The following is a 72,089-nucleotide window of genomic DNA, read 5'->3' on the forward strand; positions in this document are numbered from 1 at the left end:
TTAAAAGCATATACATATGTGAAATAAAGTATATCATCATTCTAAATCTAATCCATGATGCAAATGCAATAAAATAAAAGTAATCACATAATACATCCTCATAAAAGATAACCATATATCATCAAACATAATTATCTAAGTGCACAGTTCCTCCCACCCATAAATAGCATCATTAGACCATCATGGGTCCTAGCCATCCCTCTATGCATAACATTCTAAATCACTAAAGAGATCATTGGTATTATCAAATAGGAATGTCAGTCCTAAAAACATACTACATCATATGCAGAAAAGAAATCTAACATGCAAAGTAAAGCATAAGATAACATCATCTAACATATGCAAATCATCAATATAAGGATACATGTCCACCACCATAATCCATGAATAGAATGAAGATAGATGCCAACAAGAAAATGCATCAGCTACGGTGTCTTCAAATGAGTCTCAAATGATAAGAGTGATAAAGCACTACAACCTGACTGCGTGGAACCTAAGTGGTCCACTCCAACCGTGCTGAGGAGATAATCTCAAGTACCAAATAGGTTATCAAAATCACATAGCATAAATACTCTCTACATCCAAGAATCCTAAAAGTATACTAACTCAAAGGTTCCAATCACAAACCGACATCTAATCCTAGAGGTACACAATGACATGTAGGAAACCTACTATGCAAGCAGGAAAATGTCATCACATGGATCATGCTAGAGTTACCCTGGTAGTCTCCCAATAGACCCCAGACCCCTAGTGATCCCTATGTAGCCAATTGTATCCTCTCATATAGACGAGGCATACTATAGAATGCAAGGTCACAAGCAAGCGTTCTCTCTACTCGCATCCTAGTCTGTACAAGCACTCGAGGCATGGGTGAGAACAAAAAAATTATCTTTTTAGATTCATTAAGTTAGTATTAGGTGTGAATATTTTCACTTATTAAGACAACTTACAATGAGTTACCCTAGCAGCCTCTTAGGGCCCCGACCCCCATTACAAGCCACTTCTTGATATGACAAGTAGATAACCTACCCTAAGCTCATGGAATCATAAATCTCAAAATCACAAAAGATAATCCACAATATAATCAAATCTCCATGAGCAACTGAAGAACATCATAGATAATCATGACCACAACAGTTCTCTATTGGCAACTGAAGGTATCCCTGATAATCACAATAATCATTGGTTCTTAACAAGAAACCAAAACATCTCAAAATAATACTGATCGAAGACTCCAAATGGTTGAGTCAAAACATGTCACAACATGATATCATCAAGATTAGATAAAAAATTCATTTCTATCCAATGACTAGAAAGTAACCCAAGTATAATTGATTGATAACACAAAATGGTTAAGTCAAGTGTCTCATACATATGAATCTCAGCTTCACACAAGAAGATTGGAAAGCAATAACAATCAATAAATACAAACATCTCATAGAGCATACCATCACATAACCATGGTTGGGTTTATAGAGATTGAGATCAAAGACATCATCATGACATCACAATCATAATCCCTCGAGCCCCTGGTAGACGTCCTATAATTAGTCAACACTAGTCAACCCAAAAACTTAAAACAAGAAGCATAGAGAAAACACAATGCAAGCACATGTTTTTGGTTTGCTAGAATCTTATAATTGAATTAAGTGTGGAGGTCTCATTTTTCATTTTCAAGTTTAGTTATTGAATGGAGAAATATTTTGTACATTTTCCTAACCCATATATTGTTTTGATGGATTAAAGCTTTTCTCTTAGAATTCAATTTCTAAAAGTTATGTTGTTATACAATGTTATTTGAAAATGACCCCCATCGAATTCTAATGAAACACATTGTAGATTTTAATATGGGAAATTACCAAATTCTTTTCATTACATCTTTCCTTCATGATTCAAGTCAAATAAATAAATAATTAAGCCTATGTTGTCATACCATAATATTACAAAATAATTTATTATTAAAAGAAAAGATCTCTTAATACAAATCATTTTATATAATATAATAATTATTTAATATTAATAACATGTATATACATACATACTTACACACACACACACACACACACACACACACACACACACACACACACACACACACACACACACACACATATAACATTTGATAATAACATTTTATAACATTATAAAAATTGTAACATTAAAAAAAATGATTCATAAATGATGCAGGAGCATCCAGAGGTATAAGGGCAATCCTGTGTCACCCAAAAAAAATGTACTCAAACTTAGTTTATGTTTCATGTCTTTACATTTTTGGATACCCATTTGGGTCAAATAAAGGTTCCAACTCTCACAGTTCAACTATCAGTGTATTTGAAAATCCCAAAAAAATAGGAGCATGCAATTTGGCCATCATTTTGGTGACCTAGAAGGTGTGAATTGGCTAGATGAATATAAATGAGATTTAGAGCATTCCAGAAAAAGAATCAGGTCAAAAGGCCCCATGGTTTGAAAGTTATTGCAATTTTTCGGGTTTTGGAGACCTTCTAAGAATGCTTCAAAGTCAGGTTTGGGGCATTAAATGACCTCAAAAAGGGTCAAAAAATGGGGGACAAGTGAAGCTTTTCCATAGGGCTATAGAGAAATTCAAGAGCTTTCCAAAAATGTAAATGGTTCGTCAATCGAAGCTACAGTTCAAAAGTTATGCCTCCCAAAAGTTTGATTACTGTTTCTGGATTCTTCTAGATTTGCACCGACTTCTAACGCAGCTTCTGGAACATTCTATTTTGTCGGTGGATGACTACTAGCACTCTCTAGAATGTACTCCTAGTCCTTAACCCTTTGGGGTCTATTTAAGGAGATTTTTGGCATTGTAAAAGGCAGTTCGGAGTGAAGTTCGAGAGGAGGGACTGAAACGAGAAATTATCTCTAGATTTATGCTATTTGGTATCAGAGCGGGTTTTCCTAAGTGTGTAGACAGAGCACCGACTATGAGGCAGTTTGCACCAGGACTGTGTGGTTGTGGGTTTGAGTTAAGAAGATGCCTCCATGAAGAGAGCGTGGTGGAAGGGCCAGAGCTGTTAATCCTAAGGAGGTTAGAGCCCTCCAAAGGCAGGTACAAGCATTGCAAGAGGAGCTCCGTAGAGGAGCAAATGTTGCCGCAGGTGACAACAGTGAGGATGACAATGAAGACAAAGTAATAGGACCAGAAGGGGAACTTGATGGGGAAGTTCTGAATCCTGTAGAAGAAAGACTTTTTAGGGCCATTACTAAGTTTGGGAAAAGACCCACAATTGAAGTGGGTGTATTTTTAGGAAATCTAAAACTAGATGAGTTGATCGATTAGATCAATGAACTGGAAGAATACTTTGAGTATGAGGATATCAGGGACCCAGATAGGGTTAAGTTTTCAAAGGCCAAACTGAAAGGCCATGCCAAAATTTGGTGGCAAGAGGTTCAATTGGAAAGAAATAGAAGAGGAAAGGAGAAGATCACAAGATGGGATTGCATGGTGGAAAAATTGAAGAAGCAGTTCATTCCTGTGGACTACGAGCTTGATTTGTTTAAGAAGATGCATAGGTTAAAGCAAGCAGGAAGATCAAACCAAGAATATATAGAAGAATTTTATCAACTCTTGATTAGAGCAGGACATGCAGAAGCAAATAAGGAGAAGGTTTCTCATTATATCAGTGGGTTGCGACCTAGCATTCAGGAGGAACTAAGTCTGGTAAGAATGACCAGCATTGAAGAGGCATACCAGTTTTCCCTACGAGTTGAAGAGAAGCTAAATAAAAGGTTTGAAGGAAGACAAAGAGGGTGCGGTCAAGGAGGAAGGGGAAGCGGTAGATCATTTGGAGGCTGCAATAAAACCCAAAAGAAAAATGAAGATGTGGGTACTAGTAGGAACCAGAGGAATGAGGGTTTCAACCGCTCCCATGATCAAGACTTTGGAAATCAAAGAGGAAGAGGTAGAGGACATGGACAAGGAAGAGGAGGCTTCCATGGTACGTATTTCCATTGCAATGAAGAAGGTCATCGTGCCTTTGAATGCCCTCAACGACAAGGAAGGATAGATAGGAGAGCTGAGGGCCAAGCTAGGGTTGCTCATGTGGATGAGGATGCATAATCATCACATTCAGAGGATGCAGAAAGAGGAGAGACCTTGGTAAATGAAAGAGTCCTACTAAGTGGTGAGAATGAACTAGGACAACGAAGGAGTTTTTTCCGTACCAGATGCAAGTGTGAGGATAAATGTTGTGACATGATCATTGATGGTGGTAGCACTGATAACTTGGTATTAGAAGAGATAGTCTCTAAGCTGAAGCTCAAGTGGGAGAAACATCCACAGCCCTATCGGATTGCTTGGGTAAAAGATGATCATAAGGTCTTGGTAAGTGAACAATGTTTAGTAAAATTCAAAATTGGGAGTTACCATGATGAAGTTCTCTATGATGTTATTTTGATGGATGTTTGCCATGTATTGTTGGGTAGACCATGGCAGTTTGATAGACATGCAGTGCATGATGGACATGCAAACACATACTCTCTCACAAAGGATGGAGTTCGCCATAAATTGAGGCCCATGAAAAAGGAAGATGAAAAGGTGTGTAGCAGTGCTAGGATTTGTCTTGTTGATGGAAGGAAGCTTTTAGATGGCATGAAACATCAGCATATGTTCTATGCTTTGATTCCTATGAAAGATAAAGAAGGTAGTAGTGAAATGCCATTTGAAGTTTCAGATTTACTAGGGGAGTTTGGAGATATTATCTCTGATAATGTTCCAGATGGATTGCCACCAGTAAGGCAAATCAGTCATCAGATAGATCTAATTCCAGGAGCTAGTTTACCTAACAAGGCTTCCCACAGGATGACTCCTACTGAAACAGAGGAGCTAAATAGATAGGTACAGGAGGTGTTGAGGAAGGGCTTGATTCGATAGAGCCTGAGTCCATGTGCAGTAACTGCGGTACTCGCACCAAAGAAGAATGGAGAGTGGAGGATGTGTATAGATTCTCGAGCTATAAATAGGATCACCATCAAGTACCAGTTTCCTTTGCCAAGGATGGATGATATTATGGACTGCTTGAGTGGAGCTCAGTACTTCACAAAGATAGATCTGAAGAGTGGTTATCACCAGATACGGATTCGAGAACAAGATGAGTGGAAAATAGCCTTCAAGAACAAGGAGGGTCTTTATGAGTGGTTAGTCATGCCCTTTGGATTGACGAACGCCCCAAGCACCTTCATACGGCTCATGAATGAGGTACTTAAGAAGTTCTAGGGAAATTTTGTTATTGTCTATTTGGATGATATTTTAATTTTCAGCAAGACTTTGGAAGAACATTTATTGCATATTTGTAGTGTCCTTGAAAGGCTAAGGGAAGAGAAACTATTATTTAATATGAAGAAGTGTAACTTTGCAAAAAGGGAGTTACTCTATTTGGGGTTTGTCATATCACCTGAAGGTCTCAAAATGGATCCGGAGAAAGTAAAAGCCATCTTGGAATGGCCTACTCCAAGGTCTGCTACTGAGGTAAGATCATTTCATGGTCTGGTTAGTTTTTACAAGAAGTTTATTAAGAATTTCAGTGGCATATGTGCACCCCTAACTGATACAATAAGAGGGGATAGAAAAGAGTTCAAATGGACTGCAACAGCTGTGAGAAATTTTGAATTGCTGAAGAAGAAGGTAATAGAACAACCTGTGTTGGCACTTCCAGATTTTAGAAAAGTGTTCTAGGTGGATTGTGATGCCAGTGGCAGCACTATTGGGGCTGTATTAAGCCAAGAAGGTAAGCCTATTGCATATTTTAGTGAAAAATTGAATGATGCAAAGAAGAAGTATTTAGTTTATGATCAAGAGTTCTATGCAATAGTTCAGGCCTTAAAGAAATGGAGGCATTATTTATTGCCAAAGGAATTTGTTTTGTATACTGATCATCAGGCATTACAGTACCTAAATAGCCAAGGTAAATTGAATCAGAGGCATATGAAGTGGGTAGAATTCTTGCAGACTTATACATTTGTGTTGAAGCATAGAAGTCGAAAATCTAACAGGGTTGCAGATGCACTAAGTAGGAGACAGTCACTGCTTATAGTAATGCAGGTTGAAGTAGTTGGGTTTGATGAACTTAAGAATTTGTACCCCAAGGATCCTGATTTTGCTGAAGCATGGAAAGCTTGTAAAGAACCTGTTACTGTTGATAGAACCAAGTGGTTAGACTATTTGATTCAGGATGACATGTTGTTCAGAGGTAGTCAATTGTACATTCCAAGGAGTTCCATGAGGGAAAATCTAATTAAGGAGAAACACAGTCGAGGGATGGCAAGACATTTTGGTCGAGAGAAGACCATTTACATTCTTAGAGAACATTATTTTTGGCCTCAAATTTCACAGGATGTGAAGAAGTTTGTACAGAGTTGCCAGGTTTGTCAAGTTGCCAAGGGGTTTAGTCACAATACTGGCCTATAACAGCCATTGCCTGTTCCATCAAGGCCATGGGAGGACATAAGTATGGATTTTTTTCTTGGATTTACAAAGACACAAAGGGGTAATGACTTAGTATTTGTGGTGGTTGATAGGTTCTCCAAAATGGCACATTTCATTCCATGCCACAAAACTCATGATGCTGTCCATATTGTAGACTTGTTTTTCAAAGAGGTGGTAAGGCTACATGGTCTTCCAAGGAGTATAGTTTCTGACAGAGATACTAAATTTGTGGGGTATTTCTAGAGGACATTGTGGAAAAAATTGAGAACAGACTTAAAATTTAGTTTCACGCATCACCCACAAACTGACGGCCAAACAGAAGTGGTAAACAGAAGTCTGGGCAATTTGTTGAGATGTTTAGTTGGGGATAAGCCCAAGGGATGGGATTTGATTCTACCGCAGGAAGAGTTTGCTTATAATAACTCTATAAATAGGAGTACTGGAAAATCACCATTCCAAATTGTATATGGGAGTAGCCCAAGGACTGCACCAAAGCTAAGAAAGATAGAACAAGGGGAGAGGACAAGTGCTGAAGCTGAGGAATTTGCTGAACATATCTAGCATCTACATGAGGAGGTTCAAGCACACATTACCAAGATGAATCAAGAATATAAAGCTAGGGCTGATCAAAGGAGAAGACATAAGGAATTCCAAGTAGGGGATCTAGTCATGGTGCACTTACGAAAAGAAAGATTTTCAGCCAGTACTTACAATAAGCTGAAAATGAAGAAATTTGGCCCCTACAAAATTTTGAAGAAACATGACTCAGGAAATGCATATGAGGTGGAGCTGCCAGATGGTATTCACATTTCTCCCATCTTCAACATTGCAGATTTAACAGAGTATCATGATGATGGTGCAGATGAGGAGCTAGTTTTAGAGCCATGTCCAATTCCTGCTTCTAAGAAGGAGGAGATAGAAGACATTCTAGATCATCATGTGGGTAGGAGTACCAGAAATAGGCAGTATGAAGAGTATTTGGTCAAATAGAAAGGACGGCCGATCGAGGACTCAACTTAGATTTCAGCAGCTGAGGTTTCCCATTTGGGATTTCCTCTACCATCCATAAAGTGACAGGGTCACTTTTCAATCTACCCTAGGTGTCTAATGTAGGAGCATCCAAAGGTATAAGGGCAATCCTGTGTCACCCAAAAAAAATGTACTTAGACTTAGTTTCTGTTTCATGTCTTTACATTTTTGGATACCCATTTGGGTCAAATAAATGTTCCAACTCTCACAGTTCAACTATCAATGTGTTTGAAAATCTCAAAAAAATAGGAGCATGCAATTTGGCCATCATTTTGGTGACCTAGAAGGTGTGAATTGGCCAGATGAATATAAATGTGATTAGAGCATTCCAAAAAAAGAATCAGGTCAAAAGGCCCCACGGTTTGAAAGCTATTGCAATTTTTTGAGTTTTGGAGACCTCCTAAGAATGCTTCAAAGTCAGGTTTGGGGCATTAAATGACCTTGAAAAGGGTCAAAAAATGGGGGACGAGAAAATTTTGTCCATAGGCTATAGAGTGCTTCGAGAGCTTTTCAAAAATGTAAACGGTTCGTCAATCGGAGCTACGGTTCAAAAGTTATGCCTCTCGGAAGTTTGGTTACCATTTCTGGATTCCTCTAGATTTGCACCGACTTCTAACGCAGCTTCTGGAACATTCTGTTTTGTCGGTGGATGCCTACTAGAACTTTCTAGAATGTACTCCTAGTCCTTAACCCTCTGGGGTCTATTTAAGGAGATTTCTTGCATTGTAAAAGGCAGTTCGGAGTGAAGTTCGAGAGGAGGGACTAAAAGGAGAAATTATCTCTAGATTTATGCTATTGTAAGCCCTTAGGGCATGTTCTAAAGTTTATTTTCTCTGTACTATTTGTAATAGCTTATTTTCTCAGTTAATATAATTTTCCCTTTCTGTTGGTTCCATTCTGTTCTTGGGTCATGTCCCCATCAATAAAACATACATTGCTATCATTTTTTTTTAAAACAAAAACATAACAAATAATATACTACCGCTGACGAGTTCCATAGTACCCTGGAGTCATAGGGCTTGCAGTGATAGTGGTACAGAGTACTACCTATTATCGCAGTACCTACAATGCAGGTACTCTGCACATGCTATGCTGGCAGGGTACAAGCTTTGCCTTCCTGACCCGCTATGAACTTTGTTATAATTTTTTTTGTAAAATGTTATTTTTTTAATAAACATTTCTCAAATGCGGGTAACATTTCAAAGGCGATTCACATTTTTAAATATATTTTCCACTACGACATTATACAGTGTTTTACTAAATACATACATACATACATACATACATATATATATGTATGTATATGTACAGATTGCCAATTAGTATTTCAATGTTTTGAATATATAAATGTGTATATATATATATATATATATATATGTATGTATGTATATATGTATTTATATATATATATATATATATATATATATATATATATATATATATATATATATATATATATATATATATATATATATATATATATATATATATATATATATATATATATATATATATATATATATATATATATATATATATATATATATATATATATATATATATATATATATATATATATATATATATATATATATATATATAATTTTATTTTAATAAAAGAGAACATAGTTTTTTTTTTAAATAAAAGGACTATCTGAATCTATAAGTTAAGAATTTTCATAAAACAATTGTTCTCTAATTTATCCATTAAAAAAAAGGGTTTGTTCATACGCATCTAAAAACCCTAGCCCCATATAATTCTTAGATTTACACATGAGGGATTTTCTCATAAAGAATTTAACTACCCATAACAAGAATTTATATAACCAAGATTTTCAACACATGAAATCCTTAGAAAGCATTTAGAAGACATGAAGAAGACAAGAAGTGCAAGAAGCGAAAATAACATAGGCAAAATCACAAGTGTCTACTCAAACTCTGATGCTAATTCGCTTCTCCTTTGAAATTGCAGAGCAAGCTTCTTCCTTCTCCCACGTTCCTAGGTCCTCCAAACATGCTCTGCAAAATGCTCTCCCTAAGCTTCTAGGAGTGCCTGAATATAAAGAATTCTCAAGAAGCACCTAGAATGTCTGTAGAAACAACTAGAAGGTGTTGACAACTAAGCATGAGTCTATTCCAACCTTCTAGATGAGTCATAAGGTTGTAGACACCATGTGCTTAATTTGTGTGCTAACCCCTGTATTGTTGACATATGTGCAATCAAGAGGTGTGTTTACTCCTAGGCAAGCTTCTAACTTTTATTTTAATTCTTTTATTACTTTATTATTATTATTTATTTATTACTTTATTATTATTTTAATTATTATTAGTTTTAATTTCTTTTATTTAATTATTTTTCTCAATTAATTCCCATTTAATTAATTAGAACACAAAATATCTAAAGATCATGATATTATATTAATATTTTTCCAAATAATTAAATTATTAACTAAATCTTTTAATTTAGACTTAATTAATAAAAAATCACCATAGACCTCAAAGATAAATTATGAAAACCCATCATAGAACAATCATACAAAATCAGTCTAAAGGGTTAAACACCATGAATTGTGTCATCCGACACATTCAGAAGGTAAAATATCTAGATACTTGTCCTACCTTGCTAGGACAAATGGTTTAGGGCTTTAGGATATGCTCATCATGGCAATTCAGAGAAGTCGATATCCAGTACCTGCAACTTGCATAAAAACCTTGCACGTAGATATTATATATATATATATATATATATATATATATATGCTAAGCTAAATAGGCAATGGTAGGAAGTGGTGCATCATGTAGATCCTAACTAGTAGGTGACTATGACTCCCTTCCTTAACCACATCAGAAATGCCATACATAAGAACAAACACGCACACCATACACATGCAAGTATGGGGTAAGTATCCATAATAAAGCAATGTGATAATCAACCATCTAACTGATCATCATCAATAACTGAAAGCAATGTAATAATTATCATGCATACATGAAATGTAGAGTCTAAGTAATCTCATCATACATCAATTGAATCCATAGCACAATATCTGATAGTCTCAAAACAATGTTGCTAATCCATCAACATAAAACTAGTCTAACATAGTCTGATAATAATAGCAACAATATGTCTAGAAAAATGTGAGCGAGGGTAGGCACTACATAACCACTAAATGCTCGGTAATCATTCAAAATCAAATAAGTATTGTCAGTAATGGAAAATACAATATATGTCCAACTATATCCCCCTTTGGTATTAGTGACAAAAATAACTTATGAGCCAAACATTGTGTACACTGACATACTGGATTTGATTTTTTAAAATTGATCTTTGCAAACTTGTTGTATGTACATTTCTTACATGTCTTTACATATCTCCCCCATACATATGGCATGGTATATACATAGCTTATCATTGTACATATATCAATATATTCTCTCTTATTTTCTCCATTGTCTCTTACTTCCTCTTTGGCTTTTACTATCTCTTACTCACAATAATCTCCCCATTTTTTGACAAAAATGCCAAAGGTAATCATACTTATACAGAGACACCAAAATGTGAGAGAAACTCAAAATGTACCTTAATAATAAGAGCCAATGTCTTATCCCAGTTCTCTTGCAAATTTTTGAAGGTGGAGAGAGCCACTTGAACTTCTACAAAAAGTTCAATCATATGATCTGCTATAGAAACATTGTTATCATGGATCAATATTTTTGAATAAGCAATGTGCTTCTGCATTGTGTCCATGATAGGAAGGATTATGTTTTGGATATCTATTAGTGTAGACCGGTTCCTTGCTTCCTCTCTTAATAGTTCTGCCTACACGTTTCACGGGAATCTAATCTTTATGTGATGTGCGGAGCTTGAACTTGGGTCAAGCTACAACTTTTGAGCACTGACCTTTAGATCTTCATCAATTTTATTCAATTTTACCTTTATTTATTTTGTGTACTTGGTAACATCACATAGCTTGGCAAAAAGGGATGTTACATTTGTAAAAGAATTTTCAAGATTTCTCAAAATTGAAGATAGTTCAACCTGGTTTATTGCAATGTGCTAAGCAATGTTCTCAAGCACTTTATTATCAAAATTCTTCTCTACGTTTCTATAAGCTTCTCTTGGCTAGAAGTGTCCTCATTGAACTTTTGTACAGCCTCTTCTAATTGTAACAAAATGTGTTGAGATGAATCCACATCAACACCTATTGCCACAGTAATTATATTTTTAGCACTTTCAAATAGTGAACTCTTTATCTCTCTCATCTCTAAGTTGTTTCTGCCTTGCTCTTTGCTCTAAACACTGACTGACCAGTCTCATTTCATCAACTATGGTAGTATCTAGATCTATCTTAGGTATATTAATTTCCTTGTCAAAGTCTATATCCTCATTAATTGACTTGCCAGTAAGGAGAAGTTTTAGTGGATTCTTTGGTTTTACTTCAGTTCTTACAATAGTCGATGAAGTTGGACTAGCAAATTTTTTTTGGATTGATCTAACTAGAGGAAAACTAAGAGAGGTGCTAACTATATCCAAAATTGATGTGCTTCTCAAAAATGAAGTATCAATAGGTAATGTACCAACTAGAAAATTTACAATAAACATTGATGTAGTTGAAGCTATAGATGGAAAAACTATAGAACAAACTAGAAAACTTACTGCACAAACTGCAATAGATGACTCGAGAGCTGATAGAGAGGGTTGTAGCTTAGTAGATGAATTGTTTGACACTTCCATTGAAGATACTTGTAGCTAGGAGGTGATAGGTGATGATTGAGCTATTGATGTGGCAATTGTGCTCATAGTCTCACTTGCAGAAGCTATCTCCATAGTAGATGTAACAGTCTTTGGTGGAGAGTGAGGAAGGGATGCAATAACTTCTACTGCAATTTTTACTAGATCTTTTTCATCCTTGTCTTCCTCTTCAGCTTCATCATCATCCTTTAGTGCCTAATAGTCCTCAAAATCAAAAGTGGCACATGGAGCATTATCTCCTTCATCATTGTCACTAACATCATTATCATCTTTGATTTCTACAAGATCATTACTGAGCTTTTGTAGATGATAGATGTTCTTCCACATGTTTGTTGCATCTCTTACAACATGCTCAATGTCCTTAATTAAAATCAAACATGTGTGAAATCTAATTATCATTTTACCTTTGTTGTTCTTCATTGCTACCTTTATTTCTGCTTCAGTAAGACTTGGTAGAAGATTCTTCAAGGATTGCTCATATATGTCCTTGGTTGTTTGCGTGGCTGACTCCCACCTTGGTTGCAATCTTACCAACATCTCTTTGGAGATTTGAGGGGCAAGCTAGTCTAGGGAGCATTTCCATTTTATCATCTTGTTAAGTACCAGTTCCTCAATCTGCATTTTCTTTGCATCAATCCTTGTTTCAAATTTCAATGCCTTGAAATTCGTGATGCTAACTCCCTCTTCCATTTGTTTCAATCTTTCTTGGAAGGTCAGTTGGGGCTTGCTGAATACTACTTCACCTTTGTTCTTACCTTTTTCTCACCTATTGAAAATAGTTGTGGAGGCTTTAGGTGGCTTGGTAATGATTACCTTTTCCTTCTTTTTGACTAGCTCTACTTCCTTCTTTGATTCTTCCTTTATATCTTCTGGTTCTTGCTCCTCTTCTTCATCCTCACCTTTTCCCTCAGTAATCATTAGGGGCTTGGTAGCAATTTTTAACTTGAAAACCTTTCTCTTTCCTTTAATTGCTTAAGGAAGTTTGATTTCAAGCTCAGTTCTGGCCTTTGCCTCATCATATGTTCCAAAAATTGGTTTCTTTGGATCTACTAGCTCATTCACTAGTGCTTCAATAATATCCCTAGTTTCATCAATATTCACCTCATAAGGAAGAGGTTTCACCCATGCAACTTGGGTCTTGACTGCCAAAATGTATACTTTATCACAATCAACCATAAAGCATAAATCATCTTTATAGTCTTCAGCCAATTTTGGTAGAATTCAAAATCTATTATTCATCAACTCATTTATCTAATATGGAATAGGAATATCTTTTCTCCACACAATAGTTCCTTTGGATGGAAAGAATTTTTTTAAATAGAAGAAAAGACATGTCAACAAAGAACCAAATTTGCAAGGGTTGTTCTTTGAAGTCCTAATGATGTCCATTTTCCTGTTCAGTTGTATTAACAATAATTCTGATAGATCAAATTCCATATTTTTCTTCACAACCTTGAATGCCAAATCCATGGCCTCACAGGGCACACTATTCAAATGACTAGAGCTATAAATCTTGTGAGAAATGACGTGAATGCCAAACCCTAATTCAGCATTAGAAATAGTGCTAACCTTCAAACCTCTACCATCCCATTCAACTAGGGTTTTCTTCTAAAGTTCATCTCGACTTAGGGTTTTGGTAGTTTTTCCTTTACTCAGCATGGGTAGACTAGTAATCCTATTAATTATCTTCTTGGTGATTAATATTGACTGCTCTAACCATAGTTGACCATTGTGCACACAACTAAGGATGTACCTAATCCACTTAATTTGGAAACTGTTTGGCATATGTGAGATATGGATTAATCCTTTGGTCTCTAGATGCTTATGCTCAATTTTCAAAGAGCCATCAACACTCATTTCTCTTAGGGCATTGTCCATTTCTAGGTTTCCAATCTATTGAATAGAACATCTAAAATGAGTATGAATATCGTTGATAAGGAGTACCTTTCATGGAATTTGTAATTGAGCTCCATTGGGGTTGAGTGACTGTAATTGCTAGAACTAGCTTGAAATTTGGCACCTTCCACTCCACACCCTTCACTAGCATTTCTGAACCTCTTTTTGCCTTGGTGTTTTTGCTACTCCCAAATGCCATTGATGCTTGGTAAAAGATAGAAATTTTTCAAAAAAATCCTTCTCTCTGAAATTGTTTGAAATGGCCTAGATGCACCTAAAATCACTTAGCTCTGACAATTTTGAAGACACGGTGAGAAATGAAATCAAATTCTACCTTTTTGATGAAAATTTTCCATTAATGCTTGGTACAAAAGTTATTTTGAGGACATAGTGCTTGATAGGCTATCATCCACTCCCTTGCTCAGTAGAAACTTGAGACTCAGTGATTGAACAAAACTTTTTTTTTGTTACTCTCGATCTAGCTTGGTTGAGTCTGTAACTGACCTTGCTTGGTATGACCTAATTTCTTGTGACCCTTTGTATCTAAAATATTGATTGGATCTTTTTCTTTCTTTCATTTGGAACTACTTTAGATATAGCTTGATGATACAGTTCCAGATTCCCCTTTATGAATCTAATTGGAAATGGTGAAGTCACCCACTTCTTGAGTGACATGGCCATCATTTGAACTATTTTTCTTAGTAAATTTAGGAATCCATTATTGTCTCATCTATTTTTGAATGTTATCAACTTTAGCTTTCTTTTCATCTTCAATTCTTCCTATATTTATGCAATTCTTGGCTATATGGCTGAGTTCAGTGCATGTATAACATCTTATTGTTGTATCTCTTTTTCTCAAGTGATGCCTTGAGTAGTCTTTGCCAATATGTCCATATTCTCCACAATAATGACATCTGCACCACGTATTGTAATCCCATCAAAAGATTTCCTTAACAAGTTGTTCAGCTGGATTGAATGATTTTGATCTTCATTGGAATGCCTTGTGACCATGCTTCTTGCATTTTTGACATTTTCCTTCAAATTTTGGTTTTTCCTTGCATTCATTAGCTTTGTGACCATGTTGATTGTAGTTGTAACATTTTCCATTGAATTTTTCTTTTCCATTACTCCAAAATTTGTTTGATGTATGACCTAACTTATAGTTATTGCAAGTAGGTTTTTTATTCCTTTAAGCACCTTGTTTGGAAGATTCACCTTCTTCATTATATCCAAGTCCTACTTTACCCTTTTGTCTATGAAGATTCTACTTATTTTGTTGATTTAATTGATTCATATCTTCTTGAGACTTCATCATTCTCTTAATGATTTTCTTTCTAGCATTTAGGTCATTTTCCAATTTTTCAGTGATTTGTCTTACAATGATTAAATCAATCCTCAGGCTTTCATTTTCAGATCTTAGATTCATGATTTCTTCATTTGCATTGATCCTTTCATTTGTCTCATTTTCAAATTTTTTTCTTTGTTCCAAGATTTCACATAGCCCAATTGATTGGATTTATCGTTCTCTTTTAAGTTTTCTTACTTCTTCCTATAGAGAGCCATTCTTTGCTAGGAGTTCCTTGATTGCCTTGTTAGCCTCATTTGAGCTGCTTGATGGTAAAAGGTCTTCAATCTTTTCTTCAGCATACTAATGGTCATTCATTTGTCTTACAAGTTCCTTCCTTCTCTTTAGGGATTAAGAAAGATGCTCCTTTGCTTCTTTGAGTTGAGCCATGGTCATTTCTAGATCTAGCTTTATATTTTCAATTACTTTGTCAAGTTTGAATATCTCCATTTGTCCTTTAGATCTTTCCTCAAGCTATCAAACTTTGTCCTGAGAACCACAATGCTCTAATACCAATTGTTGTAAATAATCAAGACTAGCTAGGTGACTAAGAGGGGAGGGGTGAATCAGTAACCTTGAAAACTTTAAATCAATTCAATACTTGATCCATTCATCATTCATTCATCTAATCTACTGTATGCATGAGAAAGATAAACATTTATAACACATGAACATAGAATTTTGGTGACCCAGAAACCTTCCTAATAGAAAGTAAAACTTGGGTGGGGATGATACCCACAAAAATTTGGTATTGTAGTATGAAGTTAGCCTATTAGGGCTTACATTGATCACTTCTGATGATCTTCCCTATTAAGAGAAATTTGGACTACTAGATACACTTTGTTAGAGTATTTACAAACATACAATGAAGTATGCACTCTATTAGGAGATTTATACAAAGACTGTTAAGTCTACCTTGTTAAAGGATTTACAAAATTGATTCACCTATTAGGATGAAATAGTGGATCTACTTACAAATTGATTGTTAATTAGATCCTTGAAGTACAGATCACCTCGTGTGACTGATGAATCTTTACTGTTCCTTGTAGACCTTGTTGAATACTCTGCTCTATTGCTGATTCACTTTTATTCTCAAGGAAAACTTCTACATTCTCTCTAACAATTCAATTATTTGTAGTGCCTCTCCCATTTGATTTCTATAAGTCATCTTGATTGATGCAATCTTATTAATCTTTCTTTGTGAAGTGATCGTGATTGAGACTGTGAATTGTCTACACCCTTGAGGTGATTGGATTTATGATATTTTATCAATTGCTTTGATTATCCTTATGGCTAATTTATGATATTATGATGTGTTTGATGGTTTCACTGAGGTTTTTGCTAGTGGTTACTAGGATTGTCATGGTATCATGAGGTTTTTCCTATTGGAAATAATCAAGACTAGCTAGGTTATTGAGAGGGAAGGGGTGAATCAGTAGCCTCAAAAACTTTAAATCAATTCAATACTTGATCCATTCATCATTCATTCATCTAATCTACTATATGTATAAGAAAGATAGACATTTATAACACATGAACATAGAATTTTGGTGACCCGAAAACCTTCCAAATAGAAAGTAAAACTGGGGTGGGGATGATACCCACAAAACTTTGCTACTATAGTATGAAGTTAGCATGTTAGGGATTACATTGATCACTTCTGATGATCTGCACTGGTAAGAGCAATTTGGATTGCTAGATCCATCTTGTTAGAGGATTTACAAACATAAAATGAAGTATACACTCTGTTTGGAGATTTATACAAAGATTGTTAGGTCTACCTTGTTAAATGATTTACAAAACTAATTCACCTATTAGGATGAAATAGTGGATCTACTTACAACTTGATTGCTAATTAGATTCTTGAAGTAAAGAACACCTCTTGTGACTGATGAATCTTTACTGCTCCTTGTAGACCTTGCTGAATACTCTGCTTTGCTACTGATTTGCTTTCATTCTTCTCAAAGAATTACATGTCCATTCCTTAAAAACATATTCATTCATTGAAAATGATATAATACATTACATATATACCATTCCAATAATTACAATTGCAAGGTTGGCCAAAACACAAGTGAACAAAATATTACTGAGTGGGCCAAATAGTAAAAAACTCAGGTTCTTCAAGCTGACTTGGTAACCTTCTAATACTCGGCATCCACTACATTACTTGGCATTGTCATGCACTTGGTAGAAGTAGAAGCTTGGTCTATACTAATTACACAATGTAGCTTGGAACTCGATAACAATTGGAGACTCAGTAGACATAGTGTTAGTTGGTAAAAATTGAATCCTTCATTTACCTTGCTTTCACTTGGTAAACACTACACTTCCATCACACAAACTAATGACTTGGTAGACACTGTGAAGCTTGGTGAACATTGTATGCTTGGTAGATACTGCTAGGCTGCACACTCACCTAGTACCTTTAGGAATGCTTAGTGTGAACTACTTAAGTGATGAACCTACAAGGTAACCCCTGAATGTTTGGTATACATTGTAGACTGAGTGATGAACTCAGTAATCATTTAGAATTGAATAAGTTTTTTCACTAATGACAAATACAATATAATGCCAACATTTTCCATGATTACCCTTATATGTGTACAAAGATTAAACTATATATTATTATCCTACTACACTGGACTATGTTCTTGTAATAGTGGTTAGTCATGTATATGATTGTGTTTGCTTATGTGTTTTAAGTGCCTTTTATGTTGTTTAAACAACCATTATTAAATGCTTAAATAATTTGAAATGAATTGTTGATGTTAGATTCATTGGTTATGTCTTGTGGATATTTACCTTGTTCATTTCGATAATTTATGAAAAATTGGTATTTAATGAAATTTAATTCATTTATCACTTTAGGTATATTATTATATGAAATTTTACTTGATCATGTTGTTTAGTATACATGATTTATGTCCCTGGTAGTGGCACATGGAGTTAGTGATTCAGCTATTCATATCTAGCCAATATCATCCCTATATGGTTGATGTATCCTATTTAATTAATTAAATTAAACCTTCCAATGATTTGATAAATCTAAACTCATTTTCATTATGTGATTAGACCTGTGAGTGTGTTTGTGCATTTAGAGGTTCACATTTGTCATGAAAGTTGTTAAGGAAATCAATGATTTTTGTTTAAGGGAATTTTGGGCTTTATCTTATTTTATTTTATTGTAGGTAGCTTTTCTGTAATTAAAATTATAAATACTTGGAATAGCTTGATTTCATTTGGCTTGATTTAGGATTTAACTAGGTAACCTGGTTAGTCACCCTAATCCACTATTTACTCAAAAAGTGAATAAGTATCTAGAAAGGAATTTTATTCTTGACTTCTCACTTTTTAAAATAGAATTTGAGAGAAAATTCCAAATGCTCTTCATGAGGAAATACTATTCTATTTTTTGTGGGAGCTATAGGCATGAGATCATCATAGGATTGGTCTTGTTTGATCTAGCTCAGGGAGATCTTGGATTGTCATGATTTTTTACCACTTCTATAGGGTTTTTATTGTATTGCTTGTGTTTTTGTATTTTCCCTTTTGGCTATGAGGTAGGGCTCTCCCATTTTATCTTTTCAAATCTATTTCTACTGCCTTCTTTGGTAGCCATTTATTAGGAGGTTGAGAACTAGTGTTCCCCTCTATTTTTGTATGCTATCTCTACTCTATTGGGTCGGTATGAACATTTCCCTATTTTCTGGGATGAGGGTTCTGGGGTTTACACCATTATGCTAGTATTTTTTGTATACAGACTCCAAACCTATATTTTATTTGATATTCATGACTTTTGTGCCCTAAGACCAAATGGGCTTTAATTTTGAAGTATTTGAGTTTTGAGGTTTTTGCCTCAATTTGCATGCCACCTAATTTTCTTGGGTTATCTTGACATGGTGTTGGTTGTGGATTTAGATTATCCATAGGATATCAATCCAAACATTTTTGTATCTTTATGTTTACATTGGGATTAGTGTTGCATTTGTACCCCTGACTTTGTGTTTAGTCAAGTGATTTTATAATTGGTGTTATTAATCTGAGCAAACCCTTGTTGCTATTTCATGGATGCTAGGATTCATGTAGAATCTATACTTTTGGATTGAGGCCATTTGAGTGAGTTCATGGTATATGGTTTGGTTGTATCATTGGGATTCATGTAGAATCCATACTCCCAGATTGAGGCCGGTTGAGTGAATTCATGATGTATGGTTTTATTGTCCTATGTGATTCATGTAGAATTTGTACTCTCGAGCTTGCATTTGGTTGAGTGTTGTTTTTTTTGTGTTCTCATCCAACCCTTATGTTATGATTATTGTGACGGTGGTATGCCCACACACAAGTGCATGCATGTACATTTGTTGGGTGACTTGTGAGGCCCAAAATCTCAGTTGTATTTTAGTGGATTTATGTTCATTTGGGCTTGGGTTAGGAATATGCATGCCTATGAAACTCATCATTGGATGAGCATGGGTAGGGTAGGGTAGCACCATGGAGGGGATTCTACTGCAACCTTGGTGACTATTTCCCAGGTTGGCATGAAGAATGCTTAATTAAGTGATAACTAAATAATTTACTAGGTAATAAATTTAAGATAATAAAATGTAAAGTGAGCACCTGATTTAGTTTGAGGACACTTGATATGTGAGAACCCACTTAAGTCTAAGGAAATAGGATTGTGCTCCTCCTTGAGGGAGTTGAGCTGCCAATACTAGCTTGGGCTACCCGATGCTAGGCAATTTACCCTCCAACAAGTCCTTTCATAGTTGACCCATTGAGTGTCTAACCATGACTTTATCCACTTGCATTGTCTCATGGTCTTAGTTGCAATTGTCATTATTATTTGGCATGAGTACTAGCCATGGACTTTTTTTTAATGTGTTTTGTGGTTGGATTATTTTCTCCATTAGCATGGTTGGAGTGGGCCTATGGGTTCCATGTGGTTGGAAGGTCTAGCTACCTATACCACTACTGGGGATCAATGCACAAAGATGGTCTATTTCTAGTTGAGACCATTTCTTGATAATTACTTGGTATTTTGGGTTTTCCAAAGTATGTTTACTTGTGATTTATGCTTTTAATGTAATGTATGGATATCATTTTTACATGATGTTAATTTCATTTGATACATTCCTTTATTACAATTTTATAGCATATGATTAGATGATTTGATTCACAACTAATTGGAGTATCTATGCTTTGATGGATTAGCATGTTAGATCTTTATTTTCTTATGATGTCAATTACATTTGTTGTAGTCACTCCCTAATAACAAAAAATTGACTATCTAATTGGTAGTTTGGGATGTTATGTGTGGGGGATGGCTAGGGCCTTTGAGGTCTCATGATGCTATTATAGTTGGGAGGAACCATTCATGAGTTTTAGTTGTATTGGTACTTTGATGTTTATGTTTTTCCTTCATATGATGTTTAGTATATGAACCATGTATGTACGTTGTGATGTTTCTTTTTGCATGTTCCTTCATATGTTGTTATGGTTTGGATAGATAGATTTTTTCTCCTTCTTGTTGCATTATAACTTGATTTTCATGTGTTCAAGAGTTTAAGCCTTGATTATAGTGTATTTGTACTCCCCAGTGTGGAGGTTCTAACTCTTTTTCCCTTATGATTATTCATCAGGTTGTTTCTTTTGAATCTTGGGTGAAAATGGTTTAGCATTGGGTGATATTGGAAGAGTATCATGTGCCTTAAGGAGAAAGATCATATGATACTAGAAAGTATCACACCATAGTAGTGTCAAATATTATAGACATTGGTAAAGTATCACCTGACCATACTGAGAATTATCACCTAGCCATACTAAGAAATATAGATCAACTATAGTAAAAAGTATCACCTAGGAAAAAAGTATCACATATCCATAGTAAGAAATGTTTTCTAACTACAATAAATTTTTTTGACTATAATAAAGTGTCACCGTATTTCTTGTAAAAACCTTCCCAAGGAAACAATAGGTATCTCTGGACTTTTTTGTTGAGATTTGAAGGGTGTTTTGGATACCCTTTAGGGTTACACTCCTTCCAAGTTCAACAAATTTTCAATGGGGTTTAAAATATATTGTTTAATTATATGTTAATATATGTTTAATTCCTTGACATATTTTAAATTTCCTATACTTAAGATATATTTTAATACATGTGGCAATTCATTTGAGATAGGTTCTAGACCTCGTCGAGTTAAGATAAAGATTCTAGGAAATTTTAGGGCTTCATGATTTTAGAAATAGCCAAATTTCAGTAGTCAGCTTTATCTTTTAGCATGGTTTTTAGTAGATGAGTGGTTGTAACTTTGATCCACTATCTTTTGCATGACTATTGTTAGTCTATACTTGTGATTCTTGATTATGACATGTTTAGTGGATATGGACTTGTATGTCTAACCAGGCTAGGATCTTTTACTTTGGGTTTGAAAGAGAACATACCATTAGTATTTTCTCATGATTCATTGTGGTCTTGGTTTTTGAGTTGTGGTTTTGATCTTGGAGACCTTTGGTAGTAGCTATAAGACTTCCACTAGTGTATGTGAACATGTGAGTTTACCCATGTTCCCTATTCTCATCACCTTGATCTGATGTTTTGTTATTGAACTTGGTTACTTTATCCATTTGTTAAGTAACTTATCTTAAGAAAAAATTTATTCAATGCATGTTTTATCCTTGTGTTCCAAGGATCTCTGAGTGGGGCATTACATGATTTTCTTCTTCTTCATCAAAGTTATAATCCATCATCTTCTGATTAACTCTAAACTTTTCATCAAATTTTACATTTGCACACTAAATGATTGTCTTGGTTCTATGATTAAAACATTTGTAAGCTTTTCTTTTCAATGAATAACCAAGGAACATACCTTCATTGCTTCTAGGATCAAACTTACCAATATCATCATATCTCTTTATGTAACACTTTCTTCTAAAAAAAATTTAATACTTTATTGAAGGTGTATGACCAAACCATAATTCATAAGGAGTCTTATTTATACCTTTTCTAATCGATACTTTGTTCATGGTGTATAATATTGTATTAATAACTTCTCTCCAAAATGTCTTGGATACATCATTCTCAAATATTAGTGCTCTTTCTGCCTCTAATATTGATATGATACTCCTTTCTACTATCCATTCTATTTAGGGGTCTTTAGTGATGATAACTATCTTTTCATTCCATTCTCTTTAGAAAACATATTAAACTTTCTAGAAGTAAACTCTCCACCTCTATCTAATCTCAAATAGTTAATCTCAACACTAGACCCATTCTCAACTCTATTATTAAATATCTTGAACTTTTCAAATGCTTCATGTTTTTCTTTAAGAAATGCTACCCACATCATTCTAGTGAAATCATTAAAAAAAATCATAAACTACCTATTTTGATAAAATCCTCTTGTTCTTGTAGGGCCACTTAAATATGCATGAATGATCTCTAGCTTCTCTATAGTAGTAAACTTCATGCTAGAAAATGATATCTTCTTCTACTTAACCATGATACATTCTTTGCAATCAAAATTAGTAGGCTTCATCATCTTAGGAAAATCTCTAACTAGAAATGTATTGCTAGCCTTCAAAATATTATCAAAATTTATATGACAAAACCTTATATGCCATAACCAACCATTATCCACCTTTGCAACTAGGCATGTCATTTAGTAGGATTGAATTAAAATACATTATCTCTAGATCTTGTACCTGTACCTATCATCTTTCTATCTTTGTTTTTGATAATGCAAGTCCTCTTTGTGAATTGAAGTTGATAATCTTTATCCACCAACTTTCCAACACTCAACAAGTTATGCTTTAAACCATCAATAGAAAAAACATCATCAATAGTATTTTTTCAATCAAGAGTAATATATCCTATCCCTATGATGAGACAGGTAACATTATTACCAAATGTAACAATCCCTCCATCATGATTTTTGAATCTATCAAAAAAATTCATATCACTAGATTATTTATAATCTAATCAGATTTATTTTCAACTTTAGGAACTAGAGCCTTTTCTTCTCTAATTTCTTTATCAAGATCATCTTCTTTAATGGCTACAAATCCTAGTTCATCATCATCTTCATTTGCATACAAACAATCTCTAGTTTTTCTAGACTTGAAATTTCTCTTGTATTTTTCCTCTCTTTTAGGAAACTGAGATGCATAATGACCAAATTCATTACAACTCCAACATTTAAAAATCTTCTTACCATCTGGTCCTCTTCTGACAAGAAAGGATAGACCTTCTTCAATCTTTTCATCTTCTTCAAATCTAGCTCTACTATTGGTAGAAAAATATCCATGGGTGATTGCACTTCTACAGAAGCATGGGAAAACACTTAAGGAACTAAAGGTCATCTCCACTCTTGTTAATTCTCCAGACTATCTCAAAGTTTCTTCTTTTGCTTCCAATATTCCAACCAAAGTTTCCCTGGAAAGCCTCTTTATGCAAGGCATTAATAGCTCAATCATTCATGTTACTTTCTTGAATGGTGATGTCAAAGTTTTCAAAATCTTCTATACAATCTCATCTTCTTCCTTGGATCCATCATATTATTTAATTCTTCCAACAATCTCAGATATCCTACCAACATAACCTCTTATAGATTCATCTTCCATCATTTTAGCATCTTGAAACAAGCATATCTAATTTTGTATCTTATCCTTTTTGTACATTTATCACCTTCAAAAGTTTATTCCAAATCTTTCCAAATCTGATAAGATGTTTCTAGTGACTTTACCTATGTAGTCATTCTCTTCTTTCACAATATCTTTATCACTCTTTGTCAGGAGCCAATATCCTAGACCCATACATAGCAAATGAGTCTTCATCTTTTCTTTCCATTTGTCATAGTAAACCCCATAAAATCTTAGGGATATATTTTCTAAAGTGACTCACCATTAAAAAGCTATTAAGTTTTATTTTCAAGGACTTGATGCTCTAATACCAATTGTTAAAATATAAATTTCACCAATATAATTGAGAGGGGTGTGGGGGTAAATTAGCTATAAAAATATTATGAAAATTATCAACCTTATTAATCTTTAACCGTATGAGAAATATAATTAAAAATCATAACAAGATACTCATCAACAATAACACTAGATATGTTAACTAGGGAAACCCTTGATCAGAGGGAAAACCTTGGTGGGGATGGTACCCACAAAATGATGTACTAATATAAATATTCCTTGTGTAAAGATCAAAATACTTGATACCAAGATGGTAAAGATCAAAATAACCTAAGGATTAGCTATTTCCCATGATCAACTAGATGGTCTTCAAATCTAGACTCAACTTCAACAAAATCATAAAAGATTTTCTACTCTTTTAGCTCTGCAAAACCAAGGTAGGTGAAATTGAGAGATAAAAGATTTAAAACTTGGTACTACTTTCACATTTCATTTACTCAATGATATTTTATTATAACATTCATCCCCTATAGTATATTGATCACAATTCTTCTTAGATCTACAAGTAGTTATTGGTAACATTAGCTAACTAAAACACAAAGATTAAGTGTAAACAAGTATTGACCAGCTATGACACTCTTCATACATTTAAAGTAAAATTTATTTTGATTTTAAGATTGTGCTTGGTGCTTATCCATGATTTGTTCATATGCAAACTGAACTAATTGATCAGTGCCTCATCCATTTGGATTTAGCGTCTATCCAACCTTTTGATCTAATTAGTTGCATTACAATTAATATTATTAGCGATTCTCACTAAAACTCATTCTTACACAAATCCTTCTTATTGCCTGGAGATCCTATCATATTCACTAAAGCAGTTACTTAATCCATTGAATTAAAAGCAATATTGAATTGATATATAACCTATCCCAGTTGCATTCAATTGAGAAAGGATTTGTCCACACAACCTCAAAATAACCAGTTAATAAAAATGGTGATAAGATTCAAAGAGACAAGATATGGTGACATTTCATCTTTGTATTAATTCTCTTTGAAAATTGTGTAACATTGAAATAGAACTCAAAACAACTCAAGACAAGACACCATGATCCTTGAAAATTAATGTATTCTTAGATTTGTAGAGAAAATACATCATAAAACTTGCATCAAGGACTAGACTGAATAAAATTTAGTGAAATTAAAAGTCATACAATCACTAGAACACTTTCTCTAGCCCTAAAATCTCTCTTATATATTGTGAGATGCAACAAGCTTTAGGCTTAGATAGTACTGATAGTTGTCCTTAAGATATAAAGATATTTACAAGGTTACTATCACAAAAGACAAAAAATAGTGCAACAAAATGAATTTACATCATGAATATTCTTTAATGGGGAGCACTTCTGCTACACTTTTTGTTGTTGATTTTTTCATGATTGGCTTTGAGGTTGTTGGCATTCCTCAGAGGGTGTAACTAATGAAATTACTTGTGATGGACTTGGTTTTAATGTTTGTAGAATTAATTTAACTTGAGGCTCTCCATCCACATCATCATGCACTAACAATACAATAGTTACATCTCATTCTCCTACTTCCATGTCATTAGTTTGGACTTTTGTGCTTGTTACTGCAGTTGATTATTTATCTTTGTCTTCTTCTACTTTAACTAGTGTATCAGTAGTTTGCATCTCATCTTGGTCCACGTCATCTTCTTTGGTTTCTAGCTACTTTGAATGCACAAAATATTCCATCCACTTGTTGAAAATTGTGTCATCCAGCCAATCAAAACTCAAAACCTCATGTTGCTTCTTCAAGAAAAAATCTCCTAACTTATTTGTTCAAACAAACTCTTCTCTAATAGAATTATAGAATAATTGCACTTTAACAATTTCTTCAGTTGTTGTTGCCCATAATCCATGCCCTTTTTCACTTATAACCCCATTTATTCTTAGGCACAATAAATGATCTAATTCTTTTCCCCATTCCTCCTTTTCTTTTAGTTTATCTATTTTTCTAAGTGCATGGGGAAAAAGTTCAAATTTATTAGCAAGATATTTTGAAAAAAAAATTATTATCCTTTTCTAGATTGTAACCCTCTTACCATCAAAATCAAATAAATCATTAGTAATATCAAAAGTTTTTTCTATTTTTTTGCAAGAGAGACTAATAATTGAAACACACAAAAGGGTGACATCCTTATCCCTAGTACCCCATTTACTCATAATGGGCTTTAGAGAATCCTCACCACCTTTTATTTCATTCCACATTTCCATTATTTTTACCATTTTTTCATAAAATGTTGGCCATTCAATTTTATCGACCAAATATAAGATTGTTTTCCCAATTTTATCTTCATATAAGTCATTTAACTCTATATGTAAGGCCCAGAGTTTATTCTTCTCCTCTTTAGATTCCTCAGTAGTGTAAAATTCTAACCTCTATGGCATATCAGGTAGCTCTATAAAAGGAGTTTTTTTAAAGGGTTTAACTAGAGGATGAGGGTAAGCAATCCTAGGCTAGCTAGATTCTCCTACCTTTCTCTTTCCAAGTTGCTTCTTCACTTGGGCCACCTGAGCTTCTAATTGGTGTATCCTATTCCCCCTCTCCTCATATGCTTTGAGAATCTCTTTAAACTTAGCATTGAGCTCAAGGAATTTTCTTTCTTCCTTTGTTGCAACAGCAACCCCAAAGTCCACCATTTCCTTGGTCATTATAGATACTTTCTCACTGTCCACTTCCTCTACTATGTAAACAATGAGGCTGCCTATATGCTCAACATCTAAAACTTCTTATATCATAGTCTTATCCCTTTTTTCAATAGACCATATGACTAGTGTTTGGCTTTCATCACTTTATTTCAATCCTTTATGTGCATGCAAGACCTCTTCCTTAGTTTCAAACCGAGTGTCCTTTTCTTTCCTCATAGTATCAAAAATCATAGCATTGGCTATGTCCCATTCAAATAAAATTAAAATTCTTCAATCCTTCAAAAATTTTCTTCCCCCTTTACAAGTTACCTTTACAAACTCTTCCATGAAATTAGCTTTGACTTCCTCTTCAATTTCTAAGTCCTTTTTATTAGGTTTCTTTGCTTTGATTTTCTTGCACTTAGCCTCAAAATTATCAATCTTTCTCCGACATAAAAAATTGAGCAAAAGCTCTAGATTTTACAAAACTCTCATCATCAATAATTTTTTTGGTAGTTTGTGCTATCACAAGATCTATTTCCTTACCTCTATAATCTCCCACAGTGAGGTCCAATGTTGGCACATAAGGTTCTTCAGGTACTCCTTTTTCAATATTTGTAGTTGTGACCACAACATCCCTCTCCCCTCCAATTTTTCTTAGTTGTTCTCTCAAGGATGCTTCATCATCTATCCTGAGTGGGGTCTGGGTTGGTGAGTACTCTTCAATATTAGAAGTTGATCCTTTCTTTAATTTTTGTTTCTTAAGATCATGTGTGTCAGGTGAGCTCTTAGAACTTGGTCTCTTGTATGGAGGAACATACTTTACACTCCTAGCCACTATATACCCAACCTTTATTTGCAATGTATATTGCCCTAGGTTCAAGACCATTTTTCTTGCCAACCTCCTCTACACCTCAATGGCTTTGTCTAGGTATGCTTGTGTTAGAATTTCTTTCTTTCCATTCATTTTTTGCATAATCCCATCAAAATTATCCATCAACATATCTACTTTAGTAACCCAATAATTTCTATCTGCTAAGGGATCATAGTTTGGCTCAAAAACATTTATAAAGTCTAGGACTTTTCTATATACTTTCCACTTTTCCTTCCTAAGCTCTTGTTCTTGCAATGAGAAATTATTTCTAACTATGTCCTCAGGAAAGTATACCATTTGCTTATGAGCTTTAGCCTTTTTCCTTTCTCTAAAGAGGTCATAAAATCCCTCTAAGTCTATAAAATGGCCATGAGACTAAGCCATTTGATATCTATATAAGAACTTCTCCAAGTTCCTCCATCCCTTCTTAGCAAAAACAAAGTTATGAACAATAGCAAGCTATGGAAAGAATTTACCTTTAGATTTACCCAATAGTTCTCTCTCTTCAACAGATCCAATTTACCACAAAAGTTCAACAATTCCTACTTTTAGAGGCACTTGATAAGGCAACACATGTGGTTTTCCCAAAAAAATATAAACTCTAAAAATAGTAGACACTACATATGGGATGATATCTCCCCAATTATGACTCACCATCAACCCTTTATAATGGTCCTTAGGTCTAATCAATTATATTAAAGGCTATGGCATTGTAGGGCTATTCCCTACTAACAACATTCTAAGCCTAGAAGCAAAATATCTATCAAACTTGAAAAAACTAGCATCAGTCACATCCTGTGTCATATCTATACTCCATAGTTTAACAGGGAGCTTTTCTCCATCTCTCTCCAATTCCAATTTCATTTCCTTAGAAAAAAAGGTAACTCCTTTGTATAAGCATATATACATCAGCATGGGGTGCCAGTATAAGGGCTTATTAACCTTAGCCTTTAAATTTCCTATTAAGTTATTATGAATTTCTTTTGCCAAGTGAGTAGAAAAGTCAAAAATTAAACTCATACCATATTGAAAAGTTTGAGCAATAATGAAAACAATGGAGCCTAGGATGTGATCTTGTTCATCCATGCCAAAGATCTTGTAGAGATAAAAATACATGGTCTATGCTCTAGGGTTCAAGTATTTTTCTAGCAAAGGCTCGAGAGTGTTTTATGTAACCAAAGCCAATGATCCAACCTTTACAAAATGCTCCTACAATGGTCTTCCCCTTAGATATGCTCTTTAAGCATCATACCTAGCCTAAAGATCTTCCATGTCTATTTTTTCATGAACTGCATGGTTAGGGTTTAGTTTAAAAACTTCCCCAATCAATTTTGGTGAAACCCTAAAGAGGTTATCACCAGAATGCTTCTTCACAATTTAGGTAATTAGGTCATACTTCTTCACGATTACTACCAGTGGATCATCACAAAGAAAATTCATGGAATAATTAATTTACCTATATCCAATTTTCGTACATTATTTAATGGAGTATCTAATCTTCTTTTTGTAAACCATTTTTGAAAATGCCCTAATCCTCCAACAAACACTTCAGCATCCCTTAACTAGTTTTCTTTATCATAGAAACCCTCACTAACCAATAACCTATGGCTTTTTGGAATAATCTCTTTTCCCCTAGCTAATTCATTCATAGATTGTGGCATTTGTTCTAGGAATTCATCATGTACTTTTCTCTTCAGATAATCTACTTTCCTTGAAAAATTCCTTTGTGGAGGCATTTTTAAAATTTACCCTAATGCAAACACAACTTCTTAATTTTCTAGAAGCTCAGATGGCTTGCCCATTTTTCTTGCTTTTTCTTCTCTAGAAATCGCTTAGCAATATTTCAAAACCCTTGGAAAATCTCTCCTTTAGCTCTAGAAATCTTTGCACTATGAGAATTCTACAATCTTATTACTCAATAATGGAGAATTGGAAATTTTATTATAGCATTAAGATCACTCGAAACATCATTGATCAAAGTTAATGCTTCAATAATCACATTCTATGTCACATTGTGAAGTTTAAAATTCTACCATCGATCATTAAGAATCAGATAGCATAGTTTGAAATCAAAAAGACTGCATTAACATTTTTTTGGAAATTTCCACATATCAATAGGGTGCTTCCCCACTTTAGTTAAAGTTCAAGCACTTTCATGTTGTGGGAAAATGTTGATTGTCAATCTTCCAAAGATTGACAATCATGAAAATTCTTATAACTTCATAAGTTTGGCTTCAAAGTTTCAAGCCCACTAATACAGTCAATTTCCATCTCAATGAACATGTGGACCTCTCCACCAATCATTATGTACCATGTTGGCATGTTTTCCAACTTGGCATGACTAGTCCCACTTGTCCACATGGAAACTAGGTGCTTCCCTACTTTAGTTAAACTTCATTCACTTTCATGAAGCAGTAAAGCACCTTTTGTTGATCTTTCAAAGATTGATGGTGTAATATAGCTCACCCTTTTCACAATCTAGTCAACATAAGTAACCAATAATTCTTTTTCTAAAATGTTTGATATTTGCTAACTATTCCAATACCTTTTTAAAACTGGAACGCATGACCTCACCAAATACACATGTTGCTAGGGCACTTTCCTACATTATTTAAATTTTTTACATCTTCATATTGCATTAATGTGCCTACCATAGATCTTTCAATGATTGATGGTACAATGTTATAATACAAAAAGGTAACTCCATTATTTATCTCAACCAATGAGATGGCTCAAAATTCCCAACATGCTCTGATGACCATCTGACAGTTCTAAAACTATTCTGACACCTCTAACTTTTGCAGCACATTTAGGAGTTAATGTCACAAAGAGATACATAGAAAGTAGGTGCTTCTGCACATTTTTTAAAGATTGAGAAAATTCATAATGCAGGGAAGCACTCATCGTTGATCCTTTTGAGATCAACAGTTAGCAAATGTAAGCCTTACTGTGGTTAAATGCTTCAAAAAGTATTAAGGAATTCACAAATGGTAAAACCATGGTTAAGACAAAGGTTTACAAAAGAGGATATTTAAATTCTGGAAAATTAATTTAAAAATAAATAAAGGAAAAGGTAAAGATAAAACCTTAGGGTAAAATGCTTCCCACATAATTTTAATAAACACTACTTTCTAGAATTTTGAAAACTAGCACACAAAACAAGGGTTTCATGAAATTTAAATAATTTCATCTAGGTTTTTTTAACACATCTCACATTTTAAACATAGGATCATTAGTTCTTTCACTATGGAGTGTAGTGAAACTATGCAAGGTGAAAAACTAGGCTAACACCTTGTTAGAGGATGTAATTGGTTAGGAGTCTATGAAATACATTCAATACATATCAATCCTTGTTAGGAGACCTTGAATACCTATTGGGAGATTCCAATCCTATTAGGAGTTGTGCCAACCCTGTTAGGAGTTGTAGAAGAAAAATCGACCCAGTTTCCAAACAACCTTAGAGGAAAGACCAATGAACCCACTGTGCAAATGATCTCTGTATTATTCCTTGCAAAATAAAAAAAATGAATTGTAGATTTTTTCCCTTTTCCTCTATCCTATCAACCAAACTTCTACTCCTTTTGATCTTGATACTAGATCCCCAACTTCACATCCAATAATCCCTTGGATTTCTTACTAATGCAAGGAAGGATAGGGAAAACTATGGCCAATAGCATATCCAACTCTCCAAACCACCCTGCAAGAGTTAACACAATAGAAGAAAACACAAAGAACAACAACCAAAGGAGGAAGAAGACTAAAATACTTTTATTGATTCATCAAAATATCTTCACACATGCCTAGCTATAAGGCCTTCTAGGTTATGTCCGAATAAAAATCCATTCACATTCAATGATTAAATAGAAAATTTGCACTTTCTAGTTTTTCTCTGCAATCCTCTTCAAAAATCATCTCAACTCTTCATTTCCCTAGCTGCTAGCCTAAACTCTCTATTTATACCAGCCAAAATGGCTTACAGATCATTCTATAATATGGAGAAGCCACAAGTTAGCTCTCAAAAAATATTAAATGAAAATAAACCTAACATTAAATACACAATTCGGCCTAGATTAACAATTAACTATCCTAAAATCAATGTCTAAGAAAAATCATGAAATCTCCTAGCTCCGATTGAGTTATAACTTGTACTTCAAATTATGGGTAGATATCTAGGTCCTATACAACCTCGTAAGTGCATAAGTTTTGATTCATCAAGGAAAAGTGTGCCTCCAATCTAAAACTTGAGCACAGAAAATTGTCATGTAGAACTGCCAGAAATTGATGTTTCGGGAGAATCACCATATCTCCCAACTCGTAAGGAGTTAGAAGTTTCACCTTGGACTGCATCTAAACAATACCACAAACCTTTTTATCAAAGAAGCCATGTCATCAAGTTCTTCCATGTGTGATAATTATGAGGGATCAAAAGTTCTAGAGAAGAAGAGGTCTTGACCATTATTTTAGAAGGTTTTGAATTGTTTTTGAAAAAAAATATGGTTTACTAATATAAATATCAAAAACAATAATACAAAACACCCACAAAAATACAAAAATTGAACCCCTACTACTAAGAAGAATGCATAAATGAGAGAAGAACAAAAGCTTCAGATATGAATCACAAATACCTATTTTTTGTAGGCCTAAAAATGACCAAATGTTGAAAGTAAGTTATTTCCACTCAATATTACTCCAAATTGATACCAGATCTAGAAAGTAGACAATTAATCAAGGACTTTTAAAAAAATTAGCACCGAAATATGTATCCATATGAGTTTGAACAAAGTCTTTGAAATTGTAAAAAATGAGATTTGTGATTTTCATAAAAATTTAGAAACAGAGATCACAAATAACCTCCATAAACCCATAGAATAATATTTTAGCATAACCCAGTTTCAGCAGAAAAATAAAAACTAAAAGCATATAGGATAGCAGTGCAACCTAGGATTCTCTTGCATCACTTACTCACATTTACCAAATATTCTACTCTAATTCACACTCCTTGATCATAATTTTCATGTGACATATGCTTTACCAAAAGGAAAATAACCTTCCTTTATACTTGCATGTCCTCAAAATAGTTCCCTAAGTTAGCCTTGAGGCTTTCCCAATTAATTATAATAGGACCATATAAAAATAATTAATTATTTTACAATCAAACAATATTATTGACTTACAATATTTATAACTTCTCACAAATGTGACTCTAGACCTTGCACACTATCTAATGTCATCATCAGGTTATCCTCTATCAGTGTATAACTTTGCATAACTTGATTCTATCTCTATTAAGATATACAATCCATTCATCAAAAATTACTATTTAGGTATTTTGTACTTTATCTCTACATTGTTCTCTACAACTCAAGTAAATCTTGCTAGAAATAGATAATATCAAGAGTGAGGGGGGTGTGGAATCATTATTCTAAAAACTATTGCCCAAAATTATATATTATTAATTACTTTACAACATGCATATGAAACCAATCCAATAATGATGAATAATAAATAAAAACATACACAAAGGTAACTCATAACACCATAATTTGTTAACTAGGGAAACCCTAGCCAAGAGAAAACCCCAATTAGGATAGTACTTGCAAGATGATCCACTAAAAAAAAGAATCCTACTAAGTACATTAACCTTGTTATGAGTCTATGAAGTACATATACTGTCTCAGTCCTTGTTAGAGGACTAGGCCCTATTAAAAGCCTCAACCTTATTAGGAGTTTCTTCAACCCTATTAGGAGTTGCTAATACAATTACAAATGTATTCAAGAAGATTCCACTTCCCTAATCCACTTCCCTAACATAAAATTATAAAATTTAGTGCCTTAATCAAAATGAGATAGATACAATAACCTCATTTTTGTTGACTATTGTAGTTCACATATCTTTGATCTTACATCATAATTCACATCATAGATATTTTACATAAGTTCACATGCCACATACATAGTTTGCATATACACCATATATTTTTTATTTGTACTACATTACTTTCCACATAATGTCTTCTTATTTATACCTTTCTCTTTTACAAAAATCCATCCAGTTGGCTTGATGCTTCCACATGTTTGGCTTAATATAAAATTAGGCCATGCTATCTTAGGGTTAAATTATATGATGTCATGCCTAAATCATTAAGTAATTATTTTGTAAACAAAATAATTTCTTAATATTTTATTCATTTATTTCTGATGTGTTTTGTTTATTTCCTTTACTAGTGTTTGACCTATAACTTGGTTCGTACTATCCATACTGATATGCACACTTGACCAAATCATCATGAAACTTTATACTACCTATCTTAAACTACACATGTGCCAATTTTTATTGTAGACTTCATAATATCAAAATCATCTATGTAGTGATATTAAAACTATCTAACACTTAGACAATTTTCTTTCTTTGGACATAGAATCTTTAGCTGTACAATCTAGCGTCTCTTTAGAGATATATGTTACCATAAATGACAACCCTTTTTCCAACCTACTTAGCCATATTTCCAAAAATCTCCCCTTTGGAATTGATTGTAACATATGGAGAAATTTTGTTAAGTCCCAAAATGTCATACAAAAACTTTCAAAAATTTAGCATCTATGAAATTTCAAATTATAAAAATTTGTTGATCATTACACATATAAAAAATATTTTCCTTATATGTCCTAATAATACTACCCCCCTTGAGTATATAACTATTACTTCTTCTATAAAATTTTCTTGTATACTTCTCCCCTATTGACATCAATGGCAAAACTTATTTACATGTCAAAATTGAATTCTTTACCTCCTTGCTAGGTTGATAGGTGAGTGTTAGCCCTTGTTTTATGCCCCATTGTTTAAAAGTGCTTTTGGAATATTTTTCAATTTTCAATGGTCATGTCCTTTTTCTAGGGTGGGAAGTTTAAAATAAACCCTAAATGTAAATGTGAATGTTTCGAAATGAAAAAACCTCGTATAATTTAAAATCTTTTGATAGGTTTATTTCCTTATTAGATTTTATTTTTGAAAGAATAAGGTGAATTCTTTTAAGTCTTGGTTATTGCACCCATGGTTGCATCTTAGTTAGTTCACATACTAGTTAAATGTGTTTTGTTAACCCAAGTCATGAGCTATTCCTAAGAACTATTGATCTACCTCAAATCTACATCTCTCAATTTTTCATTTTATGAAGGTGCTATCTCTTTATTTTATGCAAAAATATGAGCTTTTATCACTAGTTTGGTGGGACCAAAGAAATGCAGTAATCCTTAATTTTAATCTCAACCTCAGATCCTATCAAGATCAACACTTTTTTCTTTTTCATTAAAAAAAAATTGTGCATGATTTAACAAATGAGATAGTGACATCTAGAGGCATGGATAATGTGGGCCAATAGAAGACTCTCAGAATATCACATCATTATATGTCAACTATCATGCCATGATTAGTTCTCAACTTAGCCCAAGCTAATTTCCTAGTAACTTCTTCATCATTGGTCAAATTGAAGATCAAAAGCTTCCTCATGTTCCTATGGATCCCAAAAGAATGGAGATGTATGGAAAATTTTCAGCCATTGATTAGAAACAAGATCAATGATCATCACATTATTATGACTTTAAACTGCATGATATTTCAAAAGTGTGACAAAGATAGGAATCAATATGTGTATGATAGGACCACACAAGTGTGGTAATATTAACACAAAATATCATCCATCAGATCAAAGAGGGATCTATGGTAATTGCAAAGTTGTAAAAAAAAACTGAAAGGTATTTAACAAAAGGCATTATGCAATGAAGTGACACGTGGATTTGGTGGGACCAAATGTATTGCAAGCTTTGGAAGAAATGATGTCATTATAAAGCACTAGGTGGCACATCCTAATTCACTCTTAGTGTGCTACATGTGGGATTAAGGTGTTATTCCCAACAGTTAGATCAAAAGGTGATCTATGGTTATTGCTATCTTGTAAAATAAATATGCTCAGATTTTAAGATTTTTAACAAAGAGAGGAATTGCCAAGTGTTCTTGCAGGCCAATGTTATGACATATCAACATGCATAAATCATAACCATCCAAAATATGATAGATCAATGAACATCACATAATCATAGAAGAAACATGCATGATGATTTGTTGCAATTTATTAGAATAACTGAGAGGGGGGGGAGGTGAATCAATTATGTAAGGTCCATATGTACAAACAAAACTTCTTAGTTCTAATTAGATTCATACCCATAAAACCTTAACATGCATGCATCCATTAGATCGTACAATATTTTAACTTTGTAGGTTATTATCTTAGGTCAAAATAACATTTTAGAAATGTAAACATGAAATACCATAAGAACATTCACACAATTTGATAGAAGGATTTTACATGGAAACATGATTAACAAAATAGTGATTGTTCTATTACATGTTCGTCACTTCAAAACAATCTCTTTTCAACAATCTCCCTCTTTAGCATTGATGGAAAAACAATACCAACAATAATAACAAAAATAAAATAATGTCTTTAAATTTTCTCCCTCTATTAGTATATGTACTTCCTCTGTATAGGATAATGTGAGCTTTGTCAATCTCTTTAATCTCCCTCTATAGGTTATTTTTCTCTTTCTCTATCTCCCTCTTTGACAAAAATGACAAAGACTTTTCATTTGTATTCGTAGATATCATCAATTTAGGTTCTCCCTCTATCATCTTGCACATGACTGAAGCTTTTCTAATTTGGCTTCATCATTACTTTAGGTAGATCCTAAAGTAAGATCCATTGCTTCAAGTTGTTACATTCAACATTCAGTTCAGTTGATGCAAGCCATTACTCATGCTTCTTAAGAAGCTTGGGATAGGGTTATCACACCTAGTTTACCCTTAAGACATTCATGTGCATCCTTGGGTAAATATTTTTTGAATATATCAGCTATTTGTTCTTTTGTATTCACTTATTCCATCCTTACCTCTTTGTCTTGAACTAGCTCTCTCAAGTAATGATACTTTATTGCAATGTGCTTTGTCTGTGTGTGCATAACAAGATTCTTTGATATATTTATAACACTTGTATTATCACAATAAGTACCACATGTTCAATAATCTCCTCCTCCATACCTTTGAGTAGTTGTTTGATCCATACCAAATTTGTGCAATTTATCATATAAACCACATATTCAACTTCAATAGTAGATTGAAATATACAATTTTTTTCCTTACTAGTCCAAGTGACCAATATATTTCCTAAGAAAATTGCTCCATCACTTGTACTCTTTCTGTTATAAATATTTCTAGCCCAATCAACATTTGTATAGGCTCTTAACTCAAATTTGTAATTTTTCTTGTAGTATAGGCCATAATCTTCCATTCCTTTTGGATATCTCATAATTCTCCTTAGATTTTGTAGAAAATCTTGCAACAATCCCAACAAATAATGCAATATTAGGTCTATTATGTACTACATATTACAACTTTTCAATCATAGACTTGTACAATGTTTGATTCACTTAAATAGAATCATTAGTCTTTGAAATTTTGTGTCCTATCACCATAGGAGTGCTAACTATTTTTGAATCCTCTAAACCAAAATATTTCAATATTTACTTCACATATTTAGACTAAGTGATGTATATACCATACTTCATTTGATATACTTAGAAACCAGTAAAGAACTTGACCTCTCCAAACATAGGCATCTCAAATTCTTTCTTCATTTCATTTGCAAATGAATTACATAGTGCATTTTGACATCCAAAATGATATCATCAACAAAAATTTCAGCTAGTAAAATATCTTTACCTCCTTCTATCTTCAAGTACAAATTGTTGTTATCATTAGTCTTCTCAAAAGCAATCTTCACAAGATAATTGTGAAGTATTTAATTGTTAGAAATAGAAGAGGAGTAACTTAGAGGGGAGGGGTGAATCAGTTACTACTAAAATAAATCCTAGATCCCATAAATGTTAGTACAAAATGCAAATAGATAACTGAATACTATTGAAACTCAATAAACACATAGAATGCTATAACTTGGTAATAACTGAATGAGCTCGGTAAATTCTTAACATATAAAATTTAAATGTTATATATGATTACCATTACTTTAACTTAGTCACAAAAACATAAATAAAATAGCATGAAAACATTTGACACAAGGATTTAACATGGAAACCCAATTTGAGAAAAACCACCAATAGAAACTAGTTAGTGATTTTCACTCTTCTGAAGTGAGCCTTTTTAGGAGCCAACCCTATTAAAGGTTACAAAACACATTGCTAGGTGTGACCTTGTTAAAGGATTTAATCACCCTATTAGGAGTGGCCTTGTTAGAGGTCTTGAGAATAATTCAATAGAATTGCCACCTTGTTAGAGGATTTACAAATAGCTATTAATCCAACTTTGTTAAGAAATTTAGATCACTGCTACAATGGTTAGAGAGTAACAATGAGATGACCTAATTTGACTACAACCAATTTACTGATTTTAGATCTTTGTTCTAGCTTGTACTTGATCCTTTCTAGTCGAATATGACTTTGTTGCACCACAAGGATATTTTTCTTATCCTTCAAATTCACTTCCTTTGTTCATCAACAAATCTTCAATCATATCACCATAATTTGCACAATCACTTCCACTTTTTCACTTTTCACACTTTGAAATCACAACTTTACCTTATACTTATACCTTCCACTTTATCAAGTTAGCTTAAATACAGTTTAGAATAATCAATATTCATCACCTTAGTCAACTGGAATCAATGGATAAGTCAATTAGGCTTAATACAACAAAATAAGAAAATCCTTCGTTAGTTGACCCTTCTTGGTAGAAACTAACTCTGAAATGATTTCCTTTGTTAACCAATAGAAGCTTGGTTAACACTGCAAACTTATGAAAATCCTTCATTATTTGACCCTTCTTGGTAGAAACTAACTCTAAAACAATTTCCTTTGTTAACCAATAGAAGCTTGGTTAACACTACAAACTTATGAAAATCCTTTGGCAGCCAAGTGAGCTCGATTAGCAATGGTTCCATCCAATTTTCCTTCATTACCTGAGTGAGCTTGGTTAACACTCATTTTTTGCAACTTTTCCTTCGATGCCCAAGTGAACTCAGTAGAAACTACCTTCTACACTAGGCAAATGCATGAATGCTTGGTAGACACTTAGAACTGTGTTCACTGCCTGAGTGAGCTTGACATATACTACCTGATAATGTTTATGAAATTTGTGTAACATCAAAGACAACACACAATTAATCAATTGTATCCAACATTTCATACCATGCTCTTGGGGCTTGATTTAAACCATATAAATCTTTGTTTCATCTACATACCATGTTCTTTCTACTTGAAACAAAAAATCCTTTAGGATGTTCTATGTAAACCTCTTCTTCTAATATACAATTCAAAAATGCTAACTTTACATCCATCTGATAAAATTTGAAACCTTTGCATGTAGAGTAAGTAAGAAGAGTTCTTACTCCTTCCAATCTCGGAATAGGGGAAAATGTTTCTCCATAGTCAATTCCTTCTTCTTGTGCATAACCCTTGAAACTAATCTTACCTTATTCCTTGTGACTTCACCATTCTGATCTAACTTGTTTTTGTACTCCCACTTGACCCCAATCACATTCTTATTCTCTGGTCTATGTACTAAAGTCCATGTCTTGCTTTTTTTAATCTTATCAATCTCTTATTTCATTTCTTTACTCCAATCTTCATTCTTTAAGGAATCTTTCACTAATTTAGGCTCATGCATGCTCAAAAAACATGCATAAATCCTTAACATATTTATTTTCATTGGTCTATCTTCTTTATCTCTAATAATTAGTTCAATAGGATGATGTCTTCTAACATACTTTGAAAATCTTGGTTCTTCTCTTTTTTATTCAATGGGTCTACTGACTTCAAAATTAGGTAGATCAACATTCCTTTCATGTACACTTATCTCACGATCAAAATTTACCTTAGCTTCTATCTGCAACTTAGCTTCTAAAGGAAACTTAGTTATTGAACGCATCTTGACATTCATTCTACTTAACTCAGTAGTCATAGATACTTGCCATTGATTTACAACTTGGTTTACAACAACTTCATCAATAGACATTCCTTCATAAAATTATATAAAGGATTTGTACTCTTTAGGTTCCTTAATAGGTTCAATTTCATGTACCTTTGTATATTCATTAAACTTCACATTTTCACTTTCCACAACTTTGATAGTGTTAGTCTTCAAACACTTATAAGATTTACTTCTTGTGGAATAGCCTAGGAACATACCTTCTTCACTTTTAGCATCAAGTTTTCCATTCATGTTGTCTTTAAGAATATAACACGTGCTTCCAAAAACCTTAAATTTGTTTACATTGGGTGAGTATCCATACCATTGTTCAAAATATGTTGCATGAGTACCTTTCTTGACTTATACTTAGTTTAGGGTATAGATAGATGCACTTACATCTTCTATCTAATATTTCAAAGCAAAATTCTTCTCCTCATGATTATTCTAGCATATTCTATTATAGATTTATTCCTCCTTTCAACAATTCCATTTTGTGGAGGGGTCCTAGGTGCAAAAGTATGTCTCTTGATTCCTCTATCATTACAAAATATCTCAAACTCATTTGATGTAAATTCTTCATTTTTGCAAATCTCAAAAATTTAAATATTTTCTAGTCTCCTTATCAACTCTGGCCAAGTACCACTTAAACATTTGGAAATCATTAGATTTTTGTTTCATAAACATAACTATCATCATCCTAGAATAATCATCAACAAATAGGATAATGTACTTGTCACCTTTGTAGCTTTGCACATCACTAGGTCTACACAAATTAGTATGAACCAATTCTAGGATTTCATTAGAGGATTGAGTCTTACTTTTAAAACTAGATTCTTTCATCTTGCCTAACTGACATTGTTTGCAAATCATATTATTAGGTTTCTTAGTATGGTAAAACCTCTAACTCTTTTCATGTTATTGATACTAATTGAATTATCAAATGTAACATAACATAACCTCTTGTGCATAACATACTTCATGATTTATTTATGCCAGGGATGGGCACGGTGAGAGAGAGGGATGAAGCGGGTGGGAACTGCAATTTGAATCACGTTGTTTTGAATTTGGAGAAAGGCGGGAGACAGGAGAGCACGTCTGCAGGAGGGCATGCAGCAAGGCATGCAGCAAGCGCAGGGCAGGAAACGGAGGGGAAAGATGAGGATGCCTCAAAGGATGGGGACCCATGGGTTATGATGCCCCATCTAGGTGAGAAGATTCCCCCTCCCCCCCATGTGGGCAGTGGGCCATCTAGGGCATGGGGACACTAGTCGAATCTATTCGGGATAAAACCTTCAGGTAAATTGTCTTTCCCAAAAGTCATTGACAAATCTGATAAGGAGAAAGGTATTTTTGCTCTGGAAATCCCTAGGGAAATTATTGACCACAATATCCTAAGCATGGTGAACACTCTGGTAGGAAAATTTGTAGGGCCAAGGCCTAATATTGATGTAGTGAGGACATTTACCAGGAGAAAATGGGACCTTAAAGGGCATGTAGAAGTGACTGCTATGGCCAAAGGCTTCATGTCTTTTGAGTTCTCTTGCTCGAAATATTTTTCTCGTATACTATGTGCTGGGAACTGGTCTTTGGGCAGATCCAACCTAATATTGCAAAAATGGACATCCAACTTGGATTTGAACAATGATTTCCAATCTCAGGTTCCAGTTTGGTTAAGACTTCCAAAACTTCCTTTGGAATATTGGCATGAGGATGTCTTTGATGGCATAGCCAGGACCTTTGGAGAGCTCCTCTCCATTGACCCTGTCACAGCAGCTAAGAAAAGATTGAACTACGCAAGAATCTGTGTAGGAGTCATCAAAGGCCAAGACATGCCTCAAGTTTTAGAACTACAATCTCGTCTGGGAAACAGATCTCAAAAGATTGACTATGAAAGTGTGCCTTTTGCTTGTTTCCATTGTAAGAAGGCTAGCCACAAGGCTGCATCATGCCCACTTTTCAAAGGGAAGAGTACGGTGGGAAAGGCTCATCCACAAGGGGGGATAAAAGATTCTCTAGATCCCAAAAAAGAATGGAGGAAAAAAGCATCGCAAGTCAAGGCAAATGGAGAGGCAGAAGGAAAAACAAATACTGCTCCTAATGTGCCCCAAGAGGAATCAGGGCCTCCTCGGGTGGCTGGAAACGTAGGAGGGGGAGAAGAGAAAGGAGTGAAAGATGATTCAACACCTCTCCCCAATGCGAAGGAATCTGAGAAGAAACTTGAGGAGACAGGTGAAAATATGACTCTTCCCCCTCTAGATTCTCAGGAGGATGACTTGAAACTATCCTTTGTCTCAGAATCCATGGAAGAACTAAAGGAGGGGGAGCCCATGTCCCAGGACCCTAACCCGGTGTGTTGTCCCCCCCCATCAACAGTAAACAGAATCATAGAGAGGTTGTCTGCATCAACAATGGAAGATTTGGCAAGAATTGATGCTTGGCTGGACAAAGGACTAGAGGGAGAAGAGAATCCCTGGACAGAAGTCAGGAGTAGAAAGAAGAAGAATAGCAGGGACCCTTCTCCGGTATCTCTCCCTTCTACTAGAAGTATGGCCAAGGCTGATCTCGGCCACAAATCTAACCTAGTGGGAAGGAAAAACAAGAATGAAATCAGGAAAGAGGAAGCTAGAAGAAACATTAAGGATGGTACGCAACGCACCATCCAGGAAGCATGTTCAGTAGTTAAATCATGAAGATCTTATCTTGGAATATTCGTGGACTCAATGGAATCCACAAGCAAGAAGTTATTAGAAATATGATAAGGGACCAAAGGCCTGATGTGTTTCTAATCTAGGAAACTAAAATGAAGAAGGAAAGGATGGAAAATATTAAGTTCAACAATAGCATGAAGGGCATAGCCTCTAACTCTGAAGGAGCATCTGGAGGACTGTTGTTACTTTTCAATGATATGTATTTCAATATAGTAGCTGAGTATGATGAAGATAACATTCTTTTCTGCAGAGTTCAACATTTGCACACCAATGATTCCTGGTTTTTAGTGAATATTTACGCCCCCAATAATAAGAGAGATAGAAAAAACTTCTGGACCAAATTTGGTAATATGGTGCAAGATTGTGACATTAAGAAAGGTATAATCATAGGAGACTTTAAAACACCGCTAGAAGATAAAGAGAAAAAGGGAGGTATGCCCTCGGATTGGGAAAGTAAACAGGATCTTTCTAACTTCATAAATAATCTGGCCCTTATGGACGTAGAGCTTAAGGGCAGATCCTTTACCTGGTCAAACAAGACAAAAGGCCATGATTGCATTCAGGTTAGGCTGGATAGAGCTCTTTTATCTTCGGACTGGCTTCAATCCTTCAGCTGCAGACTATCTCTGCTTCCCAGAATTGGTTCGGACCACTCTTCCATTTCTCTTTTAGTTTCCCCTCTGGTACACAGGAGATACCATCCTTTTAGTTTTGAGAAAATGTGGACCTCTCACCCTGACCTCCTGGATAATATCAAGAAATGGTGGGGGATAGAGGTGGAGGGCTCAGCCATGTTCAGAGTCACCAGAAAACTTAGCAATGTGAAGAGGATGATTAAAATTTGGAACAAGTCTGATTTTGGTCATATCTTCCATGAAAAGAAAGAGTTATTTGATAATCTAACTATTATCCAAGATTGCATTCAGAAGGAAGGTTACACTGAGACCAACAGGGTTTCGGAGCTCAAGACCCTGTCTGAAATTCATAACATTATTAATAAGGAAGAAAAATTTTGGAGGCAAAGATTGAGGATCACCTGGCTAAAGGAAGGAGATCGGAACACTAAGTTTTTTCACCTAACCACCCTCAAGCACCGTGCTAGTAACAAGATCTATGGTATCAGAAAGGGGCAGGAGCTGTTAACTGAAGAATATACCATCTCGGAAGAAGCTGTTTCCTTTTTCTCTAGCCTTCTCTCTGAGGACCCATTGCTTTCCAATTTGGACCAGGAGGATTTGTTACACTGTATCCCTCAGCTCATTCAACCTATCCATAATAAACAGCTCTGTGCTATTCCTAATGCTTCGGAAGTTAGAGAGGCTCTCTTTTCTCTGCCTGCTGACAAGGCTCCAGGCCTGGACGGTTTTCCCACTTTTTTCTTCCAAAGGTTCTGGCCGGTGATCATGGGAGAGGTTTTTCAGGCTGTCCAAGAATTCTTTGGAGCCAAATCTATTCTCAAGGAGCTAAACTCAACTTTTGTGGTTCTCATTCCTAAATCCCCTGGGGCGGACTTGTTGGACAACTTTAGACTTATTAGTCTATGCAACTCACTCTACAAGATCATCTCTAAAGTTATCACTTTAAGAATGCTCAAGATCTTGCCCATGATAATCTCGCAGCATCAATCAGGTTTTGTTCCAGGGAGACAAATTTTGGATTCTATCCAGATGGTGCACAAAGTCATCCACTCTCTTGAGGCATCCAAACGGGAAGGTATGTTTCTCAAACTGGATCTTTCTAAAGCTTATGATAGGGTGGACTGGTCTCTCCTTGGGAAGGTCCTCTCGACTTTTGGCTTTGACAGTAAAGTTTGCAAAATTATCTCTCAATTGGTGTCCACCTCCTCCTTGGCTGTTCTGGTTAATGGAGTCCCTTCTAATTTTTTCAAACCTTCCAGAGGCCTCAGACAAGGAGACCCCCTTTCACCCATTTTGTTCATCATTTTAGCTGAATTCTTAGGAAGGATTATAGACTGTAGAAAGCGTGAGGCTTGTATCAAAGGGATCCTTCCCTCCTCTAATTGCGTTCCCTTCACTCATCAGCAATTTGTTGACGATACTATCTTGGGGGGGGAAGCTTCTGTCAAAGAGGCTAGAGCCTTGAAGAAGATTCTTGATACTTTCTCCAGTGGGATGGGTCAGCTGATTAATTGGAACAAAAGCTCGCTCTTTTTCATCAACACCTCTGAGTTTAGACAAAGAAAAATTGCCAGGATTTTGGGTTGTGGGGTAGGCTCATTCCCCTCTACCTATCTTGGTCTCCCTTTGGGATCCTCACCCCCGGAGTCTTTTTGGAATGGTATTTTGTACAGATTCAATAGGAAGATGGCTGGTTGGAAAGGGGTCTCTCTTAGTCAAGCGGGGAAATGCCTCTTAGTCAAATCTTCTCTTCAAAATCTACCAATCTACGCCCTGAGCCTCTTTGGAATTCTAGGGAAAATAGCTGAAAGAATGGAGAAAATCCAGAGAGACTTCCTTTGGAATGGTAATGAAGGGAAGAAAAGATACCCTCTTGTTGCTTGGGAGAAGTTTTTCCTCCCTAAGAGGTACGGAGGTTTGGGCATTAGAAAGATCACCCACCTCAATAAGGCTCTCCTAGCTAAACAAATATGGCGAATCTTCAGTAGCACCGGTGAATGGAGGGACACCTTGGTAAACAAGTACCTTAGAAGTCCCACTCTTCTTTTCACCCTTTTTAATGAAGATATCCCAAAAGGATCAAACATTTGGAATGGGATCATGAAAGCCAGGGACCTGGCTAAGGCCAGGATATCATGGAAATTGGGAAATGGGAAGGACATCCAGTTCTGGTCGGATAGATGGCTTTCCCAAGATCCACTTACCAATAACCCTATTTTTGAGAGATGGATGCAAGCATGTACTGATCAAATTGGGTCCAAAGTTTGTGATTATTGGAATGGCCAAGAATGGAGTGACCTATCCCTCATCTCTAAGGACTTGACTCCTATAATGCTTATGCTCAATTCCATGATTCCTATCAATTTGGGGGATGAGCTGGTCTGGAGGGATAATCCCAATGGAAGATACTCTATTGCCTCAGGCTATAATTCCCTTTGGAGCTTAAAAGAGAAGGCCCCTTGGGCAGAGGCTTGGATTCTGGGTCTCACTCCAAAGATCAACATTTTTTACTAGCTGGCTCTTCAGAGCAAAATCCTTACTCATGAGAATCTCATGAAGCAAGGACATGTTATGCCCAGTAGATGTCCCTTGTGTAAGAATCAGGCTGAGACCAGAAATCACATTTTCATCTTATGTGACTATGCCAGGGAGGTGTGGAATGTCATCACACATGATAATGAAACCCTCTGGTGCAAACTGGATAATCTCATGGATTTTTTCCATCAGTGGAAAGGTTTTTGTAAGATTGCTGGTCGGCAGGATCACTCGGACTGGATTTTACCCCATTTTTGCTGGGGAATTTGGAAGGAAAGGAATAATAGAATATTTAGAGACAGAGAGGAGCCAGCTATAATCCTTGGCAGGAGGGTCTTGAAGAATATAAAGGAAAATCTCCAAGTGCTGAAGGAGGAAGAAGAAGAAGGGGACAGAAAGATAGCTAAAGAAAAAGACAGGAACCTCAAAAGGCAGGATGCTAGCTGGCTTCTCCCCCTAGATGGTTGGTCAAAAGCCAACTTTGATGGGGCTTCTAAGGGTAACCCAGGCCCTTCAGGTTGCGGTGGAATCATAAGAAATAGCTATGGGGAGGGAATAGCTGCCTTTGCTTCCCCGCTGGGAATCCAGACTATTCATCTGGCTGAAGCAAGAGCTGCGAGTACGGTGGTCAAGTTGGCTTTTTAAGCTGAGATTACTAAACTCTAGCTTGAGGGGGACTCCAAAAACATTATTAATACCATTAATGGTATTTCCCCCCCCTCGTGGACGATTGCGAACATAATTGCTGAGACTTGCGCCACTCTCATAAAGTTCGATAAGGTCCACGTCACTCATGTTTACAGAGAGGCAAACCCAGTCGCTGATTGGTTTGCTAATAAAGGGGTTAACGCCACCAATAATCTGACCTGGCATGCCGGAAAAGATTTTTCGGCGGAGGAAAAGTTGCTTATCGACCAAGATAAAATCTTGGGAAGGATGGCTCAAATCCAATGCAATTATGGATAATAAAGATTGCTTAATAAATGGTAAGTGTCATTATTGGCATCGTGATTTTCACCAGCAAAAGGGGTTTCCTCTGACATTTTGACACATTCGAAAGGACGATACCATTATTTTCAGAAAGGGGTATATTCACGGGTATCATAAAAGAAACATCACCATTTTTTTGAATGCAAATAACTTGCACAGTTTAGAGTTCATGAGAATTGTGGAAGTTGATCAGGTAAACATGACGGGTGAGAGGAGCAGAAAGGAGCCGGTGGGGGAAGTTCAGAAGTGGAAGAACAAGGCCAAAGTTTGGAGAGAGCTGGAAAAGGGTGGGGTTACTAATTTCTTCGAGAAACTTCATGGCTCGGATCCTGAGATCACTAACAGCATGGTGAATTCGTGGAATAATGGTATGGTTAAGGTGAACGGGGTCTACTTTCAAATTACTGAGGATGTGGTTGCTGAAGTCACGGGGATTCCGATGGAGGGGCATAAATTCTTCAGAGACAAGAAGATGTCTTCTAATGCAATCAAAGATTTTGTGAAAAACACTGAAGAGCTGAACAAGCTGGGCAAGAAAGAGACATTTTTTGTAACGGATACTATAAAGAAGCTCTGGAGGTATGTTCTCTACACTGTCATTGAATATATAACCCTAGACCCCAGGTTTGATAGGGTTAGGACTCACCATTTTGTGATTCTGAATCATTTTCGTCATGGTAATAAGATCTCCTTCCCGTATTATCTTTTTAACTCGATGAACAAGGCCATTTCTAGTTTTAAAAAGAAAGCTACCGTCAACCCGACACTACATGAGGGTCTTCTGTTTCTGATTCATGAGCATTTCCACTCTCAAACCATTAGCAAAAACCCTATCTAGGGGGCGGATGTTGACAAGAGCAGCTCCAATTTTTCCTCAGATTCCGACGATGTCGAGAGCATCAGCTCTGATGAGGTTTTTGAGCATTTAGGTAAGAAGACTAAAAGCCATAAGAAGGATTACCCCTCTATCAAATTACCCAGCAGAAAGAGCCCTAGAGGTCATACCCCAGCTAAAATTGGCTCTGCTGAGGTGGAGGAGGAAATGGATACTGATGATTTTGACAAGGTTTCGAAGGAGGAGCTGGATGAGGAGAAACTGAGAAAAAGACAGAAGAGGGAGGGAGAGAGCATGGAGCGCTCCAGTAGTTAGGGAAAGGATTCTCTACCCATTCCCCTCTCCCCTATACATCCTCAGCCTCCTTTGGAGGAAAATGACAACTCTGGACAGATTGAGGGGGAAGTGCAAGTTAATAACAGAAGGAAGGCTTGGAAGAACTTCAATGTGAGAACGGCCACTATGGGAATCTACAGAGAGGCGACGAACCCCCAACTCCTGGTGGACGACCTCAAGAAGCCTAGACTCAATGAGCTAATTGACCCAGCTATGGTGGCTATTTCTGATAATGCAAGAGAAACGGGCATGAATCTGTTGAACAATGCCCGCAATAGCATGATCGACAACTTCAAATCAATTAAATGGCTTTTCCATGAGCTTGAGGATGTCAGAGATAGGGTTTCCCAAATGGAAAAAATCAAGAGAAAGACAGGTGCAGAAAGCCAAGGTGATTGGAACAGCTGGGAGACTATGATGGAGAGGAGAGTAAAAAATATTGAGAACTACAATCACAACCTGGCAAGTCAAATGATTTCCCTCCTCGCTTCGATCAATGACAACATCCTCTCTCTCTTGGAAAATCTCAAAGACAGGAACCAGATGGAGGAAGATGATAAACAAAACAGAGACAAAGATAGGCTAGATGTGGATAAAGCCAAGGACAGCACTATGGAGCAGGATTTGACGAACGCCCAGGATCATAAGGCAGAAGAGAAACAAGAGTGCGCCGAAGCTGCCCAGACCATGCTCGAGATGGAGAAGTAGTCTGCTAGGTTGGGTCTCTGTTCTTTGGTTTTTTTTTCTCCTGGCTTTGGCTTTTTGTCTGGTCTCTATTTTTCTGGTTGGTTCTCTGGCCATTTTAGTGGGCAGTTGTTTCGGGCTGGGCCTTTGGGCTTATTTTCAGCCGTAAGGCTTATGTTTTGGCTAGGCATTTTTTCGCTTATTTTCAGCCTTTCTTGTTGTTAAACTTATGGGTTTCAGGACCCCTTAAAACCTATTTACCTTATCAAAAACATAACCTCTTGTGCCATAGTCACACATCATCAGATTCTACAACAAGAAAAGTAGCATCATTCATGTCATGAAAAAAATAGATTATCTCTAGTCTTATCGCCATTTCCATTTAGTTTCCCATCAACGTCATAGATCTTTTCTCTCTTGTTCTCAAAATCAAATTGGCAACCTAAACTATTTAGTTCTGATAGACTCAACAAGTTATAGTTAATGTTGGAAATATGGTTAGATAGATATCCTGATGGTTTTCATTTATGCATTTAGTGTTAGAAAATTATCTAAGTGTTAGACAATTTGTAGCAGTACAAAGAATAGATCTTAAGAGTGTGGATGAATTGTTGAGAGTTAGCTTATACATAGTTAAGGAAAGCTTTGTGACACTATCAAGATGGTGTGGTTAAGTGCACAAACGTGTATAGACAATATGGTGCAAGTTATTATTAAAATACTAGTGTGGGTATTTAACTGAGTAGAATAGAGCATATCAATAAATAGAGTTGTACGGCTTGAGGAATAATTTTGGTTCCAAAATAATTACTAAGTTATGATGAGCCAGCCATGTGGATATTAATCCATAATTTATTTTATATTATGTCAAGCATGTGAACACATGAAGGCCAACTGAGTAGATTTTTTTGAATGTGCAAGGTATAAGTAAATATCTTATATTGCATAGTTATTGTGAAGTTGTGAGCTATTTTAACTGTGATGCAAACTATTATGAAAGCCTTATGTGATGCAAGATTTGATGTTTTATTAGAAAAAGTGTGAGTTACAATAGCAAAGCAAGTGTTGTATGTATACCTATTTTGTTAAGAACTAAATTGTATTGATGCATGTTAGGGTAGTGGGCTCTTCTTGCATAAATTATGTTTGTTCTATCAACTCCTAATAGGGTTGAGGCTTCTAACAAGGCCTAGTCTCCTAATAAGGACTCAAGACACTATATGCATTTCATAGACTCCTAATAGGGTCAATATCCTTAACAAGATCCTATTGTTTAGTGAATCATCTAGTGGGTGTCAGCCCTACTAAGGTTTTCCCTTGGCCAGGGTTTCCCTAATTAAAAAATAATGGTGTTATGAGTTCTCTATGTGCATGGTTATATTTACTATTTAACATTGTTGATTTACTTTCATATGCAAGTTATAAAGTAATTAAAAATATACAATTATGGGAAAAAATTTGTAGAATACTAATTCACCCCCCTCTCAGTATTATCTATTTCTAATAGTTAAGTCCTTCTACATAGTAAGAATTGTCACACATGATCTTTTTTGTTAGCTTGATTGATCCTTTACCTTTTATTAGATAGGGTGCATTGCTACCAAAAATTACACTATTTACATTGTAATAATTAAGGCTGATGAAATTACTTTTATCTCTAGCCATGTGATGTGAACATCCACTATCAATGATCCATCTGTCACTCTTATTCCCATAAGATACTAGTGCAGTTTGCTCATCCTCATTAGACTCATCCTTCATTGCAACATACACAACTTCATCATCATGGTCATTAGATTAATTTTTGGTTTCCTCCTTAGCAATGTAGCAAGACTTCATTCCTTTATCTTTGTAATCTTTGTTGTCCTCGTCACTTTTACTTTTGTATTTGTCTCCACTTCTATTATTCTTCTTCTCTAGACATCTACCAGCAATACGACCAACCTCATCACAATTAACGCACATGATAGGTAGCTTACCTTTGAATTTCCCTTTTCCTCTTTGAAATCTCCTTTCCAACAATGCTTCAAGATTTTCTACATCCTCCTGATCTATACCACTATCACTAGAAACATTTTTGACCTTTTTCTTTTTCTCTTTAGGTTCCTTTAATGATAGTTTAGCTTGTAAAGAAGATTCAACATTTTTAGTTTTGAAATTATCAAAATTAGAGAGTTCAAAGGCAATGAATCTACCCATTAACCCTTCAAGGGAAAGATTGCTACTGGGTATACACTTTAGTTCTTGTTTGGTAGAAAGCCTAATAGCATAGATAGGAAACCATGTTCTCAGTACTTTGTTGATTATAGTCTCATCATCAATAATACCATTAGCTCCTTTAATATCATCCATAACATCTTTAATTCTTGTGTAATATTGGTAAATATTCTCACCTTTTTGCATTTTCATGTCATCAAACCCTCTAAGACTTTTAGATTTGGCTCTCAAAACATTTCTATCTCCTCCATAAATATTTTGTATAGCATCCCACATGTTATTTGTATTATCACAATCTTTGATGTCATCAAACACTAAGTAACTTAGGAAAGAGACAATTTCCAACATTGCCTAATTTTGTTATTTCTTCTTTTTCAGATCATCAATAGTTAGGGCTCCATTAGGATTAGCATGCTTAGTGGTGATGGTAGATTGACCATAGTCTCCAAGACTTCCTAGGCTTAGCTTCATCAAAATTTTCCATTCAGGAAAGTTTTCCTTGTTTAGTTTAGCTACCTCCTTTTATACATCTTGATCTTTAGCTCTTAGTACCTTCAAACTATTTCCTCTAAAGCACCTAGTGTTATGATACCAATTACTAGAATTCTTTAGAATAAATGACAAGGGGGTGAATTAGTTATCCAAAGTCTAGTTGTAAAAATAAAACTTTTCAGTGCTAATTAGATCCAAACCCATAAAACCTTAACATGCATGCATCCATTAGATCAAACAATACTATAACTTTGTAGGTTACTATGCTAGCTCAAAATAACTTGGAAAAAATGTAAACATGAAATACCATAAGAAAATTCACATAATTTGACACATGAATTTTACATGGAAACCCAATTTGGGAAAAACCACTAGTAACATGCTACTAATTCTAACTCTTCTGAAGTGATGCCTATGAAAGGCCAACTTGGTGGAGTTCTTCAGAATAACTAAGAGGGGGGTAAATTAGTTATACAAGGTCTAGATGTAAAAATAAAACTTTTCATATCTTAGTGAACCCATATCCATTAAACATATTCATGCATGCATCCATTTGATCATACAATCACTTAAACTTGTATATTACAGTTCTAGGTCAAAACAACTTTGCAAAAATGTAAACATGAAACATAACACATTTAATAACACATTTGACACTAAGATTTTATGTGGAAACCCAATTTGAAAAAAACCACTACTAACATGCTATTCATTCTCACTCTTCTAAAGTGATGCCCTATGAAAGGCCAACCCTATTAAAGGTTACAAATACACACTCTTAAATATGATTTGGCTAAAGGATTTCAATCACCTTGTTAGGAGTGAGCCTTGTTAGAGGACTTTAGATCATTCACTTGGAATGTCACCTAATTAAAGGATTTACGAATGACTATTAGGTCAACCTTATTCCAAAGGATTTAACCTAGTCTAGTACAAGGATTAGAAAGTAATAGTAAGGCTTGATCTGATAATAAATTACAACTCACTTGTAGATCACAAATCTCTATTTCAATCCTCCATTTTGCTTGGCTTTCACACACTTCAACTCTGGTAGCTTGTTCTATTAGAATATTGGGTGCAAGCATGAATGCTAATGATATTCCTATGGGGGAGTATTGTAGATATATTATTAGTATAATATGTTACATTCATGACTAAATTTGTCATTGGTGTAAACATATCAATTTTTTTTGGTATCTAACAGAAGAATAGCAGAAAGATCAAGTTGGTACAGATGATTAGTTGAGTATTCTCAATATCTAAGGTCATGGGAGATACTTCTAAGTATCTGGTATATGTAGTTAGCATTGGATGAAGAAATGATAAGTCTGGAAGAAGTTATGTAAGTTTTTTTGATGTCTATTATGAGATAGAGTTTACAGAGGCATGTTTTGATAAACTTGTTATACCTCTTATCAAAGTTGTTATTTCAAGGATCAAGGTTGAGGACATGAAGAAGACATGTTTATGATGACATGGATAAGCTCACTCATTATAATATTGTATGTATGGAAATTTATTCAAGTTGCAAGGTGGAAAATGTATCTTATTGCTAAGTATAAAATGCTTTTAATGTGGTCCTATAATAATTAATTGAGAAGGTCTAACAACCAACTCAAGGAATTTTTTTGAGGATTTGGTATAAAGGAAGGACATTTTCCTTTATCATGGTATGGAATGATATGGATTAATAATTGATGATAAGAAGCAACAAGAGAAGAATACGAAGTTGAGCAGAGTAGTACAAAAATGAAGGAAACTTCATTGCCAGGGTATTTTTTAGTGATTCGAGGTTTGATATTTGGATCCAAGGTTTTGACCTAGTTTGCATGGTCTAAAAGTGATTGGTTTTGTTGAAAAATCAAAGGAAAGGAGGACATAATAGTAAATTACTTGTTTGAGTAGTGAGCTCTTCTTGTAGTTGAAATTGCATGTTTGGGCAATGGTCTCTTCTTGAATACATTGTACTACAACCCCTAACAGGGTTGGAATCACCTAATATGGACTCATTGTACTAAATGTTGTAATAGACTCCTAACAGGATCTATCCTTTAATAATGAATATTTATATTAGTACATCATTTTGTGGGCATCATTCCCACTGAGGTTTTCCCTCTAATCAAGGGTTTCCCTAGTCAACATATTTGGTGTAATTAGCTATGTGCATTGTATTATGGTTGTTGTTTACTTTGGTTGAATGGTTAAGATTGTTTAAAGAACATAAATGTTGGATAACTTAATCACACCCCCACCCCCAAGTTATCTTGGTGGACTATTGTTTCTAACAATTGGTATCAAAGCATTAGGTCCTTAAAGATAAATTTTAACAACCTTCAGAGATCCATGATGACTATGTTCACAAATGATATTCTAAAGTTCAATGGAACAAATTATGATATCTAGAAAGAAAAGATGAAGAAACAACTATTGTGTATGGGTTGAGATATTGGGTCTTGACAAAATCAGAGAAGATAATCATTGCTAAAGAGGACTTGGAAACTTGTACCAATGTAGAAAGAGATCTTTTTATGTGTGACATTAGAGCTAAAGAAGCACTATTGACTGCACTTCTTGAAATTGAGTACAATCAAGTAAAATCACTTGCTACTTCACATTGTATTTGGAAAGCATTAGAAAATAGTTTTGAAGGAGATGAATATTCTAAGAGGTTGAGGATACAAAGTTGGATTTGTGCATTTCAAGATGCTAAAATGATTGAAGATGAATATATAAAAACATATATAGGTAGGATATAAGAAATTACCATAGGTATCAAAGCTCAAGGAGGAACCAAAGAAGATAATTGGGTTATATGGAAGATATTGAAGACTTTAACACCACCATTTAAGTTAGCAGTTCAAATGATGTCATTGTTGATATCTTGTACCAAAGATTTCATAAAAGAGACATTGCTTGGAAGACTTGAAGCATTTGAGAATGAACTTAGACATTCTAGAGAATTGACTAGGATAGAGATAGATTTCAATGCCTTGAATATTCGACCTAATTTATCAGGGTGTATAAGTGTTAGAGGAGATTTTACTAGTAGTAGCAGATCTGAGGAGGACAAAAAGATTTAAGGAGCAACCTTTTTGGTAAGAAGAGAAAAAGGAGGTAAGAAAATCTTTAAAAGTTGGACCTATGATGAATATGGTGATTATGCATCTAAATATCATAAAAGAGAGAAAAAAGTATAAAGGAAATTACAAACCTATAAAGGATAGAGAGTGTTTGTATGTAAATGAAGATAATGATTATGATTAACAAGAATTAAGTGCTAGTGATGATGAAATTGGATTTGTGGTAATTAAAGAAGAAAGTCCAGAGAAGGTAGCTTTGGTGTCACAGGATGAGAAGAAATCTAATTGGATAATTGACAGTGGTTGTTCACATCATATGACTAGTGACATGAAAATTTTTATTGACTTCAAAAGTTAGCATGGAGGAATTGTCACAGTTGGAACCAATGTAGCATGCCAAGTTAAAGGTATTGGATCTATAACTCTTGATGGTAAAACTAACACTAAGGATGTATATTTTTTTGATGGTTTAAAAAAAAATCTTTTGAGTGTTGGACAATTAGTAGACAGAGGCTATCATTTTTAGTTCATAGAAAAGACATGCATGATCAAAGATAAAGAAGAAAGGTAATTGGAACTAGAGCTAGATCTAAAGGTAATGTATTTCAGTTGAATCCTACTGAAATAAAATGTTTGGTTGCAAAATTAGATGAGAGTTGGTTATGGAATAAGAGTTTTTATCTTATAAAATTTGATACTATTGTGAACACTAGTAGAATGTTTGTAGTTAGAGATTTTCTAAATATTGTAAAGCCTACTAACACAATTTGCAAAGAGTCTTTTTTGGCTAAGCATAACAAAACTTCTTTTCCCAATAAGAAGTTTTCCACTACAAAAAAATTACAGATGTACACATCGATCTTAGTGGTCCTACAAAGACTAAAGGATTCTATGGTGAAAGGTATTTTATGATTATGGTTGATGATATTTCTAGAATGATGTGAGTTGCATTTCTTAAAGGGAAATTTGAAGCATTTGATAAGTTTAAGATATTCAAGAATAGGGTGGAGAATGAATCTAGTATGAAGATAAAATGTTTAAGATCAGATAGAGGAGGAGAATTTACTTTGAATGAGTTTAACATGTTTTGTGAAGAAAATGGAATTAAAAGATAGTTATCAGCTCCAAGAACCCCTGAATAGAATGGCATTATAGAGAGAAGGAACAAGTCAGTTGCAAAAGCTGCAAGAGCTATGTTAGTAGAGAATCATATATCTAAAACATTTTGGAGAAAAACTATGAATACAATAGTCTACACTATAAACAAAGTACATGTCAAGAAAGATACAAACAAGACCCCTTATGAACTATGGTATGTCCATTCACCTATAGTTAAGCATTTCAAAAAATATGGAAGTAAGTGTTATATCAAAAGAGATAACAACATTGGTAAGTTTGATACTAGAAGTGATAAAGGTATGTTTCTTGGTTATTCGTTGAAAAGAAAGGCTTATAGATCCTATAATCAGAGAATTAAGACTATTATGGAAAGTACAAATATGAGAATTGATGAAAAATTCAGAATACAAGAGAGAATAGTTGATTACAGTTCAGATGATGATGTTACTAAGCCAAAGAATCATGAGTATTTCTTGAGACTAACAATGAATTGTAGAGTGAAGGAGAGCCAAGGTAGGAACAAAGCTTAGAACCTTCAGTAGAGCCAAGAGTTGAGATAACAACTCCTACTTTAGGAAAAAAAATATGATAAAGAATCACAAATTTGAGAAGACCATTAGAAGCAAAGATAAAGTGTAGTGCCTCTCCCATTTGACTTTTGTTAGTCATCCTAATGGATGCAACCTTGCTGATCTTTTGTCGTGATGGATCATGATTGTGACCCTGAGTGGTCTACATCATTGAGGTGTTTGGATTTATGTTTTTGTATCAGTTGCTTTGATTATGATTTTAACTGATCTTTGAGATTATGATTTGATTTTTGGTTCACTGAGGTTTGTGCCAGTGGTTACCAGGATCGATGTGGTATCATGAGTTTGTTTCATGATTACCTTGAGATGTGTGTAGAGATTGCACTATGTAATTTTTACCATGCTACACTGGACTAGGTTCCTGTAGCAGTGGTTAGTCATGTTTAGGACTGTGTTTGCTTATGTGTTTTAAATGCCTTTTTAATGTAGAGTAATCAATCATTATTAAGTGCTTAAGTAATTAGAATAGATTGTTCATGTGGGATTATTTGGTTATGTGTTGCGGGAATTTACCTTGTTATATTTCTGATTAGAGAGATATTTGTTACTCATGTTATGTTTACATTTGAGATGACCCGAGGGTCAGATGTTACTCTTTGATTTTAGTATCATAGGTATTAGACTACTATGTTGTTCAGTTAATCATATTGCATGATGATGCCATTTTGAGATGACAGTGTGTTTTATGATGATATCTAGCTATCTGGGATTTGGACATACCTCTAATTATGTTATGTGATGGATTTAATGCTATGGTTATTTACTTCATTCCTACGTTGTTATGCTTTATGCAAATGTGAGTGATGTAAATAGATTATTTTAATATAATTGATTAAATGGCTAAATTAGGTGATTTAATGCATTTATTGCTTTGGCTATTTTATTATATGCAATTGCACTTGATCATGTTGTTTAGTGTGCAGGATTTATATCCCCGGCAGTGGCACATGGAATTAGTGATTCATCCTTTTATATTTTACCAATGTCATCCTTGTATGGTCGATGTATCTTTTATTAAAATGCTTGATTTAAACCTTTTGGTGATTATTAAATCGGAACTCATTTGCATTATGTGATTAGACCAGTAAGCGTGTCTGTGCATTTAGAGGTTCGCATTGTTGCGAAAGTTATTTAGGTGATTTCTGTGTTTTTGGGTTTTTGAGTTTTTTAATTGATTTATTTTAATATCTAGCAGCTTTGCCATAGATGAATTAATATTTATAGGAATAGCCTGTTTTCATTTGGGTCGATTCGGGATTTAACTAGGTTGGCTGGTTATTTTCCCTAATCAATTATTCACCCAAAAAGTGAATAAGTATCCAAAAAGGAATTTAATTCCTCACTTCTCACTTTCAAATTGGAAAGTTGGAGAGTAAAACCCAAAATCCTCTTCATGAAGATTTACTATTTTGTTCGTTGTGGGAGCTACGGGCGTGGGATCGTCGCGAGGTTGGGCTCGTTGGATCCAGCTCGGGAAAACTTTGGATTGCCATGATTTTCAGCCACTTCTGCGGTCATTTTATTTTTAGGTTTAGTTTTCTGTTTTGCCCTTTTGGCTGTGAGGTAGGGCTTTCTTGTTTTATTGTTTCGGCTCTGTTTCTGCTTCTGTTTTTGGTAGCCATTTGTTTGGAGGCTAAGAACTAGTGTTCCCCTCCGTTTTTGTATGCTAGTTCTACTCGATTGGGCAGGTATGAACATTTCCCTATTTTTTGGGATGAGGGTTTGAGATTTTACGCCGTTATGCTGGCCATTTTTGCATACGATGTCTAATTCCATTTATTTTTGGATTTTTGGGATTTTTGAACCCGAAGGCCAAATGGGTTTTAATTTTGAAGTTTTCCATATTTTTGGAGTTTTTACCTCGTTTTGCATACCGCCCTGTTTTCTCAAGTTTTCTTGGCACATTGTGGGTCATGGACCTTGATGATCTGTTTGGATATCAGTCAGACCACTTTTGCACTTTTATGTTGCATTGGGATGCATGTTGCATCTGTACTCCCGACGTTGTGTTCGGTTGAGTGATTTTATACTTGTTATGGTTTTTGTTGGACCTTTGCTTTTGTTTCATGAATTCCAGGATTCGTGTAGAATCCATACTCTCGGATTGAGGCCGATTGAGTGAGTTCATGATGTTTGGTCTTGTTACATCATTGGGATTCATGTAGAATCCATACTCTCATATTGAGGTCGGTTGAGTGATTTCATGATGTATGATATTATTGGCTTTGGGATTCATGTAGAATCTGTCCTTCCCGTATTGCTTTCAGTTGGGTATTTTCTTTGCATTGTGTTCTCATTCATGTCCTTGTGTTATGATCTTCGTGATAGTGGTGTGCCACACATGAGTACATCTGCATACATTTGTCGAGTGACTTGCGAGGCTCAATCTTCTGTGGTACTTCTAAAAGTTATGATCATTGGGGTTGGGATGGGAATATGCATGCCCACGGGCACTTATCGTAGGATGAGCATAGGTAGGGTAGGGTAGCATATGGAGGGGGCTTCTACCTCACAGCCTGGTGATCATTGTGCCCAGAGGGTTGGCAAAGGAAGCTTTAATTAAGTAAAAATTAAATAAATGTGTGAATGATAATAAAACTTAAGATAATAAAAAGGTTTGGGGTGCAAGAGCCTTTCCGTTAAGGGATGTTGAATCTGCGCAAGTCCTAGCTTGGGCTTTTTGATGCCAAGCAACTCTCCATGATGTTAGTCCCTACATAGTAGCCTATTGAGTGTCTAACCAAGACCTATACTCCTTGCATTGTCCTAGGTTCTTGGTTGCAGCCATCATACTCTCTAGCGTGAGTGTTAACCTTGGATGTTATTTTGTGTGTTTGTTGTTGGATCATTATCTCCATCAGCACGGCGGGTGTGGACCTATGGGTTCCATGTGGTCGGGAGGCATAGCTACCTTCACCACTGCTAGGGATCGGTGTACAGAGATGATCTTTTGACCTAGTGTGACTGTTGCTGGATGTCTTCACTTGGTACTTCGAGTTCTGAAGTATGCTTTCTTGTGATTTATGCTTTCTTTGGGATGTTTGTATATCAATTTTAGATGATTTTATTTTATTTGGCGCATTCCCTTATTATGATGTTTAGCATATGATTAAATGATGTGAGTTGCTTTAGTAGTATATCTATTGCTTACTACTATTTAGCATGTGATAGGTGATGTTATCTACTATAGAATTATCTTATGTGTTATCACTAGCATGTTAGATTTTCTTATGTTGTTATTGTGCATGTTTTAGTAGTGACGTCCCTATTATGATAGTATTGACGATTTGGTTGGTGGCTTGGGATGTTATGCACGGGGGATGGCTAAGATCCATGATGGTCTTATGATGCTATTGACGGTTGGGAGGAACCGCGTGCTTAGTTCGGTTGTTTAGTTTACTGTGATGCTTATTTTAGTGTGTTCTTTGCTGCTATAGTTTAGATGGATGGATGTTCTCCTTTCTATGTTGTTCTTGCACTCGAGTGTTCATTCCTTGAGCCTTTGTGGATCCGATACTCCCTGGTGTGGAGGTTCTTTGCTCTAATTTTGGTCCTTTTTATTTCTAGGAGTGTTTTCGTGTTTCTGTGGGCGACATTTGTTCAGCATGGTGCGACACTTTAAAAAGTATCGCACACCCATGCAAACTATGTTGTACGACACTATAAAGTATTGCATGCCTTCTTGAGAAATGTCATAGGAAACTGGAAGAGTGTCGCACGCCTTCTTGAGAAATGTCGTACGATGCTGAAAAGTGTCGCATGCCTTCTTGAGAAATGTCGTATGACACTGGAAGAGTGTCGCACACCTTAAGGAGAAGTATCGCCCTCCCTTAGTAAAAAGTGTCATACAGTTTTTGTGAAAAACCTACGTGTGCCATCAGTGGGAACTTTTCTTCATGATCCAATCTTTTTGAGAGTGGTTTTGGATACTCTTTTGGGCGTTCTTCGACCCTTTACTGTTGCATTTTGAATTCTATTGGTTTCTCTTGAAATTGAGTTTTCGTGTTTATGTTTTAGTCTCTTGGGGTTTAAAATATATCGCTTAAGTATAAGTTGATGTATATTTAATTTCTTATTACTTAAGATATATTTTAATATATGCGACAAATCGTTTGAGATAGGTTTCAGACCTCTCAGAGATAAGTTATGGATTCTAGGAAATTTTAGGGCTTCAAAAATCTAGACTTAGCCAATTTTCAGGGCTTTAGGATTTCAGGCTTAGCCAAATTTTGGGATTCTGTATTTTACCCCAGCTTGGTGTTTTGTTGATGAGTGGTCTTTTCTTGTGCCTTCATCTTGTTGTGGTGGTTTTTGGCTTTTGTTTGGGTGTGTCAGTTGGGTAGTGGCATTCAAAGATTCGTTGGTTGTTGGGATTGTGTTGAAGTCTTCCATTGCGATCTTTGTGATCCTTGTATGATGTTGTCTTGTGCATTCATACTTGTAAAAAAAAATATCTTGGCTTGATTTAAATCCTTGTTTCCAAGGATCTCTGGGTGGGGCATTACATCTGGTATCAGAGCCCATGTTCAAACATTGGAATCTCTATGTTTATGTTGCCCATGTAGTTGTCGTTGCGTTGGTTGAGTGCGAATGTCTTGGTGAGAACTCGTGATCTTTGTTGCTTTGGTATCTACTCATGATGGACTTTCTTTTCCAATAGATGCAACTAGAGTAGTGTGTGGAGACGGAAGTGAGTCTTCCTGGCCTTGTAGGTGGGATCGTTGTGCCTTGTTTGGTTGGTTGCTTTTGTGACCCTTTTTGGATGGAGCCACTGATTGGTTTCCATGTGTTGGCTTGTGTGCCTCTTCTTGTTTCTCCTTGTGGGGTTAGGTGCATTGTTTCCCTATTTTCTCCTTATTGTAAGTAAATAGATGAATCTTATTGTGATTCTTTATTTTGTTGATTATAATAATAAAATGGTTCCTTTCATTGAAAATGAGTGTTTATTGTGAATCATTGCAAAGTTGTAGTTTTGCGTTATATATTTGGGTTAATAACTTAAGTCCCCAATCTGATTGTTTCTTAAGCTTATGTAAAACTGTATTAATTTGATGGATATCTAAATGTTGCATTGCATGGAAATTTTTGTTTTTTTCATATGCATGAGATTACTGATGGTATACTATTTGATGTGTGTGAGTGTGTTCTCTAACATTGCTAGGATGATGTATTCCTTAGCATTGTGTGGTGATTTATCCCTCTTGTGTGACTGTACTCAGTCATCACCTATAATGTGATTTGTTTGATGCCTTATTTTATTGGGCTAGAGGTACTTTCCTCATGTTGTTAGGCTAACATTGGTTTTCAGTATTTTCCTCTCTTGGAGTAGTCATCAAATTTTATCTATCGCTCTCTTTGAGGCAGTTGTCACATTTGACTTATTGTTGAAATGAGCTCTTTTTGGTACTTACTATTTGAATCAGAAATTCTCCCATTTGGGCTTTTTATTTTGTTTCATGATGACTATTCTAGATGTGTTTTACTACTGCCCAATTGTGTGTTGTGACTCTATCATGTTCATCTTGAACCTCTGGTAGTACATTCAAGGGATAATATCATGGAGAACATGCTAGTGTGTCTTTGTTAGATCTAAAGTTGTTATTGTAACTAAATGGATTAAATGGTGATTAAACTTAATGTTATTTTTGAAAGAAATTGAAAGGTATGTGCTTGTTCTATAGTGACTCTTGGACCCTTGCTTAAAAATCTTTCAATTCATTATGCATTAGTGCTTATGTTATGCTTAATTAATGAATTTATGAAAGAAAAGTAATGATGATTTCAATGTGTGATTTACCTTTCATTCCATGCCTTATGTTGTTTTGGGCATGTGTGTTCTTGTGTGGATTTGGACATTTCGTCTGTTGCTTGTCTTGGTGACCAAGGCTGTTGATTTTGTCTTTGTTGTTTTGATTTGAGTGGTGGCTCAGATCGTAGGTCTTGCTCTCTCTTAGCTTCTTCATGTTGTAGTCCTTGTCGATATCTTTTTGATGCTTTTCAAATGGATTCAATCTGAGTCTGGTTATGAGGCTATGGCTTTTGGAGTTGTTGATCGATGTTCTGAGTACCTTTTCAAGTAGAGGCCAATTCAATCATGATATATCATATTTATGGCCATTGGAGAAGTTTAACTACTCATGTTATTCATAATGGAAGAGTTATCTTGTCTTCATAATCTACTAGGTACTTGTTGGAGTTCATGCTTGGGTTTTTGTGTTTCCTATTGCACTGACCCACCCTTGTGAGGTGTAGTGTGGTTTGTGAGTGTTCCTTATTGTGGATGATGTTGCCTTATCATTTGGGAGTGACTCAGTTCTTTCATGAGTCTACATTCTCCTTTTTGGATGTTGTCTTGGGCACATCTCTGTATCCTTTTCTCTCTTGTGAGAGTAGGCTAGTGTGGTTATGCCACTAGCTCAGTTAGTGTTTTCAGGTGACTATGTTGATGGTTGGTGAAATTGTGAGTTTCCTAATGCATCATGGACTGGTTAGTGTAGAGGTTGAGAGAGATACTCCCTCTTAGTCCTAATACTCTGTAGTATCCTTCTCCATAAGCTTACATCTTCTTGTGGATTGTCTTAGTCAAGTTTTCTCTTTAACCGTTGACTTGAGGCTAGAGATTAAGTTTAGCGGTAGATTGGGTGTAGTTTTCCTAGCATGGTGGTAGAGGGACATGGTATCGTTGGACACATGTTACCATCTCGTGAGTTGGTATGCATACATTTGATGATTTTGTCCACTGATGAAAGTCTGTGCAACCTTGTGAGAAGGTGATATCTTGTTTGGTTGGGTTGTGTTACCCTAGTTTCCAGTGGTAGTTGATATTTTGTGCCTTGTAGAGGTGTCGTGCTCCTACGCTTGGTGGTGAGTAGTCTTTTGGAGTGTTTCCTTTTGTTGGTAAACTTTCATTACATGGATTCTAGAATGATCATGTGTGACATGATAGTATTCTTGGGAGTTTGGGATGGTTATTCCCCATGATTCAAACTTTTGTTGGAAGTGCATAGTGTTTTGACCTGATTTTGCGATCACGTGGTAGGTACTTTTTTTGTTGGGCACTTGTTGACAAGGTAGAGTGGCTTGTTCCTTGCCTTTTACTGTTGATTTTATGGCTAGATGGTTTTTCCTAGCTCATAGAAGGTTCCTTGTTGGAGGACCTTGTGTCTATGTGACACCTAATCTCTTGTGGTTAACCTATTTCAGGGTTAACATGATGTGTTGAGTATGTTGGAGTGATTTGGTTTGACTTGTGGAGAGTTTCTTGAGTCATCCCTATTGCTCACTTTTGATTTTGGTTCTTGTGTGTTTTGGGTTCTATTCTTGGATTGTAGGCTTCCAGGAGTAAGCCTAGTCTTTGGAGGGCATGATGTAGTGCCTCTCCCATTTGACTTTTGTTAGTCATCCTAATGAATACAACCTTGCTGATCTTTTGTTGTGATGGATCATGATTGTGACCCTGAGTGGTCTACATCATTGAGGTGTTTGGATTTATGTTTCTGTATCAGTTGCTTTGATTATGCTTTTGACTGATCTTTGAGATTATGATTTGATTTTTGGTTCACTGAGGTTTGTGCCAGTGGTTACTAGGATCGATGTAGTATTAGGAGGTTGTTTTGTGATTACCTTGAGATGTGTGCAGAGATTGCACTGTGTACTTTTTACAATGCTACACTGGACTAGGTTCCCGTAGCAGTGGTTAGTCATGTTTACGATTGTGTTTGCTTATGTATTTTAAATGCCTTTTTAATGCAAAGTAATCAATCATTATTAAATGCTTAAGTAATTAGAATGGATTGTTCATGTGGGATTATTTGGTTATGTGTTGTGGGCATTTACCTTGTTATATTTCTAATTAGAGAGATATTTGTTACTCATGTTATGTTTACATTTGAGATGACCCAAAGGTCAGATGTTACTCTTTGATTTCAGTATCATAGGTATTAGACTACTATGTTTTTTAGTTAATCATATTGCATGATGATGCCATTTTGAGATGACAGTGTGTTTTATGATGATATCTGGTTATCTAGTATTTGGCCATACCTCTGATTATGTTATGTGATGGATTTAATGCTATGGTTATTTACTTCATTCCTACGTTGTTATGCTTTATGCGAATGTGAGTGATGTAAATAGATTATTTTAATATAATTGATTAAATGGCTAAATTAGGTGATTTAATGCATTTATTGCTTTAGCTATGTTATTATATGCAATCGCACTTGATCATGTTGTTTAGTGTGCAGGATTTATATCCTTGGCAGTGGCACATGGAGTTAGTGATTCAGCCTTTCATATTTTACCAATGTCATCCTTGTATGGTTGACATATCTTTTATTAAAATGTTTAATTTAAACCTTTCGATGATTATTAAACTGGAAGTCATTTTCATTATGTGATTAGACCAATAAGTGTCTGTGCATTTAGAGGTTTGCATTGTCACGAAAGTTGTTTAGGTGATTTTTGTGTTTTTGGGTTTTCGAGTTTTTTAATTGATTTATTTTAATTTCTGGCAGCTTTTTCATAGATGAATTCCTATTTATAGGAATAGCCTATTTTCGTTTGGGTCGATTCAGGATTTAACTAGATTGGCTGGTTATTTGCCCTAATCGATTATTCACCCAAGAAGTGAATAAGTATCCAAAAAATAATTTAATTCCTCACTTCTCATTTTCAAATTGGAAAGTTTGAGAGTAAAACCCAAAATTCTCTTCATGAGGATTTACTATTTTGTTCCTTGTGGGAGCTACGGGTGTGGGATCGTCGCGAGGTTGGGCTTGTTGGATCTAGCTCAGGGAAACCTTGGATTGCCGCGATTTTCAGCCACTTCTGCAGTTGTTTTATTTTTTGGTTCAGTTTTTCATTTTGCCCTTTTGGTTGTGAGGTAGGGCTTTCCCGTTTTATTGTTTTGGCTCTATTTCTGCTTCTATTTTTGGTAGCCATTTGTTTGGAGGCTGAGAACTAGTGTTCCCCTCCATTTCTGTATGCTAGTTCTACCCAGTTGGGCAGGTATGAACATTTCCCTATTTTTTGGGATGAGGGTTTGGGATTTTACGTCATTATGCTAGCCATTTTTTCATACAGTGTTCGATTCCTTTTATTTTTGGATTTTTGGGGTTTTTGAACCTAAAGGCCAAATGGGTTTTAATTTTGAAGTTTTCTATATTTTGGGGTTTTTACCTCATTTTGCGTACCACCCTATTTTCTCGAGTTTCCTTGGCACAATGTCGGTCATGGACCTTGATGATCCATTTGGATATCAGTTAGACCACTTCTGCACTTTTATGTTGCATTGGGATGCATGTTGCATCCATATTCTCGACGTTGTGTTCAGTTGAGTGATTTTATACTTGTTATGGTTTTTGTTGGACCTTTGCTTTTGTTTCCTGAACACGAGGATTCGTGTAGAATCCATACTCTCGGATTGAGGATGGTTGAGTGAGTTCACGATGTTTGGTCTTGTTACATCATTAGGATTCATGTAGAATCCATACTCTCGGATTGAGGCCAGTTGAGTGATTTCATGATGTATCATTTTATTGGCTTTGGGATTCGTGTAGAATTTGTCCTTCCCATGTTGTTTTCAGTTGGGTGTTTTCTTTGCATTGTGCTCTTATTCCTGTCCTTGTGTTATGATCTTCATGATGGTGGTGTGCCACACACGAGTACCTCCACGTACATTTGTCGAGTGACTTGCGAGGCTCGATCTTCTGTGGTAATTTCGAAAGTTATGATCATTGGGGTTGGGATGGTCGTATGCATGCCCATGAGCACTTGTCATAAGATGAGCATGAGTAGGGTAGGGTAGCATATGGAGGGGGCTTCTACCTTGCAGCCTGGTGATCATTATGCCCAGAGGGTTGGCGAAGGAAGCTTTAATTAAGTGAAAATTAAATAAATGTGTGAATGATAATAAAACTTAAGATAATGAAAAGGTTTGGGGTGCAAGAGCCTTTCCATTGAGGGATGTTGAATCTGCGCAAGTCCTAGCTTGGGCTTTTTGATGCCAAGCGACTCTCCATGATGTTAGTCCCTACATAGTAGCCTATTGAGTGTCTGACCAGGACCTGTACTCCTTACATTGTCTTAGGTTCTTGGTTGCAGCCATCATACTGTCTGGCATGAATGTTAGCCTTGGATGTTATTTGTGTTTTTGTGGTTCGATCATTATGTCCATCAGCATGGCAGGTGTGGATCTACGGGTTCCACGTGGTTGGGAGGCGTAGCTACCTTCACCACTGCTAGGGATCGGTGTATAGAGATGATCTTTTGTCCTAGTGCGACCATTGCTGGATGTCTCCACTTGGTACTTCAGGTTTCGGAGTATGCTTTCTTGTGATTTATGTTTTCTTTGGAATTCTTGTATATCATGTTTAGATGATGTTATTTTATTTGGCTCATTCCCTTATTATGATGTTTAGCATATGATTAGATGATGCAATTTGCTTTAGCAGTATATCTGTTGCTTACTACTATTTAGCATGTGATAGGTGATGTTATCTACTATAGAATTATCTTACGCGTTATCACTAGCATGTTAGATTTTCTTATGCTATTATTGTGCATGTTTTAGTAGTGACGTCCCTATTACGACAGTACTGACGATTTGGTCGATGGCTTGGGATGTTACGCGCAGGGGATGGCTAGGATCCACGATGGTCTTATGATGCTATTGACAGTTGGGAGGAACCGCATACTTAGTTTGGTTGTTCAGTTCACTACAATGTTTATTTCGGTGTGTTCTTTGCTATTGTAGTTTAGATGGATGGATGCTCTCCTTTCTATGTTGTTCTTGCACTCGAGTGTTCATTCCTTGAGCCTTTGTGGATCCAATACTCCCTAGTGTGGAGGTTCTTTGCTCTAATTTTGGTCCTTTTTGCTTCTAGGAGTGTTTTCGTGTTTCTATGGGTGACATTTGTTCAGCATGGTGCGACACTTTAAAAAGTATCCCACGCCCATGCAAACTATGTCATATGACACTGTAAAGTATCGCACGCCTTCCTGAGAAATGTCGTATGACACTGGAAGAGTGTCGCACACCTTCTTGAGAAATTTCATACGATGCTAAAAAGTGCCACATTCCTTCTTGAGAAATGTTGTACGACACTAGAAGAGTGTTGCACGCCTTAAGGAGAAGTATCACCCTCCCTTAGTAAAAAGTGCCGCACAGTTTTTGTGAAAAACCTGCATGTGCCATCAGCAGGCACTTTTCTTCATGATCCAATCTTTTTGAGAGTGGTTTTGGATACCCTTTTGGGTGTTCTTCGACCCTTTTCTGTTGCATTTTGAATTTTGTCGATTTCTCTTTAAATTGAGTTTTCGTGTTTTTGTTTTAGTCTCTTGGGGTTTAAAATATATCATTTAAGTTGACATATATTTAATTTCTATATTTTAATATATGTGACAAATTGTTTGAGATAGGTTTCAGACCTCTTAGAGATAAGTTATGGATTCTAGGAAATTTCAGGGCTTTAGAAATCCAAACTTAGCCAATTTTCAGGCTTCAAAATTTTAAGCTTAGCCAAATTTCAAGATTCTGCATTTTACCCCAGCTTGGTGTTTTGTTGATGAGTGGTCTTTTCTTGTGACCTCATCTTGCTGTGGTGGTTTTTGGCTTTTTTTTGGGTGTGTCAATTGGGTAGTAGCATTCGAAGATTCGTTGGTTGTCAAGATTGTGTTGAAGTCTTCCGTTGCGATCTTTGTGATCCCTGTATGATGTTGTCTTGTGCATTCATACTTGTAAAAAAAATATCTTGGCTTGATTTGAATCCTTGTTTCCAAGGATCTTCGAGTGGGGCATTACATAAAGGAGTGATGAGAAGAAGTAGAGTCAATGAAGAACTATGCCTGATATCTCAACCTAAGCCTAAGAATGCAGATGTAGCATGTAAAGATGATTATTGGAAATCAGCCATGAAAGAGGAATTGGATCAGATAGTTAAGAATGAGACATGGGAATTTCTCCCTAGACCAACAAACAAGAATGTGATAGGAACAAAATGGCCATTTATAAACAAGATGAATGAGAAAGATTGGTATGTAAAGGTTACTCACATCAAGAAGGAATAGATTATGAGGAGACTTACACTCCAGTGGCTAGAGTAGAAGCATAAAGATTATTCTTAACCTATGAAACACAAAATAATTTCAAAGTATATCAGATGGGTGTCAAATTAGCATTTCCAAATAGAGAACTTGAAGAAGAGGTATATATTGAGTAGCTTGAAGGATTTCCATTGAAAAATGACAAGGATATAGTATGCAGACTAAGGAAAGCATTGTATGGATTGAAACAAGCACCCAGAACCCGGTATGCAAGGTTGGGCAAACATTTGACAAAACTTGGATATAGAAAAAATATGGCAGATAGTAATCAGTATTAGAAAGAAATTGATGATGGTTTGATGATTTTGGTAATATTTGTTGATGATATCATATTTGGAGGTAATGATGAGGAAAGCAAAAAGTTTTCTAAAGAGATGAAGAAAGAATTCAAAATGAGTATGATAGGAGAGATGAAATATTTCCTACGATTGCAGATCATACAAAATAAAGAAGGAATCTTTATTTCTCAGACTAACTACTTGAAGGCTTTGCTGAAAATATTTGGATTGGAAGCATGTAAACCCATTGTAACACCAATGGTAACTAGAAACAAGTTATCTAGAAAGGATGAGATACCTAATATTGAGCAAAAAAAGTATAGATATATGATCAAAGGATTGCAATATCTAAATCACACAAGGCTAGATATAGCAAATGCAATTCGAATTGTTGCAAGATGTCAAGATGATTCTAGAGAAGCTTATTATGCAATAGTCAAATGGATATTTAGATATCTAAAAGGAACATTAGAGTATGGATTATGGTATGATAGATCTAATGATTTCACTCTAAGTGCTTATACTAATGTAGATTGAGCAGGGCATATGGATGACAGTAAAAGAACTAGTGGTGTAGCTTTCTTTCTTAGAAGAAGATTGGTTTCTTGGTTAAGTAAGAAGTAGGATTATACATCATAAAGTACAATAGAAGTGGAGTATGTTGCAGCAACAAATAATTACAATCAAGTCATTTGGATGAAGTACATGTAGAAGGATATAAGGATAGAAATTATTGAACCTATTATTATACATTGTGACAATAGAAGCATGGTAAATATATCTAAGGATCCATTATTGCATTCGAAGAATAAGCACATTTCTATCAAGTATCACATGTTGAGAGAGAAATTTGTAGATAATGAAATTAGATTGGAATACGTGAGCACTAAAGAGGAGATTGTAGATATATTCACTGAGCCTCTTCCCAAAGAGACTTTTGAGTATTTGTGAGGTATGTTAGGGTTTATGCCCCTTCCTACATCAGAATAGAAGATGCAAGAGTGCATCAGTCAAGTGTGACAAAGAAACATTATTGTTCGAATTGAATGTTGATGCTTCTTGTATGGGGGAGTATCTATGATGGACAGCGTCATCTAAGACTTTTTTTGGATGTTGTTTTGAATAGTGTCTTTTGACACTCAAGCTAAGTAAGTATCATTTTTTGCAAAGTTTGATGCAGAAATGATGGTTGTTGAAACCTTTGACATGGATGTCAATGGGGGAGAATATTAGATGAAAAAAATTATGTTGAGGAAGATGTTTAACATGAGAATCAACATGGAATGATAGTGTGTTAGAGAGTATATTGAAGTATATCAATGGGCAAGAATTATTGATGAAGTGGATTTGAAAAGTAGGATGAACAATCTTTTGTTGGTATTCTTGGAACTAGATGGTTTTCATATATGTTTCCATCAATGCCAAAGAGGGAGATTTTTAGAAGATTGGTTGCAAGCATGAGTGTTGATGATATTCCTATGGGGGAGTATTATAGATATATTACTATGATAATATGTTACATTCATGACTAATTTTTTCATTGATGTCAACATAGTAGTTTTCTATGGTATCTAACAAAAACAAAATGAAAAGGTCAAGTTGGTATAGATGGCTACTTGTAACTTCTTACATCACCAAAAGTTGGCTATTTATTTTGTTTGAATGGTTAAGAATGTTTAAAAAAGATAAATGGTGGATAACTGATTCACCCCCCCTTTCAGTTATCTTGGTGGAATATTTCTTCTACCATGCTCGCCCTTCAAGCATTCATACTCTTAAGACTTCTTGCTTTTCTTTCCAATAAAAATCTCTTCTATTCAGTCTCTGAATGAAGCAATACCTTAGACCTCTTGTCTAACTTAAGTTCTCAAACATTGACCAACCTTGCTTCTAACTAGCCATCTCTATAAATAGAAAATTAAGATCTTTTGTCATTCATCCTCTATCATCCATTTTAGGGTTAGGTAGGATTAGGTAGGATTCAATGGATCTACCCATCTTTTCATTTGAATCCATTCTAGAAAATTCTACTTCAATCCTCTTTGAATTTACCTCAAAATGGTTTACCATGAATTTTGTGCCACCAACTCATCATAGCTATCTTCCACATGCTTCAAAAAATTCAAGGAAAAAAAATAGTCATCTTAGATTCATCAAATATACAATTTAACATCAATACTAACACTTTAAATCAATATGCTATCACTCAGCTTCCAAACTATTCTTCCACTCATCTTTAGCTAGATCACTTGATAGACACTAAAGTTTACTAGTGATGGAAATCAACTAAACTTTACTCAGCTTACACCGCATCACTCGACATACACTAAAATTTCACTTTTCTTGACTCCAACTGATTTTCTACTTGGCTTGCACTAACTTTTCTTAGCACCTACTATCCACTCAGCCAAGTTTGGTAGACTAAATTCTTCTTAGTTTTTCTTCTAAACTTAGTCAGTATATCCAACCTTTACAACCTTAATTAGATAGTCAATAAAATATAACATCACTATCTTAATTGATCTTTTTACTCCTTTTTATTACCATAACTCAACCCTTCCTCTAAGTTATTTTTTTACCTCATTTGATCACAAGCTCCTCAATAATAAAATAAATGATAGTAGTCAAATGAACTAAGTGGTTGTCTTATGAGCAAGTAGTAGGTTTGACATCAATGAAAAAATAATGATTGAAACACATTCTCATACTTGTATCAATTTATTTTGAACACAACCTTGTTAAAGGTTACAATACACACTATTAAATGTGACTTGGTTAAAGGATTTCAATCACCCTATTAGGAGTGAGCCTTATTAGAGGAGTTTAGACCATTCCATTAAAATGTCACCTAATTAAAGGATTTTAAAATGACTATAAAAGATTTACAAATGATTGTATGGTCAACCTTAATCCAAAGGATTTTATCCACACTAGTACAAATTTTAGAAAGTAACAATAGGACTTGATTTGATAAAAACTTACAACTCACTAGCAGATTATATATCTCTATTTTAGTCCTCCATTCAGCTTGGTATTCATAAACTTCAACTCTAATAGCTTGTTCAGCCTTCAACATTCATTCCCCCAAGCCTTCTTTCTTTGTATGCCAACTATAGTCTATTCTATTTGGCCACTAGATGAAGCAATACCCTAGACACCTTGTCTTTCTTAGGTTCTCGTACATGAAAAACTTTTCTTTTGCCCATTATCACTATAAATAGAGAATTTAGATCTCTTGTTGCTTAAAAACAATCATTCATTTTAGGTTTAGGTATGATTAGGTAGGATTCAATGAATCTACCCACTTTTCTATTTTTTCCTCTAGAAGCTTCCTCTATAATTTTCCTTTAATTTGCCTCAAAACAATTTACCATGAAATTTGTGTCACTAGCTCATCATATTTATCTTCCATACACTTCGCATAATTTAAGAAATAAAATTGGTTAGCTTAGGTTTATCAAATATTCAATTTAACATTGTTTGCTATCACTCAATAT

Source organism: Cupressus sempervirens, chromosome 11 (genome assembly GCF_028749045.1).
Source record: "Cupressus sempervirens isolate cs-2001-9-10 chromosome 11, ASM2874904v1, whole genome shotgun sequence".
NCBI classification, from domain to species: domain Eukaryota; kingdom Viridiplantae; phylum Streptophyta; class Pinopsida; order Cupressales; family Cupressaceae; genus Cupressus; species Cupressus sempervirens.